Source organism: Salminus brasiliensis, chromosome 23 (assembly GCF_030463535.1).
Source record: "Salminus brasiliensis chromosome 23, fSalBra1.hap2, whole genome shotgun sequence".
NCBI lineage: Eukaryota > Metazoa > Chordata > Actinopteri > Characiformes > Bryconidae > Salminus > Salminus brasiliensis.
Window position 1 is genome coordinate 8,785,013 of NC_132900.1, and position 72,089 is coordinate 8,857,101.

Here is a 72,089-nt window from a genome sequence, read left to right on the forward strand (position 1 = left end):
AGGCAAGATGAGCCAGCCAGAGGAAAACCAAACAATATATATGAGCTAGCAGTAAAAGAAGATGAAGAAAGTCGTAAGTGCAAACAAAAGAACATAAGAAGAACCGGAAACAAGGGTAGTGGTACAATCAGACTTCCCCGTCTGCTTGTGAAGTCAGACAATTGTCACATAATCTAATAATAACTGCCACACTACAAATCGTGGCAAATAAAATCGGCTTATTCTTAGTTGATACAAAAGTATTGGGACACCTGCTCATTCATTGTTTCTTCCCAAATCAAGGGTATTAACCCCATACACCCTAGGCGTTACTAAGTTATTAATCCTAATTGTAATCGCAGGAACTAGTGTGAGTTATTTGGTTTAGTCAATAGTCAGTTTAGTTTTCCATATCTTGTGGAGTGCCACAGGGTTCTAATTTAGGGCCTATGAAACCGCCATTGATTGCATTCAGTGACAAGAGGTCAGAATGTTGGATGATCACCAGCCCACCTCATCCCCAACTCCCCAACTCTTTCCAGAAGTATTGGATATAGCAATAACCATCCATCATTCCAGAGAACACAGTTCCACTGCTCCACAGCTCACTGCTGGGGGCCTTTATACCCCTCTAGCCCACACCTGGCATTAGGTGTGGTGCCATGGGTTCATGTTTATAAGCTCCAGAGAGTCCTATTCTGTTGGCCTATTCTGTTCCTTCTTCAGCAATGAGTCTAATCCAAAGTAGCTGAACGCATTCATTAGAAGTGTGATTATTTACTGTATTTTCATCATTTTTGATAACCATAGATTGTGCCGTAGAAGGTCTGTATTGTATCCTATGAGGTAGAAATTGGGCTAAAATACTCAGATACAGTCAAGCATATTTAAACCCAGTTACTTGTTCTTTAATGGAGGGCTTGTGAAAATAAAACAAGCATAAATAAAAAAAAAAAAAAGCTCTGCATTTATTGGCTAGTTAACATCACCCCAATGGTTCACCGTAGCAAAGAATAGGCTAACATAGCTTTGTTTGTTTCTAACGCTGTAGTAAGAGTGTTGTAAGTAATAAGTGTCATTATTTCAGAGTCTTACCAGATAGTGTTGCTGTCCTCTCACTGTGTCCTCTCAGCGCGATGTACTGCTTTCTTGTGCAGTGTTTTTCCTTCTGATGTGTGTTTAGCCAAAGTTTGCTAGTCAGCTGAGGTAATCCATGTTGTTTTTGAGGAAGTGGGTGTTGGAGGGCAGGGCCTGGTTAGCATCACAACCTGTTTTCCAATAACTAACAGTGTCTGGAGGTGATGAGCTGCTCTCCAGTGTTGAAGTCTCAACAACAGCTTGAGACGTTGAACAACTTTTGCAAGACAAGCAACAGCACAACTCAGCATTTGTGTTGGTCACAGATGGAATCTGGCCTCTGCCTTTAACCCCCCCCCCCCCCCCCATGCAATGAACACACACACACAGTGACAGTGAGCACACATCAATCACACAGTGTTTGAGGCCCAGCGCTGCTCCCGGAGCAGGAAGTGTAACCTTGCTCAAGGGCTCAACAGTGGCAGCTTGACCCTTAACCCATAACCCTGTCATCAATAGACCAGTGCTGCCCAGTCTGTCAAATCTATAGCATATCACGCACCACAGACAGGGTGTGTTGTCCCAGTACCCAAAAATACGGCTCAAAACACACTTCTAATAGAAGCAGGTTTTCAGCAGGTTTACTGGGTAGAGGCAATGTGTCCAGATTTGGATCCGGGTGGTGAAGCAGACTAAAGCGTTGCCACCGTGACTCAAGGAGCATTGGTTTAAATCTCAGGTCATGCTGCTGGCTCTCTCTACCCACATCACAGCATCTGCTAGCCAATGCTTCAGAGCCAAGCCAATCGGCTTCCTGGTCACATTGCATTGGTGGCAGTTCAAAAAGAGGCGATTGCTGGTTGTGTTGGATGTATGACATGGGATAGGGGGCGAGTACTGATAAAAACTGGGGTGGATAAATAAGTAAAAATCACTGCCTTAAGCATTGCAGGTTTTTTTATTTGGCAGATTTCAAGGCCCCAGGTAGTCCAGTGGGCTAAGGCGCTGTCACTGTGATCAGAGGATTGCTGGTTCATATCCCGATCATGCTGCTAGCCATCGGCTAGAGAGAATGCAATTGGCCTTGCACTCTCTAGGGTGTGTAGATGGCGCTCTCCCCCACATCACTCTAGTGCAGCTCTGGCCGGATATACGGTGCTTTCCTCCAGGCGCGTTGCTTGCCTGGTGATGTTGCATCCGCACCTCGATGAAGAGGTGTGGCTGGCTGCGCACGTGTCGGAGGGGGCCGGAGTTGGTCTCGCCCTCACTAGTGTCGGGGGTGTTGGCGCTGAAGTTTTTGGGGGTGTTTGAGATAGAGTGTGTAGTTCTTTGTGCTGAGAGTATGGTTAAGGAGTTAAGAGTTAAGGCAATGTACTGTTGTACTGAGCTATTTCACTCCTCTGCAACTCGATGACCCGGCATTTTTTGCAACCTTTGCATTTTCAAAGTTGCCCCAGCACAGGCCAATTACACTATGATTAGTTTTCATCCTCGACTTCTTCTTCTTCTTCATCTGCCGCTGCTGCTCACTTTTCAAGCATTATTAAAGTGTCATTAATTTTACACCTTGATCTTGTTATAGAGCTTTCCTCAAAGTGCCTTCATGCTAGAAGCACCAAAGTTTGTGTAAAAGTTTCAACCAGTTCCTGCTTGTGTTGCGTCACCCACTCCAAAGCCCTGTTTCCTTCTCTCTTCTTCATCGTTGCTCTTGCCACTTATTTCACGCTGTTCTGAAGTCTTATGTTCGCAAAGCCAGAACCGCCATACTGGCTACAAAGCTCCAGGCAGGTCTTCAGTCGACTCCTGTTACTACCGAAACTATTAATCTATGCCTTTCTCTTTCTCGTTTCAAATTCAATGTACTTTCTACTTTTTCTGCTCTTATTTGAAAAGGTTCAGATCTGCTGAGAGTGGGAAATTTGATTCTTAAAGTTTCCACCAATTGTTAAAAATTAAGTGGTTTGATGTGAAATGGCTGGTTGTAGAGAACCTTACTAACTCTGATGTCTTTACTGTGGGGGGGGGGAGGAAGGCCATAGAGTTTGGAACTACCAGTGAACCAGGACAAGTCCTCCGAGTGGTCATATGCAATGCTGCTGATGGTAAATTTGAGAAATTAATTAAAAAATCTATAAAAAAAAAAACTAACTGAAAACTAACACATACTGAAAGAGAAAAGTATAGCTTTAACACACACACACACACACACACACACACACACACACACACAGCTTCTCTTTGTTGCTTAAATGTTGTTTTCTTAGAGAAACAGCTCGGAATCAAGACCCTTAAAGTGGCATAAGTCAGGTGATTGAATGTACAATTGCGGCCATGCAAAGTACTTCACCTGCAGGCCTCGCGTCTGTGCTTATTTCCCCTTTCTACACGACGCGTGCCTCATTAGCATACCACCAGAGAAGAGACGAGTGTTTGAGAATACTCGGCTGCATTGCTCTGCGTGAATTGTACATACTGCTGCATATTCAAAAGGGCTTTTCCGCCACTCAAACACCAAATGTAGAACAGTATCTAAAAATGCAGGAAAATCACAATGAGCCACGGAGACCCTGATGACCTCATGAGTCTAATTTGAATTCAGCTTCTGTGTTTCCTCGAGACGTTCCTCTGTTCGGGCTGGGAGAAGTCACTGGATGCAGATCCCACTCTCGTTACTGCTAAAGTATTGTTAACATAAGATACAAAGCCTCATTGTTATTCGCAGAATGTCAGCGAAGCATCTGGGGGCATGACTGCAGATTTCAAAACTGGCCTTCTTTTCATGTACAAATAACGTCCCCTCGGAATATGTGCTGAGGAACAGAATCTAAATTGAAGGGAAGTGAACTGGAGTGAATATACGGTCTGAATTAAATTTTTTTGCAAAATGACAAAATAGTAATAATAAGTATTACAAATTCATTTACGATGGAAATACGTTGGAAAGCATAGGACAATATGAATTTACTCTGAATGTGTATTAAGAGTTATATACAGTCATTTTAAGCCGTGTCATTTCTGAACGGCATGTGGCGCGACCCTCAGGAGAAGGGGTGTGGAACCTTTATATTTAAGAGTGTACAGTAGTGACCTAAATCTAGAACCTTTACCTTTTGTCCAGTACTGAAGCAAAACTCTGTCTGAAAGGGGTGGGGCCACTGCGACCCCATAGTCAAATGAAACTTAAACAAAGATAATTATAAGGCCCATTATAAGAAGCTCTACTGGGGAACGGGTTAACTCTGCCCTGGCTTTTGTCTTTGTCGTACCAGTCTCATGCTTAGAGTCTGTGCTCCCATGCGTTCTTTTCCACCTGCTAAAGCCGATTCTCAGTCTGGGTTCTTGTCTGTACTTGTGTTCTTGTCAGCTCAAGTACTGCTCCATTCAAAAGTTTATGTCTGAAAGCTTGTCTTGTTCCGCCCGTGTTCTTGAGGATGCCTCCACAAGCAACTTGTGTAGACTCGGCACAGCCACATATCTCAGAACCCATTACGCATCACACTGCTGTTGCTATTGCAAAAACATTGTACAGGGTCCTGTTGCAAGTCAAACTTGCCAAGTCAGTACCACCAAGTACACCAGCCCCCCCTTGCCGTACTTTGTATTGAGAAACCCCCCCTTAAACTAACCCTTATGATCTACCTGGGGCTCGTGGTCCTGATTGGCCCCAGGTGCACAGCATTAGGGCGGTGACTTTCCAGAAGACTAGAGGCTATTACTGCAGGAAAGCGGGACAAAACGGAGTATGAATACCTTCCCAATTTCAGCAGGAACATTGGATAAGCAGGTATTGACAAACATTTGGATGTACACCATATGGACAAAAAGTATTGGGACACCTGCTTAGTCATTATTTCTTTTCAAATCAAGGGTATTAAAAAAAAAAGTGTGCATCCCGCTTTGGTTGGAGCAACTATCTCTACTGTCCAGGCAAGATGGCTTTCTACTTTCTACTACCCAAACTCCTCCCCAACACCCCAACTCATCCCAAAAGTATTAGATGGAGCACATAGTTCCCCTGCTCTACAGCTCAATGCTGGGTAGCTTAATACCCCTCTAGCCAATGCCAGGCATTAGACATGGTGCCAATAGATTAATGTTCACCTGCTTCAGAGAGTCCTATTCTATTGGCAATACTTCTCTACAAGCTGTGGATGCATTTGCATATCTGTGTCAGTGATGGGCACAACCTGCCGAAGCTGAATGCAGTCATTAGACGGGGTGTCCACAAACATTTGGACATATAGAGTCCCCATGCACGTCTCTAATTACTACGAACCCGTCCTTCTTATCTGCCGAGCGTCTGATAATGAGGATTCCAAAGCGCTTCAGAAATGAAATCAGATACGCTGCCCTAGAAACAATGCCAATCCACAGTTACAGGAGGTCCACTCCAAGCTGGCAAAGAGTCACCCAGGCCCTTTTTCTCTCCGCCCAAGACGGCAGAAGACGCCAGGGGCATGCAGAGTGGAGATGGACAGAGCAGATAGCCACAGAGAGAAGAGAGAGATAAGCCTCAGCATGGCAGTGTCCACTGAAAGAGCAGGATGTGGCCGTGGTCTGGGGAGAAACAAAGGGAGCGAGAGCCATAAGCAGGCTGTGCTGAAGACGGACAGATGAAGGAAATGAGGGAGAGAGAAGGGGGGTGGGGAGAAGAGGGCGCACTGTGGAGGCGCAAGGAGGGAAAAGCTGCCAACAGGGCAGAGAATGAGAACAGAAGAGGCCGAGGGAGACCTGTTGGGTGAGAAAGAGAGAGAAAGAGAGAGAGATAGAGATAGAGGGAGTGTTGGAGGGGAAGATAAACAACAGAAGACAAACAGATGATGATGATGAATAAAATGGCTAGAGAGAGAGAGAGAAAGAAAGAGAGAGAGAGAGAGAGAGAGAGAGAGAGAGAGAGAGAGAGAGAGAGAATGAGTGAGTGACCCTGAGAGACTTGGGGATGAAGACAGAAAGAGAGTGAGAGCTTGAAATAGAGGCTGAGGAAACAGCAATGTGAGGGAGAAATTGAGTGTTTGAGAGGGAGTGTGTGTGAGCGAGAGCGAGAGGAGTAAACAAAAGAAAAAGCAAGCCGGGGCGCGAGAGAGAGCAAGAGAAAGAAATGAATGAGAATGAGACATCAAGAAGAAGGTCTTGAGAAGAAGAAGAAGAAGCAGCAACAGAAGGACTCTCTCTACACTCTAACCAAAAAGGGTTCTTTGACTTGTGACGATAGTGGAACCCTTTCAGAACCCTTTTATTTTTAAAATGTTGAAACACAAAACCATCTACAAAAGAGATTCCACCAATAGTTAGTAAGGCTGTGGCGTATCATTCCGCACCGGTGCGGACCAGCTAGATTGGTTACGGTTTCTTTTTCCATTGGTTTTCTTGCTAAATCAGGACCGAGAAGTGCACAGCGTCTTGTAATAATTATGCACTAATGCTAATAGCGCTATAGCCTGGCATAACAGACGATTTACAGTCCCAAAATCATGAACGTAGCCGTGCCGTGTCGTGCTAACACCGCAGTTGGATGGGCCTGGTAGCCGGGCCGCACTAACAATGTGGTAGCAATGTTGGACGAGGCCCGTTGTAGACTTAAGTATGCTAAAATGTTGCTAGAGTGCACTAAAGTAGTGCACACACTACAGATCCTCACTCTTTCTAACTCTATCTACTTACCTATCAGTTTCTGAGTACTAACCTAATGAGATCTAGTTACTGATAAACCATTCTGAAGATTCATGACTTAATAAAAAGTCTAGGGTTCAAAGAACTAAAGGGATCTAAGCTTAGACTCCATAAAGCTTGTCCAACCTGGCAACTGTGCACAAATATCAACTGAATTAAAGTTGAGAGATGAAAGAGAGAAAGATTAGAAGCAGAAGAAGGGTTTGACAGGAAGGTGGAGGGGGGGAGGGGGGAGCTGGATATATATGACAAATGAAAAGGGGAAAAAAGCTCTTGCTCTTGAAGGAGTACTTTCCACTAAAACATCATCCGGATAGACCAGAAAGCAGAGAAAGTAAGACAAACTGGGGTGTGTTGACAAGGGACATCAGTAAAATGTGGGATAGTGATTATAGACAAGCACTGGGCCATACTTGATGGCAATGGTCAAAAGCCGATCTGCACCAAGAGCCCTTCGAGCTTCAACTAAGGCTCGGCTCGACCAACCATCCCTCAAAATCCACGGAAGACAAGCGTCCAGACTTTTTCTGTCCTGCACCAAAGTGGTGGAACGAGCTTCCCCTGGGTGTCCGAACTGTCGCGGTCTTCAAACGCAGACTGAAGACCCACCTCTTCCGAGAGTACTTGGTCACCTTATGGTCTCCTTATTGACTGTTTAGTAGTGTCTAAGCTTAGAGGTATCTTTAGTAATTTGTAGTCTATTCAAACTAGCTGAGGTTTTTCTTGGGTAAATAGCAAAGCACTTTTGTAAGTCGCTCTGGATAAGAGCATCTGCTAAATGCCTTAAATGTAAATGTAAATGTAAATGCACTAAGAACAGACTGGAACAGACGTCCCCTGGGTGTCTTGTTTGAAGTCGCTCACTGTCTTCAAACAAGACCTGCCTTATTCAAGAGGACCTCATTCAGCACTAATCTAGCACTTGTGATTGCAACTAAAGGTGTCCTAGAATGGAAAACTGAAAATATTCTGGATAAGAGTAAACATGCACTGCGAAATACAATCGATTACTGAGCAGAAATCCTGCTCTCTTTATCAGATATTATATATATATTATATATACATACATATACACATACATTATACACACATACATATATGTGTGTGTGTGTATATATATATATATATATATATATATATATATATATATATATATATACACACACACACACACACATACACTTGCATACATACATACATACATATAAATAGACACATAGTAAAGCACTGTGCATACAGCTACACAGCATATACTATATAGCTATATAGTCATACCATACCATGTAGCTATAAATGCTTTTAATAAATTCTTTGACACCTACTTTGATTTCTTTGCCGTTCTGGTTGAATGTAGTGCATGAAGCTGTTGGGTGTTCTGCATCTTTTGTATTTAGGTATCCATTCTAACTTTTGTGATTGGCAGTATCTAGGCTTAGAGGGATCTTTGGACTCCAAGGTCTACTCACGCTAGCCGGGGATATGGGACAGCAAAGCACTTCTGTAAGTCGCCCTGAATAAGAGCGTCTGCTGAACGCTGTTAATGTAAATGTGCAAAGCAGAAGAGTTTAGCAGAGTGGAGGGAAAGGAGAACACAGTAATTGCATCTGAATTCTGAAGCTGTGCTGATGCAGCCAGAGCAGCGAACAAAAAAAATCACAGCCTTGGGCGGATAATTGCTGTTATTTACACAACTGTGTGTACGGCACAGCACAGTGTGTGTGCGTGTGAGAGAGAGAGAGAAAAGAAAGAGAGATTGAGGGGGAAAAAACAAAACTGTAGGAGCACAAAAGAATCAAAGCAGAAGCAAAAATGGGGAAAGACAAAAACAAGAATGTGAACAAGAAAGGGAAAATGATGCCATGGGAAAAAAGTTAGTCAGAGAGAGAAACTTCTCTACCTTCTCTAGTGAAACGGGTATTATTAGGAATTTGATCATTTTTTACAGCTCTATGGGCCAGTTTCCAGATCCAGAGTAGACTAAGCCTAGACTAAGCCTATGCTAATAACCCTTCTCCAGCGCATCATCAGGACAGCAGAGAGGATCATTGGATGTAACCTGCCATCACTTCAGCAGATCTACACCAGCAGGGTGAGGAAGCGGGCAGGCAAGATTACATCTGACCCCTCACATCCTGGACACCACCTCTTCCAGACACTCCCCTCTGGTAGAAGACTACGGTCCATCAAAACCAGCACAACACGCCATGCTAACAGCTTCTTCCCCAGAGCTGTAGCGCTCCTCAACCACAGTTGACATCTCCCACTGTAAACCTCAAAACATACAACTGAACTGTACCAAACCGGACTGAACAGCTATTTTGCACTCTGCCTATTTGCACACTGTACAGATGTTCTCTTCTGTAAATATCAGCTCTTTATTACCTTTAGTACTTTTTACTTTTACTACCCTATTTATTGTTTAATGTCATTTTCCTTTAGTTTAAGACTGTGTTCTGTGTTTTTTGTTACTTGTCATACGTGTTGCTCTCACCAAGACAAATTCCTTGTATGTGTAACATACTTGGTGAAATAAAGAGATTCTGATTCTGATTCTGCTAAAACCCCTCCAGCTTTACACCAGCTTTTACTGGTAGCTGTTTTTTTAGATGGTATAGGCTGGTCCTTGATGGTCAAGGAGGTTGAAAAGCTGGTCATCCAGGCAAAAACATACCCTGTACTGGTAGTTTACCAGTTAACCCTGGTTATTTCTGGACCAGTGTGTGTTTGCATTTGAGTTCGATGGACTAGTTGGTCTCGTTGGTCATACTGGTGGACCAGTGTGGTCATGCTGGTCAGCAAGCTGGTTGATTTGCTTGATAGACCAACTAAACCATTTGAAATGTAAACGATTCTGGGGTGGATAGCACGTTAGGCTACAGTTAGCATCTTATTTAATTAAACTCTTCCTGAGTTGACTTAAAAGGAGAGGACTTATTCTATTCATTCTATTAATGCTTTCCAGGCTGTTAGTGTTGGTTGAGCAGTTCAGGTAGTTGGTTGAGTTGGACTTTCTGGACCTGGATTTGCCACTTATGGTTAACACAGAGCTAACGGGCTAACACAAGGCAACAGGGCTAACATGGTAATAGCTAATGGCTAACAGGTGTAACTCAGGCTAACACAGACCAATCTTAGATCATAGGTTAATAGTGCAGCGGAGTACATGACAACAACCCAAGGCTATTCGGGAAGCGAAATCAGGACACTGGAAGTATTGCAAAAGGCGAGCATTCCTCCACGGATGACCTGCAGGCTAGCGTCCAGCTCTGACTTTACGGTTGTTTGGATACTTGCTTATCCAAACCTAATGGATGCAATGATGTCCTACACACATTGACCTCCTGTCCACGTGTCCTTTTCCTTTTACTTGGAAATGAATGTTTTCCTCTGAATACTGGATGGGACAAGCGAATGTCAATGATCTTCTAATATTAGAGTATATTAGAGTTGACAAAATATTTGCCCTGGGCTAATTTGGTAAAAACAAATTTTTACCTCCTCCTTATGCTGGACAGTCACCGAAGGTTTTCTGGTGACTCCGGAATGTGATGGTGAAGCCGAGAGACAAATGAGTTGAGGTTGGAGGTGGATTTGAAATGAAGATGCCTGTGTGAGATGGCGCGAGTTGATCTTATGGAAACTTATGCAGGCACTTTAGAAAACAGCAAATTTAGCATATGTAATTTTCACATGCATAAGCAATGGCTTTTCCTTGTTGTGAACAAAATGAGTAGTAGCATCTGGACCCTTTAAGCCAGGACAACTGTGCAACAAGTCCTCAAACCCACGTCTTGAGTATGGCTGCATCAATCAGAATGAAAAGAAATGACGTCGCTTCATCTTCTCACCCTCTCAGAGGCAGGAGTTGAGAAAAAGGGGATGCAGGGCAAGCAAATGAGGACAGTGAATCAGGGAGGCATTGAGACAGAGTGAGACAGATCAGCAGCTTTAACAGAATAACCTTCTCATTAGTGCTCTAATGGAAGAGATGCTGAATCTGTCTCTTTTCTGCCACCATTTGTCTCCTGTAGCGCAACACCAGCGCGATTAGGCAGCAGCTCCTCCAGTGTAGGCAGGTTCTTCTGTGACCGGGCAAATTTCATGCTCAGGATCAAAGTGACTCTCCTGCACCCGAAATACAAGATGAGTCTCTCTCTCGCTCTCTCTCTCTCTCTCACACACACACGCACACACACACAGCTTAAAATACCCACGCATACACACACATGGCCCCAACTGGCTATATGTCTGCACAGATAAAGCCGAGAACAATGCAGGAAATGAGGGCATATTTTTGTCAAGATTTTTTGGTGCAAGCTGGTGGTTCCAACTTGGCAAATTGGGAAATTTTTCCCAACAATCCCAAACCAGCACTACAGGACCTGCAGGTAGCATTTGATGTAGCTCTTGATTGATCAACACAATTTATTTTTTAATGGGAGGAGAAAACCCTTGCTGTCGATAGCCTACATTACACCCTCTTCACTGGGCTAAACAGCTTTCATGAGTGCTTTGCTGGGTTAAGACCACCACCACCACCAACAAATACTTTACACTGAGTGTTGGTAAAGTCCTCGCGTCTTACTGTACAGGCACTAGAGTAACCGCATTGGTCACGGAAATGTGAGCGAACAAAGGTAGAGGTAGGCCTACATAGAAGATTGCAGCCACTTGTAAAACTCCATACATGTTGGAGCCTTGAGGTGACTCTCAAGCTAGAGAGGGTTTGAAGGGACTCACTCCTGATGAAACGTTCCAAAGAATGGCTCAGAACGGCCTTGTCCTGCCAAGCCGGGAAACAGTAATCGCATCACCCGGCCTGGCAGCCAGCAATCATGTTCTCCAAAGAGCAATCACTGCATCAGGCCGACACCAGACAGGTTGTGGCCATAATCCCCAACATGCTGGCCAGACAGAAGTAGCAAGCCTTTTCCTTCGGTCAATCGGCCTTTTTATTGACCGCTCCTGCTTACAGACCGCTTCAGAACCGGTGCGGCCACCCATGGGGCACATGCTGGAAATCTCCATTCAGCCTATTCAGCCATGGGGGACAAATCTACAGCTATGTTGCTGCTGATAAGGCAGTGTTGCCTTACCTGAGCTCGAATAAATTGTAGTTGTTTCATTCCAGTGTGATTCAGCCCATGTTTTTTTTTTTTTTTTCTTTGCGTATAGACCCCCTCCTCGCCCCTACACAAACAGAGAGATAAAGGAATACACACACACATACACTGCCACCCCGTCTGAAGTTGGTGTTTATTTACAAACTCAGGCTGGATATAAAAAAAAAAGGTTATAAAATAAAGCAACACCATCTTATAATTTAAAAATACACAAATAGAAGGAAATACAGGCCGTCTGGTTGAATGCTTTGATTCAGTCATGGTGTCGTCCGCCGTATCTGTAAAGCCAATGCTGTTTACCACTTCACTGCACTGTGGAAGATTACAAGCCACAAAACCCATCAGTCGCACCAAGCATGCTGACTCTATAGCATTCCAACGGTTCTTATCATAAATAGTTTTTCTTCAACTTGGACATTTCAGTTAGATTACTTTCAGCACAAAGTCCAGAAGGTTCTTCGTACTGACATGACGAAACCTCACTCTTGATATCATAGAGCTGCACACCATAACTGACAAGCTACTAAACTGAAAAATGCAATGAATGTATTGAATTTTAAATTATAGGGTAGAGCAGGGCAAAATCTAACCTGGAGCAAAACTGACATTTTCTATTGCTAATCAGTTTCATGTTTTTGTATTTCCAAAATTTGTGTTCTGCAAAATTTCATCTAAAGAAGATGGACCCAGAAGAGCATAAACGTGGCTTTTTTTATTGTAAAAGCTGATTACTGACCTGTGTGCGTAAGTCACAGAATATACTTCTATATTATTTTTGTCACGTTCTTGGTGGCTGTAATGTAGCACCATTTTGACGCACAGTAAGTAACTAGCCAGGCTAAAGCACAGCCTCCACACAGTGGGGTTAGCTGTCAAAGTAAACATGAAAATTGTTTTTGAGCTTTTTAGCTGAAAATTGTAGTGCACTCTGGTAAACTCTGGGTTTACCTGTTCAAAAAGTATCCTATTATAGTATTTTGACTTGTTTGCTAAAATATGTGGCTAAATATAATAGTCAAAAGGCCCATGGGTACAAAATTTGCCTAAAAACGATTCCAATCATTTTTGTTCAACTAAAAATGTAATAATAAAATAATTTATTCAGTGGTCTAAATGCACTGCCACTATGGCCTGAGGGTCGCTAGTTTGAATCCTGGCTGGTGTGGTGGAGCCGGGGACCTGGTGCATAAAAGAGGGGGTAGCTGGCTTCACATGTCTCAGAGCGATATGTTCGGTCCTTAGCATTCTAGTGTCAGGAGCATTGCTAGTGCTAGGGCTAGCCACGAACAGGTGGGTTAACTGGCAGTAACAGAATTGGGGGAAAAGGACAATTCAGCATGCTGTACATTGATTCTGACACTTATTGTTTTGGTGCAGACAATAATAATTTAGACATATTAACTTTTTTGCACACTGATGTTCTGTTCAGGTCTTCAAAGTTCAAGCCTACACAGTTCACTTCACTGTTCAAAACAGCAACTTGCCCTGCTGTCCCCTACATCATTTCCAACATGAATAAAATATTACAACACAATTATTGCCAAAAATAAGTCACTGTGTTGATTTAATAGATTTTATTCATATGGAAACGTTGAACACATTTGAATCAAGTCAACTCAATGGATCATTACCAGTGGCTTTAGGGTCTTTCTACTTTCTACAAGCAAAGTGACATTTCACTACACACAATATGACCGTTATGTTTTGTTGCTCTGATTAGGTACACTATGACACACTTTTCTGAGCATTATGAGTGTATTATGGGTCTCATCATTGATTTCTGGGACACCCCAATCTTTTTTTTCACTAGCAATGGCCCAAACACTAGGAGGGTGAAGACGAGCACGTCTCTTCTCTGTGACTCATCATGACGCCAGCCACTGCCTCTTTTCTAACGACTGCTGATGCAGCATCGTTAGACAGCCAACGTGCTCAGAGGAAATCACTGGATCACCAGGTCCAATACAAAAGCAATTGGAGGCCTGTGCTGACCAACATCACACTAAGAGTGACGTGGGGAGGAAGTGCCATTAACCCCATTTTTCGGACTCCGGCTGTTGATGGCAAGCAAACTCGGAATTCAAACCAGTGGTCCTCTTATCATGTGTGGCAAGCAAGATTTAGACCTATTATAAAGAAGAACCATAGTAAGAACCAGCTGACTGAATGTGAACCTATAATGCTAGTCTATTATTTCTTTTCACCATTTTTTTAATTTATTTTCCTGTCCCTTCCTCACTTAACACAGAATTTAAAACCTCAATCTACCCAATAATTGTTCACAGCCATTTAAAAATGTGTGTCCTTGATTTTGCTGTCTGTTCTAACTTGTTCGCAAACCTCAGAGAAGCTTGCGTACACATATACACATCACAAAACACCTTCATATACCATGATGTTATATTCTTTCGCCATATCGCTCACCCTGAACACACACAGCCCCAACAAGACTCCAGTCTTCTGCAAGAAAACAGACATAGACGGCCACTGCCTGCAGAGAAGTACAGTACAACTGAATCTTAGCTGCGTTAAGCAGTCTGCCTGAGATTGCTGTATTGCTGGTAGTTCTCCAAGATTCAGACATCCTTTACCCAGGAGCTCTACGAAGAAAGAGGGTCAGTCCGTGGCTTTTTAGCTTCACGCGGCTTCTCTGTGTCCGTATCGTCCAGTGGAGAGGAGGAGAGAGTGTTCTGGGACAAGCCATTGACATTGTGTGTTGAGGCTGGCTCAGACCTACCGTCGCTCACGATCTCCTGCTCACATGACTTTGTTGTGTCCTCTTCCTCCTCTTTTTTGACTCCTACCTTCTCATCTACCTCTCCATCTTTGCCCTGGGTGCGCCTTTTCTTCCTCAGCCCGAGATCCCTCTTCTCCTCTATCTTCAGCTCTATCTTCACCTCCTTCTTCCAAGCACCGAACGGTAGAATGTCTGCGTCCCCACCTGAGCTTTCGCACAGCGTTGGCCCCGCCCACTCTGGAATCTCCAGTCCGAGCAGTTTCATCAGCTGACCCATGACCTCATCCACATAACCATGGATACCCAGGTGTGCGTGCTTGTCCTGCAATGAGGCGAAGGCATTGGTAACTAAACAAGGTCTAGTCTCAGACACAATGTAGGCCTAAATGGTATGGCAAAGACAAACAGTAGAACAGCGGAAGAGTGGAACAGGTTTCACACCCTGCTGGGAACTTACTTTCCTTGCATATGCTGTTATTATATTTGTATATACCAACTGGAACAACCTACCTAGGCCACACATGGATGTCAGATCAATGCGACATGTGCATTAAAAAAGCCATGTGTGTGGTTTATCATCATTTCCAAATGCTGTTTTTGGGTTTTTTTTACAAGTTGCTAAATTGTATTAAGCAACATCCATAAACACATGACGTGGCACGTCCTGGAGTTTTTTTTTCATATCTGCATTTGGAAAGAGATTAGCCACAAATAAATCCAATTTGAGCACTTAGCTGCAGGACCAACAGCGAGAATGACGCAAGGAAGTAAAAAAATATCTAACCCAAAGTGCGAGAAGACGCCAGTCAAACAGCGACAGGTGCCGCGGCCAACATAACCGTAACAGGATTAAGTGTTGAGTATTGTGGGGCGAAACGTGAGGAGCTCAGAGGGAAAAAATGATATAAGGCATTAAGAAAATGTGGGGGGACACGGCCACCAACTCATTCAGACACACAGCTTTAGAGCTTCTTAATCGGTTTCAGGTTTTCATCAGCGTAAAAGCGCCTGACTGGAGAGAACTTCTGTGTGGATTCTGTGAGGCTGACCTGCCGAGACTAGAATAATTCTGGTGCCTGCTGACATCACATGGATGGTGTGCAGATGTCTCTCAATATAGCAGCGGGATTAGGATTTGTATGCGTGTGGAGGTAGGTGGGAAGGTGGAGAGAGACTCTGACTGAGAGGCTATTCACTCTTCGTGTGTGTGTGTGTGTGTGTGTGTTCAAAAACTCACATGCTTAGTTGGCTGTAAATTGACTATCACCACCTTGCCTCCGGTCCGTTTGGTCAGAAGAGGCAGATCGCCGCTGGGTTTAATTTGTAGAGATGTACCCAACGTAAGGGCCAGGTCAGCTCTCCTACACACACACAGAGACACACACAGAGACACACACAGACACACACAGACACACACAGACACACACAGCATGAAAGAAATGACTTGCACTACAGTGTGGTGACTCAACGTGTTGGCTGGTCATGTAAGGCGACACAATATATTGTTAGTAAGGCTCATTCAAATATTTAATCAGGATTATTTTAGGTAATTAATTAACAAATTAGTTTTATTTACTTATTTAAAGATAAAGATGTTCTCCTCTCAACACAAGCCTTAAATTTGTTTTCATATATATACCTACTAATTATCCAGCACCTAACCAGTACCTAGTGATTATAAGTTTATTATATTATTATTAATTATAATCTATTCATTTAGCACCGGACAATTATTCAAGACCTACAAATTAGTCAATGGGTACCAATAAAATTTGCAGCCATTGAAGCTACTAATTGAATTGGTACCTGTTCACTAATGAATGGGTCCTGAATAATTACCAGGTGCTAAATAAATAGGTACTAAATAAATACAACTTAGAATTGCATGGGTCCGTCACAGCGAGTCTGAGGGATGTGAAAAATTGAAATTATGTGATGTGAAAAGTTGTTGAATTAAGTCACAGCAATGCATCTGTCCAATCAGAAGATGAAACTCTAAATTCAAGTGGCAAAAATGTTAATCCCCTTTGCTTCATCACCCCTGAAAACAAATGTAATGTTAATGTTTTTATTAAAACATTATATATATATATAAATATATATATAATGTATATAAATGGGATTAAAAATGGACATTGTAAGGTGTGGGTTCCTATGGATAATGCAAAGAACACCTTTTTAACACGCACATGTGGTTAATTTGGTACTGCCATTTAACTAGAAGGGTAAGTTCTTAACACGTCTCCTCTGACACATACAAAGTCAGCCACCACCTCTTTTCACCCTTCCGCTTATGCGGCATCACCAGGCAGCGACATGCTCGAAGGGAAGTGCCTGGTCCCCAACTAGGCCACTGCAGCTAAAAAGACGCCTGTGCCAGCCACCATTGCTTTAGGAATGGCGAGTTTGCTTTAGAATGCTTTAGAATCTACTCGAATCTCAAATACCTATTTCACACAGCTCAGGGATTCTTGTTACAGTGGCAGCTCACGATGGGAACTGGAGCTCTGCTGCGCTGCAGCTTTTGATAGTTTTGCTTCTGCTGCTCGTAGATTTAACTATAGGTTTCCTGTGAGCATTGCAGGATTCACAGCATGGTATCAGCCTGAATTAACAGTGGTTTTATCTAGTGACGCTTTAAGTCATTTAAAAGCTGTGTTTGAACAATGACAGTTTTAGTCATGGCCTCTTTTAAAACGTGTTAACAGTGTTAAAAATAGTGGGGTTAATAATTTATAACATCACCACATTAAATTCATTAACTCCAACACCACTACTTGTTAATCGCTCCCACAAATTGGGCAAAACTGCAGAAGGCTGCTGTAGGAAAAAAAAAAAAAAAAGAGCCTTAAATGAGATGAAAACTGTAAAACATCTGCCTCTTCAGGGATACCATTAAAATGTCCTCTCAGGTCGTCACCACCGCTGCAGTACCATTTACTTCACCAAGTGCCAGGGACCCTCCACTATGCCCCTAGTCTTTTTGTGACTATCTTCCTTTACTATCACACTGAAGGTTGCTTCACAGTGCCTTCTAATCAATTTGGGGCTACATGACTGATCAGTGATCTCCATGCTAATTAGCAAGTGAGGGCGGTCATTTCCGCTGCCACAGCGACAGCAGAGCTCTGTTATTTCAGAGAGTAATCTTCTCAAACAAACAATCTCTCCATAGTGTCCTGAGGAGAGATTATACAAAAAAAAAAAAAAAAAGCACAGTCGGGCGCTTCTCAAGGACAGCAACCTATTTCGTCGCATGAATAGCGAGACCCAACGTGCTCATCCAAGTGACAGGACACTCGCAGAGCTCCTGAAATAGAGGTCAGAAGCTACGCGCTGGACTTTGTGGTCTCTTCACTCTGTCACTGGGCGTCTTTGCTGCGGGCGCCTTGAGACGACTCGCCCCAAATTCAGAAAGCGTGACCGGGCTGACTGCAGAAGGCTGTGGTATGCACACGAGCGCTGAAAGGATTGTGCACTGGCTTTTTCCATCTATGTGCAAATGCGCCTATACTGTAAGATTTTTACTGCCTCGGTCCTAAAGTGGCCACCTCTGCCGAGATCCACATGCATGTTACTGTATAACTACATGAAACCTTCAGATGCCCATATCTACCTCCACATGATTTGAAATTTTGAAGGAGGCGTTTATACAGTGATCTCCTTACCCTCAGCTTACCTAACTAAAGCCATTCATCCAACACATGCTTAATGTCAAGACAAGGTTTGCCATCTTGTTTTGCCCACTTTTTAAAGTCTGTTTCTTCTGCTTTTGTGTGAAATGTCTGGTCATTACGTACCAAATGGTCTGTGCCTGTATTGTACTGTATTTAATTGTATTTAAAGTGAAGGCAGTCTGAAGTACGCTACCGCTGTGGACACTGATCATAAAGTAGCTAGCTCTAGTATCCCAATATTCCAATAAGCTATTTAATGCTATTTAGAGCAGAGCTAGCTACAAAAAACTCCAAAATATCCAAATAAAAAGAGGACCTGCATCTGTGGTTGAACGTGCTAAATTGAAAACATCCACCAAACCTACATACATCTGCTCTAAACATTTTGTGGAGGGGAAAGCAACACTACAACATCCTTGCCCAGAGAAATGGCTTGTGTATGAACCTCCGGTAAAGCGGACATGTCGGGTGCTTGCGAGGCTATCAGGTAAGGCGCTAGCCTGAGCGCTAACCTATTTAGGAGTAACACAAGCACCCGACACATCTACTTCACCGGAGCCTCATAAATTACTTATTTCTCTGGGTAAGGATGGTTGTGGTGTTTGTTTCCTCTTTTGGTTTCCGGTGGAAGGAGCTGACTGTATTAAAACATATCGCTGCAGACCATGAAAACCATTTATCTCCATTTTTTAAGGCCGTTTCTGCATGCTCTTGTAAAGTCATCTTTTTTTCCTCTCTCCTTTTTTTTTTTTTTTTTTTTTTTTTTTTTTTTTTAAGACCGTGACAATATTCAGTATAACATTCATGGCTGCATGAATTTATTTAGTTTCTTCATTTTGTAAAAACTGTTGTATAAAAGCAACAGGTCACATGTAACCACGAATAACATCAACATGCAATCAAACCCCAGCCTTGATGATATTCGCAATACCACACTCCATCTCGTTTTATATTGCTTAAACGCTTAATTCACATTTGAGAACATCAAGGTATCAGTACTGGACATTCAGAATGATCCTCAGCCCAAATCATACTGGCATAAACATTACATATATACACAATAATACACAGACCACGGTCTCCCCTGAACAGTCCTAAACACATTGGATATATGTTACTGTGTAGTTATTTATATTCACTCATTTCCTCATCACTGCTATGTTGTCCCACCGCTGAAGAACAGATTCCCCCTCAGAGGAACATGATCTTTCTGCTCTTAAAGGAGTTATCACTTCCTAATCAAGGCTTCATGGTTGCTGTACAGCATGTATTACGGCATATTATGAATTTATCGGTCTGTGTGTGTGGGTCCATGAGAGACAGAGCTGTGTGTGGGTTCAGTGTAACATGATTAAACCATGAAAGCAAAGCTCTGTGACCACAGGTAGCCTATTGCCGGAACACACACCGATAAGCATAACAGCCCTGTCTCTCTCCACCTGACAGCTGCTCTAACATTCCGGCCTTGTCTGGCCTGTCTCTTCTTCCATTTCCCTCTCTCTCACCCAACACACACCTGCTCGCTTCGTCAGCTCTGTTCAGATCCCTGTCAGGCAGCGAGTCCTCCCAATCCAGGATTGTGCTGATCAGCTTCCCTCTGCGGAAGAGCAAATTCACCAGTCAGATGTGCTCCATTTTACACAAAATTAATAATGTTAGGTCTGTTTTGGGCACATATATTCCTGGATATACTCATGTGAAAAAAATGTGGACACCCCATTAAACATTTAGTTTTTTATTAAGAAATGTGGACATATCAATAATTCACCTTCTTCCAACAATATCTATAGACAAAGGTGATGTAATTGCATCAGCTTTGCAAACCAAAGAAAATGAAAAAGATGCCAAGTCCTACTCAGGGAGAAGTCAGTACACCCTATACGTCCTAATAGCTAGCATGCCCCCCTTCGGATGAAATAACCTCAATTAGACGTTTTCCATCATTGTCTTCTCAACTGGGAGAACATTTTTCCGCCTCCCCCATGAAGAATTCTTTCAGCTGTTGCTTCAGAGGCTTCTTGCATGCTCAGCTTTTTTTCAAACCACCCCACAGCATCTTAATAGGACAAAGATCCTGGCTGTGACTTTCCAGAATTTATTTATTTTATTTTTAAGCCATGGCTGGGTGGATTGACTGGATTGTTTTGGGTCATTGTCATGTTGCATGGTCCACCTACGATTCAGTTTTAGTACAGATGGACTCATTTTCCTCACGCCACCTCCGACAGGCTCCTCCCAAATTCTTGCTAGCGTTCTATAAAATCGCAATGTTCTATTCAATTCAATTAAAAATGTAATAAAAAAAAAAGCACCCTTCACAACAAATGTCACAAAACTCTTTACAGAGATCCAGGTCCACACCTCTTATGAGCAAGCACCACAATGGAGGTGGTAGCGACAGTGGCAAGAAAAAACTCCCTCATACTAAAAGGAAGAAACCTTGGGAGAAACCAAGACTCTAAGCATCTGCATCTGATGTGGTGGACCTGATTCTAATTCTTTTATGTGGGGGGTGTTCTAACCTTTTCCAAATCTCTTTTACAAACATGGTTCTATATGGAACCAAAAGTGGTTCTTCTAAGGCATCACTTAAAGAACCCTTTGTAGCACCTTAGTTTTAAGACTGTATTAGTGCTATGTATTTGTGCATTCAGTACATTGTTTTAAAAAATCATCCTGAATCAGGATAATAATTTTCCAGAGGGTTAGTGATTTATACCCCGATCATGCACACTTTGTTAAAAATCTACAGACACATACAGACGCACACACACAGACGCACACAGAGACACACACCTGCAGGCTCTGAGTCCCCTGGAACGAGTAACTTCACAGTAGCGGCCAGTTGGCTTCAAACCCATCACCCCAATTACTGTGTCACGCACGTACTGCCTGTAAAAAAACAAAAAACAAAAATGCAAATCTCACAACAACCATCACTAGGCTTTATGTGCATTTCCAAAAAGGCTGCTATACAATTACACGGTCAGCCCTCAGGCAATTTAACACCTAGCACTTCTAAGAACCACAGACTGACCCTTTTCCTGTACCCCACTTTAACACAAAAGTATAAACCAAGGGTTAAATGTCGCAATTATCCGAGCTGTACAACCCCAAGGGGAAGTGTGATGGCGGTGGAAGCTAACAGCTAAGGGCTTCGGTTAACACCTCACAGTGTTGCCGGCAGGCAAGCGTCCATCCCTCCTGGCCGGGACAGGACCCAGCACTGGCCACCAATGGCAAGGAGGTTGTAAACAAGGCAGGACACATCATTTCGCTTTAGCTTCGGTCACTGCGCCCTGAGCAGGGCTCTTGAAGCCTCGCGAGCGCTCCAGGGGGACCATTGCTCAGACCGCACCTTCTGTTTGAGCCGTGATATGACTGCTTGCACACGCATTAGAGGCAGGGAGATTAAATGAGCCAGAGTGACATAAACGTCAAAAGTTTTCTAAAGGTTCAGAGTGTAATTCTCAGGAAATTAACCTCCTGGATTTTGTGGGTAACTGAATGATTGCAGTCTGGATTTAGCTTCGGTTATATGAACTTGCAAGATATTTGGAACAGCTGGCCAGTTTCAAGGTCATTGCTTATTTTTTTATGTTATTATACAAATAATACAAACAAGGATAAATGCAAATAAACGAACAGTAGCCAGTAGTCAAAAGGTGTTGCTACAACAACAGGTTGAAAGATTGAGTACGCTCATAACGGTGCACAGGGCAGCAACAAACAATGACTTTGATAGTTGAATTACAATTCTAATTGAGTAGCCATCAGCTTTTAAATTTATCTTGAGGATGTTTTATGCATTTCCTAACTAAAAATGAAAACAAAGAAAAAAATTACTTTCCTGCTAATAAAAGCAATAAAAGTCTAATGTTTTTCTGTCAGAATTTAAAACCAAAGATGTGTAAATTAGCAGAGATAAAATAACAAAACTAAATACATTTCCCTATGTAATTTTAGCCTTCAGTTTGAAAGTATATTTGTCAGTGCCACATTTGTATTAGTAACTTATTTTTATTCTGTTTATATTCAGGACTTTTATTTTTCCACTGTCTTCAGGACTGTTTATATTAGTCATGTTTATTTAGACTTTTATTTTACTTTGTCCATTTGTGATGTAGCGAAAGAGTGGAGCTACTGCCTCTCTCTCGTACCGGTTTTATCCACACTCTCCGTTGCTGGGATGGGCGGCTGCTCAGTCTGTATGTGTTCATTGCAGCTCTGCGTCCAGATTGAGGGAATTATTACTGTATAAAGAAACAGCAGCAGTAAAACCTCACTGTTGTGGTTCAAGTTTGGTGATTAATCCGTGGTTCACGTGCATCCTGAATCGTTCCTAATTGGAGTGAGAAACACATGATAATGTCACCAACTAATCAACTATGACTTAGTCAATTAATTTAAATGTCATTGCACCCCAGTAACTGAACTACAAATGTTTGCTCAGATTTACACAGACTCCAACCAAGCTGAAACCAGGTTTGCTGGTATAACGGTGGAGTCGGAACGTATTTGGCTCTCTAGCTGTTCTCCTGCTTTTGTTCTGTATGTTCTGCGACATGCCAAGAAGGATGCTGCCAATATCAAGGTTTTTTTTGTTTGTTTTAGCTGAACTGGCTGGCAGCACTTGTCTCCAGATGCCACTGCCAAACTCAGACACCAACTGAAGCCATTTCCAGGAAATGGTAGAAGAGGGTGAAGACGGCCATGTGGGAGAAGAAGAGAGATGGCACAGAGACAGAGACACACACTCAGAAACAAACAGCAGGAGACACACATACACGGGAGAGCAGACATGGCAGAAGACACAAACACACACTCACCTGGAGTAAAAACACACACAGAAACGGACAGATCAGGAGAAAAGGTCACAGCAGGCAATAGACCAATAGAGACATAGAGAGAGATACAGGGAGAGAGCAAAAGGGAGAGAAAGGGCAACACAGAGAGACCGAAGGAAAAAGACAGAGAGAAAGAGAGTTAGACAAAAGAAGACAGAGTGAGCAAGCCAGAGACTGAGACAGAGAGACAGCATGAAGTAGACAACCCAAGACTGAGACAGCCAGAGACAGAGAGACAGTGTGAAACAGACAGCCAGAGACAGAGAGACAGCGTGAAACAGACAGCCAGAGACAGAACAGACAGACAGGGAAAGATACACACACACACACACACACACACACACACACACACACACACACATATGAGAGAGAGAGAGAGAGAGAGAGAGAGAGAGAGAGAGAGAAGAGTAGCAGGGAGGATGAGTTAAAACACAGCAACGGAAGGTGAAAAATAATGATGGTGGAAACACGCACTTGCCACATTTCTCGCATTCCTCAACAAACATGTTTCCATGAAGCTCTGACAATCGATCCCTGAAAAGAAAGAGAGAATTAATGACCAATAGAGAAAGAAAGACACACACAGAGAGAGAGAGAGAGAGAGAGAGAGAGAGAGAGAACACAAAAAGGTTTAATAGATTAAAAAAAGCTTTTAAAAACAAGCAGTTGGTGGAAGGGGACCTGCTCTCATCACCAGCACATTTCAGCACATTAACGTGTTCAATTAGACAGCAAGGCTCCTTTCATTCAGGCTGTGTCTGCTCATTAACAGCACAATTACAACTCCCTCCTTTCCATCAGACAGCTGCTCACTTCCACTAACAACAAGCTTCAGGAGAACAAAGCAGCACAGAACGCTAACTCCACTTTGCGTAGTGAAGCTGTAGTGATTGTTCTAAACTACCAGACATACTTGTGTAAAATCCTCCTTTTCAGTGACTGTTCTGTATCTCTCAGCACAAATGGTGCTTTCAAACTGTTGGGGGAGCCCAGGAGCACAAAATACCTATTGTCACATAGTGCTGCTTTAAGTTTAAGCCGGGCTTTATTAGGAAAAAAATCTTTTTCTATTTTTTAAAAGAGGACAGCTGCCTAAACACAGCTCACAGATAGCATTTTCACCACCAGTCACACACACTGAAGTGGTTCTGCAGGTGGTACACTGTGTATAAGCATGGGTTTGACAGAAATGCATATGTAACAGTCCTAATTGTAGTGGGAGCCCAGGAGCACAAAATACTCATTCTCGCATTATGCTGCTTTAAGTTTAAGCCACGTTTTATTAAATGTGTTTAAACAATCCAAAAATCTGAGAAAGTGCTGCCTAAACACATCTTGCAGGCAGCGGTTACCACAGTGAAGTGATTGTGCATGTGGTAAACTGTGTATAAGCTTGGGTTTTACAGCTGATACTGACTGTGCATTCCACAAGTTAAAATGTACCGACTCTACAAAGCAGGCCAAAACTGTCATTAGAGCCATAAAAAAAAATATTGGGCGTTAATGTGCGTCTGTTTACCTGGGGAAGCCGGAGCGCAGGTGCAGGCCATCTACGTTCTGGCTGATGAGGTATTTGAGGTAGCCAGCTCTCTGCAGCTGCAGTAGGGCCATGTGAGTCAGACTGGGCTTAGCGTCCTCAAAGGTGGTGTCAAAATGAGGCGACTCCCCTTTCTCCTCCATGGTCCACACGCCTTTAGGGCCTCTGGAGAAGAACACAGACATATACACAGACAGATCTCGTTACAGTAGGGATTACAAGGAGCAACTAAGGAAATCAATTGATGTTCTGGAGCAGCAGCACATGTGTCTAGGCTCACCACATCCAATGCCAGGCTTGGGCGAGTGGGGCATATAGTGCCCCAGGATTGGGCTTTAGAGAAGTGGAAGTGAAGGAGCTCCATATAATCAATACCTTAGTGTTTGTGATCCAGAACTAATCATCTAACATCAATATCCAAGCATGGCTTGATTTCAGGAGAAACACTGGGTGAGCAACAACAGGCAAAAAAACAACAAAAAACAACACACTTTATTTATTTACTCTGTTTTAGCTCATGTCTAGAGATAGATCTGTGTTGATGGGTATAGGTATCGTTAGGTAGCAGCAGAAAGTGTGGAGTCGGACACTGGAGGGTAAAAGAAGCAAGCGAAATTCATTTATTCCAGCAGACTTCCAAAACGAATACATTAAATGCGTGAAACCTAGCGGTAAGTTCAACTATGAACTTAATACACCAGACACATAAATTCACATCGCTATCATTTTACATTTTACGGAATTCAGGCTTCACTGATGCCTAAAGGAGCGGATCCAATTCTCTGGAGACCACGAAAAATGAAACTTGAGAAGGTGTTGTCTAAGCGTCAAGCCAAATTCTACATTTCTTGCTAAAAGAATAAACTAAAAGAGCCTACTCCATTTATAGGGAGGCTCTTATCATCTTAATGTCCATGTTTTTACTGAGGAGGTATTGGAGGGATCCTGCAATAGGGCCTCTGCCGCTGCGATACGGCCATGGGAGTCACACTGGGCTTATCATCCTCAAACGTGGAGTCAAAACTGAGCTTACTTTCTTGATCTGCACATAAATGTCCCTCCACTGATTCAAGTCACATCACATGGCTACTCTTTACAACTCTGGCGTATGGCATTGTGCTCTGAAACTATCTGGAACATCTGCGTTCACTCTGTGTGTTTTCACGGTTTGTGGTTGATATGTTAGCTGGTTTGTTAACTGCAATAAAAGTGGAACACTTGTTCGTCAGCAATCTTCCAGTTCAGCCTTGTAACCGTTTCTGTATCCAGGATCAAATGGCAACTGGAAAGTTTCCAGACCTCCAAGTAGGAAAAGTACAAAATCTGAACGTCCAGCCTACTCAATATGGGTGCAGGTGCTGCCTAAAGGTTTGAGAAGTGGGCTTCCAAGGCTGGCATCCATGTCTTGAGTGCCCTTGAACAGGTGTTTGATGCCACAGATAGTCCTCCTAACCTCTCTTTTATAAGGTTTGAGTCAAACCTAGACATGTGAAGCCTTAAGATAAACTAAAGGCCTATTCCCATATTAGGTATTAGCTTTACATGGTGAGATGGTGGGGTTCTGTAAGTTTACCACAGAACGTCTGTAATGTTAGACAGATTTCCAAAGGATTGGAAATTCTGGTATAAGTGACAGAGCTGAAAAGGCTCCTCATCTTATCTGCTTCTTCCTGGTTTCGAGGTCCACCCAGAATCTTTGGGCTCAAGGCCGGAGTACCCCCGGCACAGGGCAGATAATTACTGCTAAGCTTTGAAATGTTTTCTCTGTTTTGAATTGAATCTCTTCTCATAACCTGAGCTTCAAAAAGTAGGTTATCATCGTCAAACTACCCAAACACTCTCCTTCTCCACTGGACCAAAGGCACGGCTAACATCACATCCCACAGTGCGAGAGTGCCATTTCAAATCACATGCTGTGTTCAAGACAACTGGGAGCTGGAAGCTTCGCACTTTCCACCAAATTGTTCACGCAGCTCCAGCTGTGTGTGTGGTCAGGGGGTAAAAACTGGACCCTCAATAATCGAGCTTTTGTTTGACTGTTGAAGGCTCTTGGAAAGCTCTTAAGAGGTTTTACATTAGCGTTAAGAGTTAGGTTCATTTATTTAGTTAAATGATAGATGGGTTCTATGCGAGCCAGTGGCTTTCACTTGCACAGAATAACTTAACCATGTAATTATCCAAGTGCCCCCAGCCAAGTGTATCCTATCTTCAAACAGCTTTATCATACACAAAAACAATGTTAAGCCCCATTTGAATGAGATGAGATGAGATTTGGAATAATGTAATTAATAACAGGGTATCATTTAAATGAAATCAAATTTGTTGTCACAAAGCAGCTTTACACAATCAGTAATTAGTAGAAACACCAGAAATCAACAATCTAAGAAGACATGAAAACAAAAAGACCCCCAGTAAGCAAGCCAAAGGCACAGTGGCAAGGAAAAACTCCCTCCGAGCTGGAGGAAGAAACCACACTCACAAGGGGAACCCATCCTCCTCTTGTCGGAACAATCAATAAATTATTGATAATATTCACCAAATCACCAAGACTGTTTTACTGCTCAGATGTGCTTATATCCGTTTAGAGTTCATTTAGATTTTAACAGGGTCAAATCTTAGCAGTTTTAGGATCTTTACAGGACGATCCTCAAGATCTCTTCACAATCAGCATCACTCTTCAGCCCTGCCCAGGGGGGGTATTCCTGCCAAGTCTCTAGGCAGACCCAGACCCAATGTGGCTCTGACCATGAAGGATAAGAAGGTAAGAAGGATGGATGATATAAATCATATGGACTCCCATCACATCATTGCCAACAGGCAACAGTATGTAAATGACTCATTTCTCCAATCAAAGTTCTCCACTCCTGATCCTCAAGCCACACCACAGAATTGCACTGTTGCTGCACTGGGGAATAACTGGACTAGGTCAGACGCTTTGTGGGAATGGAAATGCATGGGCGAGACCTGCTTCTTAAATATTTGGCAGTGAGAACTGAGGCAAATCTTTGCTGATGAGCTTCTTTGAATTCTTCCCTTCTGACATCTCTCTCTCTCTGCCTCCCTGTCGCCACAGAAATGGCATGACAACAGACTGGCTTTGTGATCTGAGCTCCTGAGGGTAACCGGAGACGAGAGAATAAAAGCATTTTTTGGCCCCGATGACTAGAGGAAGGAGAGAGAGAGAGAGAAATGAAAAAAGAAGGAAATAAGGAAGGTAGCAAAAGGTAGGAAGGGGGAATGGAAGGTAGGAACACACAGGGAGAGGTTGTAGCCAACTGTTTTGGATTTGATTAGAGTGTAGAGGGTTATCAGCAGTCGTTACAGGAGCCTTTAACTAGCCAATTGATTCCAGATGGAGGTCCTCAGTGTGAGCAGTGAGGAAGATTGATCCATTTACATAAAGATGGAGAGGCCTACGCGGGGGGACAGCATCCAATTCAGAGCAGACATGAGGGTGTCTTCATTACATATTCTCTTTCTGTGTTTCACAGCTAACAAACACACACACAGATACTTCCTTCACCCAACATAACTCAACAAAGCTCCTTCACAGTAAACATATACGATCAAGGGTTGATATCTATTAATCCTGTAAATGCATGTAAATAACTAAATAATATATACTACTACATATTAACATATCATTTTAAAAAATTTAAACGGTCATCTAGTAAAGTTACTAAGGACGTTCAGATCAAGTTATTTTGCCCGCTGCTCATCTCTTGATGCTGGGTGTCATCCTTACGCTTACTTTATTTTTAGGAGCAGATTCTATAATGAGACAGTCTGGACTGATGTATTTAGATTAGATGAACTTTTCATGTGCCACTGTAAAAAAGCTCCATACTGCAGACTCTATACTCTTTTACTTACCTTCTGAGAAGGTCCGCACTGCTGGCTGTCGGCTGGGCATAATGTCTGTTAATGAAGCCTTGCGCTGAACACTACGGTTAAAGTAAAGACTCAAAACTGGATTGGGATTAAAATAGACCATAACCGATCTACTAAAACAAGCCTGGATCAGCTCCAGTCCTGAACCACTGGATTGGATCAACATTCTTAAAAATAACATGACCGTACCTTCAAATTTGTGCATATTTTGTCCTTCACAGAGCTACAAGTACACAATCACACCGAAGCTGTTTGGTTACACACACACACACACACACACACACACACACACATATATATATATATATATATATATATATATATATATATATAGATATACTGACAGTCATTTTTGAAAAGACAAAAATGCACCTGGCATTTTTTATATGATTAACGTCAGCTTTGTTGACACATCATTGCAGTCTTAGAATAAACAAATCTAGGACTTGGATTACGATTGGATCACTCAACCTTCATTCGTAGATGGTCAGAGACGGATCGTGACCTCAACTAAGCCTTAGTCTCCTGGACCACTTGGAGGCCCTAGCTCTTCAGCTCAGACAAAAGCAAGTTCCAACAACAATCTGCAATTTGGAAAGCTCCACAATTTGGAAAAAGATTGAGACTACAACCTTTTTTCCCACCCAAATCGTGTGGTGATATTGGCCTTAGAAGCAACCAAACAACAAATATATATCCAAACTGGACTAAAATAATCAAAGCACCTCAGAGTTCTGTGAAAAACAGTAGGTAATTCTACCTGGAATTTTCTAAGAGAACAATCAAGAAAGCAACACAGACAGGATTGATCTAGACAGCAATCGATCTAAGAATCCTTGCCAATCAAACCCCGTCCAAACAGCGCCTACCGTGATGTTTAAACAGCAGGTGAAAGTGTTCCAAATCTGATTTACTGTACAAATCAGATTTGCTTGGATGAACACTCAAAAGGTTCATCCAGAGAAGGGTCAACGAGATCTCATACGTGATCCTTGTTTGAGTACCCAAATGTTTGCCTCCTGTTAGTCACATAAATACATTCACAACAGTTACTCCAGTGCACACTTTAACACCCAAAGCTGTCCTCCATCTTTCATTACGATTAAAAAAACCTCCAACTGCTAACGTTCCTTTAATACTTATCGGAGGACTTTGTTCATACAGCTTCCAGGCCCTAAATTACTTTCTTATACCTGCTGTGAAGGAAACAGCTAGCACACAAACTCGGAGATAACAGAGACACATACTGGATAAAGAGGCTCGATCGGCATGAAGAAGCTCCTTTGACTCCTGCCCTTCTCTCTTTTCCCCCACCTCAACATCCTTGATGTACCCTGATTTTGAAGAGCTGTTAGATTTTTCCTGTTGGAGGTCATCATGCTTGTTTGTTTACATCATCTTTGCGATCTCGCTTGTGCAGCTAAACCAAAAACGCAGTGTAACCATAGTAACGGACGAGTCGCCGTCAAGGGTTTACTCCCACTCGTGCAAAGTTATGAAGATTAAGACGGATTTGCATAAATGACGCATTAATGCCGATCTGGCAGTTGCCATTGCCGGGTATCGGATTTCCTATGATTTGTCGGTTCACACTGTGGACCTGCACCTCTTTAAAATGAAGCTGTGTTCACATAGCAGGTAATGGCTATGATGTGTACACAAAAGAATGGTATTCCAATATAGTGAAAGCAGGCCCAATTCCCCACCAGCTTCACTGGTAAAGGAAAACTGCTTGCTGTTCACTCCATGTTCTCAACAGATTCTGCTGAAAATGATACACTGATCATAACAGGTGAGAAACCATGTTTACAGCAGGTTAGCAGTAAAATGGAACCGATATATGCAAATGTGCATTTATACAGGAAAAGCATCATCAGATCTTGTCTGGCCACACTGGGGAAAAGCATAAATGGGATCCAGGAAAATGGTAAAAATGTAAACGGATAGAAGGCTATATCTAGAAACGATCAGGGTGCGAAACGCATGCTAACGTCAGTTGGAAACTAACTTACAGAGTCAAATCAGTCCTGCACTGATCTTGCTAAAATAGACCATCAGCAGCTAGAACCGTGATCCATTACACATGGAGAAAAAATGGCTAAATTTAGTCTGGTACGCAGTTAATAATAAATGTAGGGAATGTGCGGGTTCTACTTTCACTGTGCTTCCAGCTAAACTACAGTTTCTCATATTCAGCAATGTCACGTTCATTAATACTTCCTCCAAAAGAAGTTCTGAATGTGTGCTGTTGGAGCATGTGTGTTTGCCTAGCATTTGCCTTACAGCCATTTGGAGGAGAGTGTTTGTTTGCAAGTGTGCACTCCCTGGGGCTGTGTTCCAATTACCAATACGGCGATATATTGTGATATCATGAATGTTTTTGGCAATCTCTGAATTACCATGTTCATGGTTTAAGGTTTAAATATTTGACATCTGCAATTACGTCACCTTTACTCATCATATTTACCTATTCAATTCTTAATATTTGCATATTTTTAAATTAAAGAACTAAACATTAAATAGTGTCCTATGTTTTTCACATGACTTTTTATTTACATATACAGTCACATATTACTATATATTAAATAAATAAACATGTATTTATAATTGCATGGCAAACCTACTACTCAAATGGAAAATACACACTGCAGCAAGTACCTTCAAAACCTGGCAAAAATCACATTTTCTAATAAATTCTCCCTTTTTTTTATAATTTATATTTGACAGCTGTGCGGCAACCCCAACTTCAGGGTTTACGTCTATGATTGCTTGACTACCAAGGGCAAGTAAAAGTATGCTGAGAAAGCAGCTTAGAAAATTACAGTTTGTACTGTTTTGGGGACAATTCAGACATTCACTTCAGGGGGTGGTGCACTACCTGCGTATTCTGTATGATCGTAAAAGTCACTAGTGGGCGGTACCAAATTTGCAGAGCTGCAGTCATAGCGGGCAAAGAGCCATCAGGTTAGAGCGAGCGGGCGGGTACTGTCGCTTGCTGGGAGCTGAAAGAGGCAGGCTTGTGCCATGAAGCAATATAACCTACACTAGAAATGAAATAATGCACAGATATAGTCATAAAAAAAGAAGACATGGCAGGTAGGCGATGACCAAAGGGAAATGTGGGTAGGTCTGCACAAAGGACTACCCTGTGTCAAAATGGGGAGTTCCAGTGTGTGATGTGGATGGAGTGGGCGGGCAGGAGCGGGCAGGTGTGACAGCAAGGTCCTTTCCCCCTCCCCTTATCTTAGTAGTTTCACCCACTCAATTTTGTAAAGGCAGAGTTTCAAAAGCCGCAGGTCGATGCACTAACTACATTGTGAGTGAATATCAACCCTGATTTGAGTAGCTGGAAACCTAAGGACAGAAAGGCAGGTACATAAGACCACAGGTGGGGGAGATAAAGCCAGTGGGCGAGAGAGAGAGATATCAAAATTTGGCCTACTAATAACACTGTGTGAGATTCCAGCAGCCCCAACTAAAACTGCCTTGGTCTACTGTTTACATTATAGCATATAAGCCTGCTGTATTGTGACCTGTATATCACTGCCAGTACCATCTTGTCCTAGAATAGTCTATATTTAGGCTGGGGGGGTTGGGGGGGAGGGTTGCTCTGTCTGAGGTTGCTCTAACTCCATTCTGTCTGTGTGAATCTGTGTGAATTTGTGTCTGCCTCCACACCTTCAGATCTGTATGTGCACTTGGAATAATTGTGTGCGTGTATACACACATGTCAGATGTGCACCCTGCCTGGCTGCTCCTTCACACCTCTATTTGACAGTTGTTGCTCCTATGAAACATTAATGGGAGGAACACTGCAGGCAAAACGAGCAGCTTCTTTCCCCATCACTCTGTCTAATGACTCATACCCTTCTGTCACCAAGCCTGCTGTACACACACAGACAGTGAAGCCTGTAAGAAGGCAGAGTTCACCCCTATGACAGTGGAGATCTCTTCTTGAATAGAAATGCAGACCTACGGTGCATTGTTGTTTCTCGGGCTTTGATGGTGAACCACGTGGGGCGTACTTCCTGACTGACATGACAATTCTGCTATGGCGTGGAAAATTGGATATGGCAGGGCATTAGGTAGGTTCCCTGTATCAAACTGACGTCCATATCAACGCCAGGATCCAGGGTTTCCCAGGAGAACACCTTGCTCAGAGCATCCCACTCCCTCCACTGGCTTCTCTTTTTCACACAGTGCATTCTAGTGCACCATTACTTCCCCTGGTAAGTGGTGCACATCTACCCAGTCAGCCATGGGATGTTAAAGTAAAAAGGGACTCGTGGGACCTGGCAACCTTCTACTGCTCCGCGGTCCAATTCTGATGCTCACACGCCCCATATAGATGTTTTCAACAGGGGCTAGCATGGGCACTCTGACAGGTCTATGGTTGCATAAACCCCATATGCAGCAGTGTGAAACCATCTAATGAATTTCAAAAGGTGGCACAAGTGTCCAAGTGTCATCCTAAACATCCTAAACCGTGGCAAAGGAGATGAGTGCACAAGGGGCTTCACTTTCTTTGGGAGGGTACGACCGAATTACGAGTTTAAATGCCTCAATAGTTTTACTGACGGACGTTTACTGTCCAGCTTTCACGGCTGTAAAGAACCTTCTACATCTTCACAATCCTAAAGTTAGTGGTTTTTACTGCCATCATATCATTCTCTGTAACTGAACTACATTCTGCCTTCAGTAAGGAGGATAAACAGGTCAAGGAATAGCTAAAGACAGCCTGCACAAGTGGCCTACACTGTTCGCTCTGCAATTACACTGCCAAAACACTAGTTATATAGCGATAGGGTGTCTATGCTACTGTAGCAGCTGTAACTATGCAGATTAGTTGGACCTAATAGCCATCAAACAACAGTTACTTTTACTAACATTTCGGCAATTCTGCATTAAGTAGAGAAGACGCTGGAGGAGACGTGGTACGTACCGCCACTGAACCGATTCAATTTGACCAAGTGATATTAAAAATGGTGGCAAACTATGGCCTGGGCCGAAGTCTAAGAGTCCAAGAGAGCAAAATAAATGCGGAGGTGGAAATACGATACTACCAAGCAGGCCAATTGGACCAGCTGTTGCGGTCTATGTTGCTGCAACGTGTAGTTACATTTCTTGGGAGGTGCGCATCAGGCTACGATGTAGAGTACACCATAGATTCGACAAAGAAGCATAAACTGACCTGAAGGCCCCCTCCACACGTAGCCGGATATTTAAAAAAAAAAAAAATCCCTCCCTCCCTATTTCCCGCTCTGTTTGGGGAGCAGAACCTCAGAAAGAGAGAGATATTAAAGCACCACAAAGAAAGAAAAGGTTTAATCCTAAATGACACACTACTCCCTATGCAGTGTACTACAAAAGTCACAAAATTACAGACTCTAAATAGAGCATTATAGATTTGTAATCAAACAGTATTTACATCTATTCATATGTCGAAATCTGAACTCTATAGCAATCGGCATGTAGAAGTAGTTTGATGATTTCTGTAGTTCACTATATAGGGAGTAAGAAGCTATTTGAGATTAAGCCAACAACATGCATGCACGCCTTGTAACGTCAGTGTTTTAAAAAATGTCCAGCTTGTAAATCGTTTTTTAAAAAAGCTCAGTCTTCATGTGGACAGTAGGCCAAGAGGCCGACAAACAACACTGCACACTGTCCAGGTGCCACGCTAGCTCTGGAATCAGATAACTACCAAACTACCAAAATTACATTGCTATGTAATGATTACTGTCAGATCTTTATCATTTTATGGGAGTAGCTGTTAAATAAGAGTGTACAAAAGGTTAAAATGTTCACTACTAAACCTGAATGTGTAATGACGCACCAGAGAGGTGCGCTGAAAGTTTATTAGTATATGAATGGTAAATGTGACAGCTGCTGTCAGGATCTAATTGGAACAGTCTAATAAAATACATAGCTAAGTGTTTCCTGTGTGTGCCGCTGCATAAGGAAGGCAGAATGTTGCAGGTTGAGTGCATAATGAAACAGCAGTAAGTACCTAAAGGCCTAGAACATGAATCACAAACAGACATTAACCGCACAAAGCGTGACGCCAAAAAACAAAACACTGCAAAAACAAAAATACCTGCCCTACAAAACATGCACTCAAATCATCACACGGGTCACGATGTGCTGAACCACCTCATAGCTGAAGCAAATAATGCGAGTGGGTTTAGTGATGTTAGTTACTGAGATTAGCTTAATTATTTTTGTTCCGCAAAATCAGCGACGCCTTCTTTGTCTTAAATAATTGATAGACATTTTGCTTTATATATAAATATAATTTTTTTTTTACAGAAAAATAAAATCTAGATTACAGGTTCTCAACACTTCTAGTATCAGCAGAAATAGGGATGAACAATATTAAATAAAAAATAAAAACTGACATTGCAAAATATATTTTGCCATTTAAATTGTGATATTAAAAAAAATATATATATATATAATAACACTATTGGACAGATATCACCTGCCTCTGTTACATATATACAGAAAAAGAGAACAGTTCTTTTGTATCAAACAGCATAAAGAATATATAGCAGGACGTTTCTGATATAATTTTACATGTGCACCAGACACTGCACGTGCTGCGATTTGATTGCTGCACATGCACACATTGCGATGCCAATACTGAAACGATATATTGTGCAGCCCTATCAACAAACCAAACTTTTTTAAAAATGAATGAAATTCACAGATCATCTCTGTTTCCATAGCCTACATCAACAAACTTTATGAAGCGGTCAATCCCCCAAGGGTGGGGTTATATAATTAATGCATTAATACACTCTAAGGGTGGGAAACTGAGAGCTGAGAGCCAGACTCCAGCAAAATTGGCTGATTTTCCTTCTCTACCACAGCTACCAATCCCAGCACATCCACAGTTAAATTGTAATGGGCCCTCAAGGCATTAAATACTTATCGTAAAAAATATATGATTAATAAACAAACAAACAAACAAACAAATAAATAAATAAATAAATAAACATACTGTAAGCTGTTTTATACCCATTCAACACTTTCATGGGGAAACTACAGCAGAGTCACGGTATAACACAGTTTCCACTACTACACTATTGTGCCAGTATGGGTCATAATAGTTAAACAAAATGACCAAAAAGAAAAGTAACACACACACACACACACACACACACACACACACACACACACACACAAAGTTCCAATCCATTCAATCTATCCTCACAGTGTGACACAGTGAGACACAGTGAACTCTTGCACTTCTTATTGCAGAAATACACAACGACTGTGCAGCTTAAGTGGTTCCCACTTGCAGGCAGTTTCTAGCCTCTTGCAATGTGGTTACTAGGGTGAAACTGTTTTTGCTAGATGGTTGCTATGGTACACCAGGTGCTTGGTGGGTAGTTTCTATGTAGTTATGTGGTTGCTATGGCATTGCTAAGTGGTTACTGATTACTGTGGTAATCCATGTGGTTGGCTGTGAGAAACTGTACGTTAGAACAAAAAGCTGTTGACAAGCCCACAATCACACCAGACACTCTGGATTTGGAATAGTGTTGATATCACAAACCGTGAGACGAGTTAGCTAGCAATATCTGACAAAATCAGAACAAGAGTTTTAAGTTAAATTTCCTACTAATTTAGGATCTAATTTGGGCTCTTTGCCAATGTTCTGTAATGCTTGTCAACCTGCTGCTACAAAAGAACACAAGAGTGGGTGGAACAATCATAGGTGATTCCTTAACTACACTTGATTGCTCATCTTCCAAGCAATTCTTGAATAAACTGCTTGGTTCAACGCTTCTTATAGCCTTCATTTATTTCAGTCATTTCGTTGCATCTCAACCTACCTTAGTTTACCAGTTAAGCACTACGTAAAAAGGTATTATAAAGAGAGTATACAAACAACAGCGTCAATATGTGCCATTTACTTGTAGGAGGAAGTGTGTCAGAATCACCAATGTATAGTTCAAATCAAACACAGCTACTCAAAATTATAAAAATATAGTTTATTCATATCATTTACCCTCACTGCAATAACTTCAGATGGCCAATGCAACTCCTACAAATGAGATCTCTGAGCTATAAACAGCTTGTTCAAGTGATGCCCACACAAAGCTCTCTATCTCCATCTAGCGAATACTCCCAGTGTGTGCAGCAGAGCTTTGATTGTTTGCAGAGCACCCACTGAACCCTCTGCTAAAGCAAAATGACGAACTGGTATAATTGTGGATGAATTAAAGAGATATTTGACCCGTTTCTTGAATTGTGGTATTTATTTCACCTGAATTTCTCCATCGTTTTCTATTCATTATTGAAAACACTGTAGTTACTCCCCAGACCTGGCAATTGCATCACTGTTTCAGGATTTGGAATTGAGGCTATATTGCATTAAAAATGTATTCATGCTTCAGTCTCCCCTCAAATAATACAATTCTGGTAAGTTTTGATCTGTCACAGTTAAATCAATGTCAATCGTAACACCAGACTCAAATATATTTCATAGAGAAAAACAAGGCAGAGTCTCAAAGAATAACAACTAACAACAAGAAAGGCGAAGAAGTGACACAAACATTCGTGTCAAACATTCGGCATCAAGAGATCAATGACATGGTTTCTTACCGTGTATTCTTATGCATATCTTGGTGTACCAAATATAGGACAAGATGTTGGTGGAAAGTGGTGGATACTAGAACTGGGCGGTATTATTTTTTATGGGCAGTGGGGGCTCAGAGGTTCTGCTCCCCGGGAGCTGTAGTTGGCTGCCCATTGCTCTGCTCTGGGTGTGTGTGCACTCACTACCACAGATGGGTAAAACACGGAGGAACACATTTCGCTGTACATTGTACAGTGACAAATACGTGCACCTTTACTTTAATATACAGTGTTAGGTTAAACATTTGTAATGGTCAATCTCTTTAGCTTGCTACAGCTCAATCGAGTATCAGACAGCCCAGTGCAGCTGCTGTTGACTATCTGCTGAGCTACTGACATAAGCAACTGGTGATGGAAGGGGACCAAAAGAGCATGTTTTGAGGGGTGCTGCATATATGGTTGATCATCTAAAAGGTTCAGTCATCTCCACAAGGATACACTGAAGCGTACAGCTTAAAACGCCAACAAACAAGCAGATTTGAAAAAATATCTCAGAAAAGTTTTTAATTCGCATCATGTGACATCAGCGCAGACAGGGGCCCGGCATTAAAACACTGCACCCACTCTCAATGTGCTCTGTACGAATTACATTTTCGTATTTACTTCTCTGCACATTACAGTGTTTCCCCTGCTTCCAACACAGCTGGTTGAACAAAGGCATATCATCTCCAGACTTTCTCATAAAGCCCTACGTTCAGTCGGACTGCGAGAAGAGCTGCACACTAGGCTTACTGAAAAGGGGACAACGAAAACAGAGCGAGAGCAGGGGGTGGAAGCTCGGCAAGTGAGCCGGTGTATGTGCTTAGACTAATTGCTAACTCCATTGGTTACTGTGGTCATTAACAATCCCTTACTAAGTTGATCTGAGTGTTTTAAAGTATGTAGCGCACTGAATTGTCAGCCTTATTTACATACATGGAAACTGGCTTCTGTCTACCTAATTAATTGATAAAGACGCTCAGACCCTTCTTCTCTGACACCCATCTTATCCCAAGGAAAGTGATCTGGCTGTTACCTGAAGTCGGGAATGCCTGCAGAAGTGCTGATCCCCGCTCCGGAGTGCACCACCATGTACTGTGAATCTCTGATCAGCTGTGCCAGCATCTCCACTTTAGCTTTAAATTCCTCAGCGCCATCAAACACCTGCAAAACACAGGGGTTATTAAAAGTAGCAAAATACAAGTATTTTGAATCATCAGCAGATACCGTAGGATTGTGGTGTTCTGTTCATTTTTGCTGTTGGTCTTTTCTACAGCAAGTGATCAACATGAGCAATAGCGTGGCGTTTTAACTGGTGGAAAAAATGCTGCTAGGGTGTAGATTCACAGAGCCCTTCATTATTATGTTTATGTTGCCACATAAATTAGCTTAGATGCCAACAGGTAGTCATCATCAGAATAACCATCATCATACATTTCCACAGGGTCCAGGGGTAATTCTCTTTCCCAGGAACTCTCAAGCTCCTGAACATTGTCAGATAACGTTGTCACACCTTTCTTAGCAATCGCAAACATTATGCTAACGTTATGACAACGTAGAGAGAGCACCAAGCAGACAACTTTGTGGGCACCAATACAAGGCTCAGGGAGTTTGGCCTGCCTCTTGACATCCTCACCAACTTCTACAGATGCACCATAGAGAGCATCCTCACGGCCTGCATCACTGTCTGGTACGGCAGCTGTACTGCCCACGGCCGCAAGGCCCTGAAGAGAGTGGCGAGGACAGCGGAGTCCATCATAGGCAGCAAACTTCCAGACCTGCAGGACATCTACCGGTCCCGCTGCCTGAGAAAAATCCAGAAGATCCGGCTGGACTGTAGCCACCCAGCACACGGCCTGTTCACCTTACTGCCATCGGGCAGGAGGCACCGCAGCATCCAGGCCAGAACTAACTGGCTAATGAACAGTTTCTACCCACAAGCCATCAGGTTCCTGAACAGGCTGTGAACCTTTCACCAACACCACTGCACACTGCTATGGACAACATCACTAAGTCACTTTATACAACAGGAATAGACAATACATATAAGAGAATTTCTACAGATCCCTCCTGTCCTTGTATATTCTGTATTTTGTATTTATTTAATATCATTTTCATATAACTTTAATTTAATATGTTTAGTATGTATATCGTTTTGTCCTCCTGTAGAGCATCAACCTGAGCCTCACCACAAGCATTGCAATGCAGAAATGTCCTGACCTGTTGTGCAAATGACAAATAAACCTGAAACTTGATCTTGTACAATGCATCCGTGTTTGCGGACATGTCACAAAAAGATGGACTGGACTGGACAGTGAACAGTAACAATGATCTGTGTTTGGTGGTTGTGGTTGTGGTTGGTGTGGCGCAACAGATAACACCACCACCTGCCATTGCGTTACAACAACAGCATGTGGGAGACCAGGGTTCGATTCCCGGTCTGGGTGACTATGCTGCGCTACACCAATAAGAGTCCCTGGGCAAGACTCCTAACACTGCATTGGCCCACCTCTGTAATACGAGTAACCTTGTAAGTCGCTCTGGATAAGAGCGTCAGCTAAATGCCGTAAATGTAAATCTGTGACACTTATTCAGGTGTTTTTCTGTTGCATGGTCCCTGTTGTTGTTGCTTTTTTTTGTTTTTTTGCAAAACACACAATTATTAGATGAATAAAATAGACCATCTAGCTAGCTGGGTTCACAAATGCTAAGCCCACTTATGCCAAGTCTACTAATAACTAATGCAGGCCTTTGCAACACGAGGAACCCAGGTGAAGTTAGCTAGTAGCACTGCCTGGCTGGCTCTTCCCCAACCCACCCATCCACTCACTCACCCACTCACTCAGCGTTAGTTACTGTGTAGGTCAAGCTAGCCACCATTAAAGCAACATTCCCTTAACCCCAGCTAGTGAGTTAGCTAGCTAGCTGAATAGCTAGTTAGATAGCACTACAAGAGCTGAAATCGATGCAGTATTATGTTGTAACGTCGGTAATGTTACGCGTACGTTAGCAAGCTAGCTAGCTACGTTAGTAACGCACCGTTTATTCACCGTTACATCAAAGGCAAGCTAACGTAGGGTAACCAGCGCTGGCTAGTGCTAGCTAGCTAACCAGTAAACAAGGCTAGCAGCTTTACCTCAGGAAGCCCGCAAATGCCTTTATCCGCGTACGGAGATAACCCAGCGGCGTAGTTGACAGACATGGTGAATGCTCTGTGTGTTGGGGTGGCTAAAATGTGGATGAATCACAGGATAATCGCCCTTAGTTTTGAAATTCCGCGGACTTTTCCGTGCACCAGCTCTAGCCGTTTGGTTCTCCGCGCTACGTCACACAAAACTTGCGTACTAGAGTGCACGAGAGTGTGTAGAACGTCACCACGTCGGCGACGCCGTCTCCATGCAACAAACTCGCCGCTTGTTTTCACTGTAAAAACATACGAATATGATTACATTTTATTTAGAGATATAAATGTATTTATTAATGAAAAATAGGTCTAAGAGGCAGAATATAATATAAAAATCATAGAGGCAGATGATTTAGAAGTAACGGAAATGGCGTTATCCTACAGGCACCAGGCGTCAATTTGACGTCAGGAAGACGTTGGACACTAACGTTGGACAGACGTAGATTTTTAGTTGAAAATAAAAATTGAGCTCAAAAGCCAACACTGACTTTGGATTTTGGTTGGAAATCAAAGTGACATATCCATCAAACGCCATCACTGGGTTGACAACAACCTTCAACGTTAGATAGACGTTAAATGTTGGGTACTTGACTTTGTGACTTAAAACGAACAACAGATTAACGCCAATGGATGTTATGAATGAAATTTTTGTTGTGTGGACATTAATGTTATGAAGTCTAGCAGATGCTGGGTTTTGGTCACCATACCTCAGAAATCAATGTATATTTAACGTCAATATGACGTTGGCAAGCAACGTTAAAATTTCCAAGACTTTGGATTGTGGTAATTTAACATTGCAACTTAAATCCACCAAAATATCAAGATCTGCAGTTATTACTATTCTACATCAAACTGACGTTGGCAACTGACGTTTTTCCTGATGTTAAATTTTGGTCACTGAATGTCTCAACCTACTTTCAACCAGGTAGCAACGTCTACTGATGCTGGTGGCCGGCTGGGTAGTGTCGCCCTCAGCCCAAGCCCCTGGGAAAAGGCAACTTTTTTGTAAAATTGCAGCTATAAGGGTTTTTATCATTGTTTTTAAATATATATGATGTCAATTAGTTATTAGTTATTATAGTTATTAGGCTAGTTCGACTTTTACTGTTTACCAGACAACTCTCCACTGACTAACTAAACTATTAGAAATGTCTTTAATAATCAATAAATTGTAAATCAAATGTTTCACAAATGTTTATTGTTATTGTGCTAAAATAACGGAAATTACATTGCTGTCTTCCTAAGTTGGTGCCTGTCTACTACTAAAACTAGGCCTCAAGGAAGCCCTTAGCAAAAAGCGACACTGTGTCCACTCACTGTCCACTCTGTTAAACACTCCTACCTAGTTGGTTTATCTTGTGGATGTAATGTCAGAGACAGACGCTCATCTGTTGCTCCACAGTTTGTGTTTGTTACCCTTTTGTCATTCATCCATGGTCCATGGTCATAGGTCACGTTGTCCACGGGACCCTGCTGGCTGGATATTTCTGGTAGGTGGACTATGATCAGTCCAGCGGCACTGCTGTGTCTGTTCCACTCTCACTTGTACTAGCGCAACACATACAGTCAGTGTCGCGACAGTGCTGAGAATGACCCACCACTCAAATACTACCAGCTCTGTGGTGGTCCTGTGGGGTACTGGGGCTAATACACATAATCATTATTACACATATACGCTATATCAGCTCCACTTACCATATAGTGTAAATACCATCAGTGATGAAGGAGGATGACCAACACAAACTGTGCAGCAAAGATGAGCTTCTGTCTCTGACTTTACATCTACAAGGTGGACCAGCTAGGTAGGAGTGTCTAATAGAGTGGACAGTGAGTGGACACAGTGTTTAAACACTCAGGAGCAGGACATTTCTATACAGCACAGCATACTTAACCAATAAATCTGATTCTCATTCTGACTCTGATTCTGATCCACTCTCTCTTGTACCAGCACATCACACACATACTAACACACCACCATCATGTCAGTGTGACTGCGGTGCTGGGTCTTAAAGACATTATAATATTATTATTAAATATAATTTATGAGACAGCACAGTAGAGCAGCATGTAGTGTGTGTGTGTGTGTGTGTGTGTGTGTATGTGTGTGTATGCCGTGCAGCTCCAGGGCCCTGAGGTTGTGGGTTTTTCAAACCTCTGAATTTGCCGTGTTCTCCCTGTTTCCTCTGGGTACTCAGATTTCCTCCCACCTCCTTAAAACACATGGTAGGTGAATTGGCTATACTAAATTGCCCTTGGGTGTAAGTAAATGTGTGTGTGTGTGTGTGTGTTTGTGTGTGTGCCCTGTATTTCAAACTGCAGTGGCAGGCAAAAGTTTGGGTCAAAATTTCTGTCACTTTCTGTCACCCTCATTTTGTGTGTAGACACTGTATGCAGTGCATGCTATGCATATATACATACACTAGACGGACAAAAGTATTGGGACACCTTCTGAAATCAAGGGTTTTAAAAAACAATGAACTGTCTCAACTGTCTAGGAAAGAACGCTTTCTACTAGATGTTTTTGGAGCATTGCTGTGAGGATTTGATTGCATTCTGCACAGCAATAGCATTAGTGAGGTCATGGCGTTGGATGATCACCACCCCACCTAACACCCAACTACTCAACTCATCCCAAAAAAGTATTGAATGGAGCACCATCCATCATTCCAGATACCACAGTTCCACTGCCCCACAGCTCCATGCTGGGGGTGGCTCTTTTGTACCCCTCTAGCCCACGTCTGGCATTAGGCATGGTTCAATAGGTTCATGCTCATCTGCTCCAGAGAGTCATAATCTATTGGAAGTACTTCTCTACAGGGACTGGACAAGCTGTGGGTGTGCATTTGCACATCTGTGTCAGCAATGGGTGCGATTTAAAGTATCTGAATGCATTCTTTAGAAGGGGTGTCCACAAACATTTGGCCATATGGTCTGTATCTCTTTTACAAACATGGTTCTTTATGGAACCAGCAATGGGTTCTTCTATGGCATCACGCAAAGAACCCTTTGTAGCAGCACCCTTATTTTGAGCAAGTGGGCACTGTATACTGTACAGGTATATATGCATATATGGCACCGCTTGTGTACACACGTTGGCATGCAGGCGGCGCAAGAGAGCTACGCTTGAGCCTCCTGACTGAATTTCTCCCACACACATTACTACACCCAGTCTCCCCACCACCGTCCCTTCCCTTCCCATCAGGTAGGGGCTGCTGCTGCGAGCGTGACATGTGTCGAATAGAAAGTGAGCCCCCCACGTTTCCAGCTGAGCGCTTTGCCCCCCCACCCCTTACTCTCCCCGCTTTGCGCGCGTGCGTTTGCGCCTGCGTAGAAGTGTGTGTGTGTGTGTGTGTGTGTGTGTGTGTGCGTGCGCCCTCGCGCGCGCCCGCGTGTATGTGTGTATGTGTGCGCGCGCGCGCGTGTGTATGTTGTTATTATTATCCCGCCTGCCTGCTCTCCGCGCCGCTCCGCTCAGAATGGCCAGATTCACCCAGACTGAAGCGAGAAGGCAGCAGCAGCAGCAGCTTCAGCACCACCACCACCACCACCACCAGCCTCCTCCGCCGCCTCCTCCGCCTCATCATCAGCCCCAGACCCAGCCTCAGCCTGCCCACGCCAACGCGCTCCTCAGCGGACCGGGGGCAGCACCGAGCCAGCCGCCAGCGCTCGTCGTCGCGCAGCAGCCCCAGTACGCCCAGATCACGTTCGCCAAACCCATGAGCGGCTCCGAGGCCGTGTCCATACACGCGGACGGCGGCACCATGAAAGACCAGGACGCCATAAAGCTCTTCATAGGACAGATCCCGCGCAACCTCGAGGAGAAGGACCTCAAGCCCCTGTTCGAGCAGTTTGGCAAAATCCACGAGCTCACCGTCCTGAAGGACCGCTACACCGGCATGCACAAAGGTATGGGGGGGGGTGTACATCTGTGTGTTGGGTTTTTTTAAAGGGGGGGGGGGGTTATTATGTATTTTAACAATGCATATGCTCGTGCGTAACCGATTATCCAAACGGACTGTTGCTCTCTCTCTGTTGATCGATTCCTCCTCGCTCGTGCACACTTATTAATAAGTGACTTATTACACTTCTCAGGCTCGCGATCTTTTTGTGCATTACGGTTTAAAAGATGATTCGTGTCAAATAACGAACCTTGACGCGCTGTTTTCTGTCGTTGCTTTTTCTTTTTTTTTTTTAATGAAAGCAGCCCGTGCACGAGTCACGAGCTTACTAACGCACCAACAGTGGCTCTCATGCACGCTCGTGGTCACTCCCACTCGCACATTTTGCACGGTGTGCGCGCGTGTATATGTGTGTGCGTTTGCGCTCGCGGAAGTAGGGCAGCCCCGCGCGCACATAATGCATATGATTTAGGAGCCCCCCCACCATCCACAACCAAATAACCCCCCCCCACACACACACACACACACAATCCCACATCCACCGCCCCCCCCCTCCTTGTTTCTACTCGCCATCCTTCTTCATCCATCTATAGGATGGAAGACTTTGTTTCATAGGAGAGCGTGACGCTGTTGCATCGCGCGCGCGAGACACGGGCGCTCGAGCAATGTTTTTTTCTTCTTTATTATTTTTTATTATAATTCTTTATTATTTTATTTTTTAACGACGTACAGGAAGGACGTGTTGATTCTCTTGAAACGTATAAAAACGTAAAAGCTTAAAAAAACGGAGCACGAGCGCCTTTTTTGGCTTATAGTACAAACAAACAGGGTTGTAACAGCATGACTGTGTGATATAAGATTTGTGTGTGTGTGTGTGTGTGTGTTGGTGGTGGTGGTGGTGGTGGTGGGGGGGCATGAACAATACATCAGGCCATACCACACTCTTATTACTATCTATGCATTGTTAGCTACAGGGTCTTCATGGGGAACAGCACAGCTACTCCACTTGTATGCTCAGAAGGCACATGCCTGTTACATAATCACTCGTTTTAGAGGAGTGTTTTTCAGCCTAACCTCTGTCTGCTGCCTCTCTAGCATACGGTCAGTTACCATGGACAACAATTTCAGCATTTTCCCTGAGCTTAGAAAAGGGCAGAAACCCCACTGGTTTAAAACACACTCATAAAAGAAGTCAGTAGGCAGCTGAAGCTTCAGCATCTGCCCAGTGGCCATTGTTATAAAGACCCCTTTCCCAGAAAAGCTTGGTCGCTGCATGTCCGCCACTGAATCTACAGTTTATGACCACTGAAAATGAGCGTGGAAAAGACATCCAGCAGAGTCACAGTAAAAATAAAAGTGTATTACCCTGCCTTATGCCTAATGATTCTGGGTAGGCTCAGAATCCACTGCAACCCTGATCAGGAAGAATTGTATAAGAAGATGGATAGAGGACATTAATGGGCAATGAACACAGCATTGAAATGGGTGGTGCAGCTGTCTAAGTGCTGGCCCTGTCATCAGAAGATCACAGGTGATTTGATTCCTGGCAATCCACAGCCATCTGTGGCCTGATGCACGCTGCTAGCCATCACTAGACACACATGCTGGCCTTCACTTTCTCAGCACTGGTGGGAGTTGTGTTTAATAAAGGGGGCCTAGCGGTTGCACACCTTAGCTGTTCCAAACCTGGCTGGTGCGCCCTCTAGAGGTTGAAAAATTTTCTTCCGCTGCACCTAAAGCTCCGCCTCAATTGATGCAGATGTGAAGCAGAAACACCTCTGATTGGCTATTCAAGCTCCACCTCGGGAGGCTAAAAATCTCTCCAACTGTCGACTTCAACTGATGAAAGAATCTACAGACTCGAGACAGCCAGCACAGACTGACAGTCAGGGCTAGTGGAACCCCGGCTTTACTCCCCGGCTTAGCATATCGTGTATCACAATTGCCTAGCCCTACATGTACCAACACACACACACACACACACACACACACACACACACACACACGTATCGTGTGTGTATAGGATTAGATAGACAAATGAAGAAATGCAGGATGTCTGATTCAGTCTCCCCCTCTCTCTCTCTCTCTCTCTCTCTCTCTCTCTCTGTGTCTCCATCCCTCACACACACCGCTGCTCCATGTTGTCTACCTGTTTAATTGTTACACTATTGCTGCGTTAGTGTTGAAATCATATTGATTTGCAATTCAGGACAGCATGTTACAGTACATTAAATAATACAAAATCAATGCAGTAATAGTGAGAGCAGCTTAGTTACAGAGACACTCTGTGTTTGGGGCTTTATACCCCTCTAGCCCACGTCTGGTTTTAGACAAGGTGTCAATAGGTTCACTTACATCTGCACCAGGGAGTCTGATTCTATTGCCATTCTATTCTTTGGGGACTAGATAAGCTGTGTGTGTGCACTTGCACATTTGTGTCAGCAGTGGGTGCAACTTAAAGTAGTTGAAGACATTGATTAGAAGGGCTGTCCACAAATATTTGGACATAGTTTATAGTCACTGTCACACATAAAAATATCTCTATTTTTCACTTTTTGAAATTCTACCAAAATGAATGAACAAACACTCCTCAGACTTACATTTATATACATTTAAAATGTATATAATACATACATCTTTTTATATTGACTTCCACTGAAAGGTAAGAATCAGACGTCTCTTTCATCAAACACTTCTAAACTAGGCAAAAACGGACAATAATAAACTAATACATGAGGTGGGGTAGAGTAAGCGGTATGACCCTTCCTCAGTGATTAAATGCAGCAGTGCTCGCTTATAGGTCATTTTGTCTTTGTGAATATAATAGAGATGGGCCAATCAGTGTTTTTGAGACCACAGTCTTTCAGCTTCATTGGTTGTTCGCCAATACCGATCAAGGGGTGTGGCTTTTCAGGCAAACTTGGTAATGCAGTATCGTTCTGGGTTTCTGTGTCCAGTGTTTCATGCGCTGTTTCTCCAGATGAGATGTACTTTACTTTTTGGAATCGTCCACATTTAAAACACTGTCGAACTCTGTTGAAGTCTGTGAATTTTCATGCATTTTCTGTGGAACTCAGATATTAGGTAGTCAGATATTATAAACAAAAAAAGGATGATTCTGGCAACATTCTGTGATCACTTGGAGTGGATGGATTTCAACACTGGCTTTAAAGGGTCTCTGCAGGTGTGAGCGAGGTTCGCTTTGGCATCTGGTGGTTGAACAAGGAACCACAGATCCTGTGACCTCGTGCAACGCTGCAGCAACTGGGTCAAATGATATGACCAGTTCTTGTAATTGGCAAAATTATCTGCTGATCTGCAAATTCAGCATATTTCATCTGATATTTTGAGCTGATCCACCTTTCAATCTCTAGAATATTACGATATAGAACGATGCTCACATGAAAAACAACTTGCAAATGGCTTTAAAGATGATTTTTACAGAAAGGAAAGCAAAGACCAAATTAAATCTCCCTGTTCTGCTTGTTTGTTTTGATGCTGCTCCTAATCATGGTGGCCTACATCACCTAAATTTCCTTTGTTAAACAATAGTGGATAGAAACTCGACTTATTTTACATTTTTCGGGGGAAATTTCATAATTGCGAAATAATATTTGCGAAATTCTGGCTACTGTCTCGTTTTTCTTTATCTCTCTCTCTCTCTCTCTCTCTCTCTCTCTCTCTCTCTCTCTCTCTCTCTCTCATCCCTTCACTTATCTCTGGTTATTACTTTCTTATTGTTAGTCTCACTTTTTTGCTTCAGCTTTTTCTCTTTCGCTCTCTCTCCCGCTCTTACAGTCTTTGTATTTTTTATTTGTCTTGTTCTCTCTCTCGTGCTCATTCTCTCATCTCTTACTTCCTCATTCTTTCTTCCTACCTCACACTCACACTGTCTCTCTCTGTCTCTCTCTTTTATTCCTACTCTCACATTTCCTCCCCCCCTCCATTTATGAGTGTTTGGCTTGGACGGAGCTCGTTTTTAACACCTCGTCCTCGTATCCAGCAGTGTGTATCATTAATTTATCAGGTAATCTGGCATTAGCAGAGCGTTCAGCGCAGAGGCGCCGGCCGCTGGAGTGGAGAGCCGGCGTGTGTCCATCATGCAGAAGTAATGACGCGCTCAGGCCTTCACACAGCCGCTGGTAAATATTGTAATAAGCAATTACCTTTTAACCCTCCCAGCTCCCCCTGTGGCGTCTACCTGCTAGCTGCACTGCCTCCAGACTCAGGCTTTTAATGATCTACATACTCACGCCTAGATCAACCCGAACTTCTTTTACTGTTCTAATCCTACTGATGATAAAATAGCTGCTGCATTTTAATGGTCAGCGGGAGCCAGTGAGTGCACACACACACACACAACACATACACACACAAAGCCCTCCACAGCAAGTAAGGCGTCTTTAATAAAACACCCTCTTCTTATAGACACACAAATCAAGATTGCTGTTTGGAAAAATTTGAGATGTTTGTTTCCATTTTATTCCGTTTTGATTTCAATTTTATTTAATCAGTTTTTATTTTATTTCATTTATTTATTATCAGTTATTTTGTATTATTATTTATATATCATTTGATTTCATTTTGGTATTTTATACAATATATTATTATTTTTATGTTTTTTATACATTTTAATCAAATTTATGTATCCTAAATATCCTACATTATTTATAGGATACATTTTATTTTATTTAAAGGTTTATTATGTAATTAAAGCAACATTATGTAGCATTTTTATCTTTATAGAACAGCTTCAGAATCATTGTGCTTCTCCACTGACCTGTAATAGAGAATGGCCTTGCTGTTGTTGCTATTCCAGGTTTCTATGTAACAAAGCGGGAAGGGTAACACTGACTCTAGAATCTGACTCATATTAGTGTATTTACTGTAATACTGTAATTACTGTAATATTACTCTACCACTTCTTTTTATTACTCAGTAATAATCTGTATCCGTATTATTTCAAATCCCTCAGCTTGTCCAGAAAAACTAGTACTTCAATGGTGGCTTGAGGTGCAAATTACACTTCTTGTGACTGTAGGGGGAAGCCCTGTAGCAAGAAATGCCAGTTTTCCATAGTGTTGCTTTAATACACTTTAAAATGAATACATTTAAGTAGAATTCATTACTTAAGTACTTACATATGTAATTACCCACTGAATTATAGGGCTGCATTTATGTGTAGTCTATCAATGAAGCTAAAGTTGGCAAACATTGGTATTCAAACACTGTAACTGCATGAATTATGATAAGTAATTGAACAACATGGCGATATCACCATGTCTCCATGCATTATTACAACCCTACTGAGTTACACAGTTAATGACACTCACAGATGCATGTTTTCTCACTTTTTGTTAAATGAAAGAGTGTGATGATTTAGATGTCAACATTGCTTGCAGTGCTGTTTACACCACCATTCCCTACAGTCCATTTGGGAAAACTAAGCAGCCCATTTTGAGTTCACTGTTTTTGTGTTGACACTGAAACTGAAAACACATCCATATACCCACCTATTCAGACTGCAGCTGTTTAGCCCCGCCCCCTAACGCAGATGTTTAATGAGAGTTTTGGCTCAGACTGTGGTGCTTCACAGCTAGCGTTAGCTTTAAGCCTTTTTTAGTCTTGATTCCATTCTTTTGAAGTAGCCGTTGTGCTCAGCCTTGAATGGCCTTCTCAAGCAGGGGTGGCACGATACCACTTTTTCATGTCTGATACTGATACCAATACCACAACCTTGAGCATCAGCTGATACCGATCCAGCAATCCAACACTTTTTTCCTTCTCTTAACCCAGTTTGGAAGACCTATTACCCAATCCCAGATCATATGAACTGCCCCTATTACTAACAATGCCCCTAACACCTCTGACACATGTAAAGCCAGCCACTGCCTCTTTTTGAACTGCTGCTGATGCGGAGGAAAGCGCTCAGAGGAAAGCACGGCTTCCCAGCTCTGATTCAACAGCTATTAGAAGCCTGTGCACATCACTAGGAGTGATGTGGGGAGGAAGTGCCATCAAACCACCTGAGAGAGCAAGGCCAATTGTGCTCTCCCAGACTCTGGCTGCTGATGGCAAGCAGCATAGATTTGAACCAGGAAGATACCTGCTTTTATTGCTCTGTTTTACTTTTGTTATCACCAACTTTTTTTTTTTTGCTAATGGAAGCATTTACGCTAATAATAGCTGTCCCAGTGGATATACTGTAGTTTGGGGGGCGTTCATAATTCTAATACAGTTCTTACAGTGAGAATATTTTAGGGTATTTGTGTAGATCCCTCTGTTTTGGTGCCTTTTGTGGGAGGAAAAGTAATAAAGAAGCTTTTATAGACTTTCAACCCCCACACCACAAAAACCTTCATTTCACTTTCATTTTATACCCCCTTCTGTCTGTTCCCCCAACACTCTCCTCTCCTTGCCAAATCCAGGCCGGTTGGAGGCGTTATCAAAAGGGGGGTTGTGGATTTTAATTGAAGTTGATAAGGACAGAAGATACCTATTACCTCTGTCCCCATAGTGCAGTATTGATTTGCGTTTGATACAGGCCAGATACCGGCGTGACGAAGAACAGCTGAAGGTTTCACTCAGAACACCTAACTCAGAGTCCCTATGGAAATCCCTCCTCCGCCCAAGAAAACAGTGCTGTAGCCACTCCAGGATTGGTGCTGAGTTTGCTAATTGAACGCATGCCGACAGAACATACTGTCCATATGGTGTCCATGTCCATTAAACATGACCGAGCTTTTCATAAGCCCAAATTTGATATGGTTCTTGTATTTTTTACTCTAAAAGATTCCGTAGATATTTTTACTTACACTATATAGGCCAGAAAATATGGGCTTATAAACAAAAATCACAGAAGCTGGGAGCTAAAAGACTTTAAATTTCTGTATTCAGAGTCTCTCCTCACACTGCGTTAAAGAAGACCTATATTGCTGAGGTGCTCCTGGGCTGTCTTACATGTACAGCCTGTTTAAGGCCTCTCTACCAATGTTCTATGATGTTAAGGTCAGGGCACTGTGAGGGCCTTTCAAAACCTTCAGTTTGTGTCTCTTCAGATGTTCTATGGCCATTTAACAGATGTATCCATGATTTCTTGGTATTTTGTGGAATCCATTTTCTGCTCTCCACCTATGCAATATTGGCCACTGTCAGCAACACAACCCCAAAACATGATAGATCCACCCCCATGCTTCACAGTTGGCAAGGTGTTCTTTTCATGAAATGCAATTGTTTCCTCATTATGGCCAAAGACTTCTATTTTGACTTACCACACTTCTCTAGATGTTCTGTTGGGTTTCTGCGAGTTTTGACAGCTGCAGTTCCCCTGAACAGCCTTTTCAAAATGACAGTCCGCATGGTAAAAACCATAAGCTACAAACACTTGACTACCTGCCTTGTGGGCATGAATTACGCTGATGCTGAAAATGCGCTGACATCAAAATTGTATTTTTTCATATTTTCGTGACTTTATTTTTTTAGCTTTAAAACACTTCAGTTAAAGTAGCAAATGCTCCCCCTTTCCTTTCTGTTTACCTTTTTAGAGGCAAGTGAATCATTTAGATTAACTGGCTGCACAGCAAAAAAATCGATAGATTAATCGATAGAAAAAGAGTCATTAGTGGCAGCCCTAATCAATTACATTCATTTTCAGATCTTTAGACAGTTGCTCATGTTTGACTAACCTTTTTAGTACAAGATTTGAAGAGTATAGGAAATCTGATACAGCGGACAGCTCCTAATTACTGTGGGTGAGATGTGTTTGTAACAAAAAATAAATAAATAAAATAATAATAAAAAAACTTCGCAACATTTAGGGTTTCCAAACCTTTTGCACAGCCCATAAAAAATATACTTTATTGATATTTAAAGAATTTAACATGTATTATATATATATATAAAGATTTTTTATATATAAATTATTATATATATATTTAAAGATTTGGCATAACCTTTGAATAAGATGTAAAAAAAATAATGACATAAAAACCTGGACTGGGCCTAATCCCCCCTTTACCATATACATAACTAGCCCCTTCATTGTTTTATTTGAGAAAAGTGATTAATTGTAATAATTGATGAGCTTAGGAACAACAGAAACACTTATTTAAGACGGATTAACAGCAAACATGTAAACTGGGAACAATTCTTAATAAAAATGTGCAACATGTTATGCATTTAAGCTCGGGCTATTCCCCCTAAATCCACCAGCTGACTAATTACAGCGTCACTCTGTCAGTTTACTAATCACATTTATTTTGTTATTAATGTGTTCACTTATTTGTTTATTTTACTAAGATCTATGCATTTCTGTAAATGGGAGTTTAGACTAGGCTCATGGTTAATCGTCGTTCTGCTGGATTGAACGTGTTGTTCAGTTGAGCTCAAGGGCCTGTAGAGAAAACCAGATGCAGCATGGAAAAAAATGCTGTAAATATATCCTCTGTGTGGGTGTGCTTGATTCTAAGAAGGTGGAATATAACCTCTGCACACAGTGTTTTACTCACAGCACAGCTTTAAATAGGACGTTCGCCTACCAAACTCTCTTAAAACAATAAAGTAACTGGATTACAGAATGTTTTTGGAGGTAGCTGAGTTGATTTTCGTCAAAAGTTCTTCTATATCTCCCTTTGGCCAACAGTACATATTGAATCCAGCCTCAGAAACATTAGTAAATGAGCTGCAGCTGGAATTTCTGAAATATTGTATTAAGAATTTAAGTCTTTGGCTTCTCCCCCTCAGTTTGTATACTGTTTATTCCCATCTGTAGGTTAGAATTCCCCCCAAAAAGCTGGCTTTTGACATTTGTGCTCTGAGCCCTTGCTGGGATTTGAACCTATGGTCTCCTCACACTTGATGAGCAGCAATTAGACTGTAGGGCCACCCTAGAGCTGCGAAATTACACTACAGAGTAAAACGGTTCAGAGTAAATCTACCCTGTGTAAATGTAGAGTGGCCCAGCTGCCAAACTGCCTGCCTGTCAAGAGACTGGAGATCATATGTTTGAATCCCATCAGCTCCACAGGCCTCCATGGTCAGAAAGCTTGAGCATGGGAAGGCCTCCTCCCATCTGATAGGGGGAGTTTTAACCCACACTTGGGAATAAACAGTAAACTAACCGACACTAAACATCTTAAAATACTATTGAAGCAATTTCAGCTGACACTCATTTTTAATGTTTTAGAGGCTCAACTCAATGTGTATTGTTGACCAAACTAAGACACAGGAGTAAAAGAATGTGAGTGTGACTTAACTAAGTTACTAAGTATCTGAAGTTCACTTCAAAAATGGTCCGTTTTTTCAGTTACCTTATCATTTTCAGTTGGCCTGACTTTTTCCAGCAGACACCCTTCCATTCATCTTTCTGTGAAGGAACAATATAGATGGCTGCTGTCACGGTGTGCTTACCTCTCTACCTGTAGTTTCCCCCCAGCACTTCCCCCAGTGGCCACATCTATAGTCTGCTATAGAAACAGAAAGAGGGCCCAGGTGTGCCCTTTGAATGCATAAGCATGGTAACCCCTTGTGCTTTCTCTAAATGGCATTCACAGTGTGTACGGGGGTTTGAGGATGTGTGTAAGCGAGAGAAAGGAAGAGAGAGAGAGAGAGAGAGAGAGAGAGAGAGGGAGTGATTAGTTCTACATGAGGTGGTCTGTGCACTCTTGACACACAGCTTTGCTTGGAGGGCCAAGGTTGGGCAGATTTGAATGTGACTGACTTAATTAAGGTTTACAGGTTCCGCTAGACTACTGCATATATAATGCCACTCATTACAAGGCAATTATACAGGAGCCGGGCGAGTATTGTTGTTGGAACAATGAGTGAGAAGGAGAGGAAGCTTTTTGAAAAGAAGCCTCTCTCCGGGGCTGGCGTGATTCGCCCCAAACTTTGCTTAATGAATCTCTGTGGCAGTGGTTTGATCTCCTAGGATTGTCACTCATGGGGAACGCTGCTTATTTCAGTGTGAAATATGATACACTCGTGTCTGATTCAGTAATGAATGACAAAATACAAAAGAAGTCCAGTGAGTCGGTGAGAAGGTTTCCAAATTTTTGAGGTGACATGATTTTTATTCATACGGCAGTTTCTTTTGATATTACTGCTTACTATTCAGTCTCTTCAGCACACACTTTAAAAAAGGGTTTTTTTTAGTTAAAAAAAACAGTGTTTCTACACTGTATGTCCAAATGTTTGTGGACACCCCTACTGATGAAGGCCTTCAGCTACTTTAAGTTACGTACCCATTGCTGACACTGATGTGCAGATGACACACATACAGCTTGCCCAATCCCTGTATTGAAGTATTGGCAGTTAATAGCAGATAGACATTGACGGCATTGAGCTGTGGAGCTTCTAGAACAGTGTTCTCTGGTATGCATCCTGACCTCACTAATGCTCTTGTCGCTGGTTGCAATCAAATCCTCACAGCAATGCTCCAAAAAAAAGCAGAAAGCTTTCTTCCCTGGACAGTAGAGACAATTACTCTAAAAGGGGGATATGCTTTGATTAAATGTGCTTGATTTTTGTAGAAAAAGCAATGAATGAGCAGGTGTCCCAATACCTTTGTCCATAGAGGCTGTATAGAACCATGACAGCAGATTTGGATGCTTAAATGCTTCCCTGCCTGGTTGATGAGTTCTAAATTCTCAATTCTTTTGTCAAAAATAAAAATGTAACAAAACTTCATGAACAGTTTGAAGCGTTCGGCTCAATAATGCACAAAAATATATTTTTTGGCTTGTTCTGGCTACTATGCTTGCTAATGTAGCAATCAATTGCCAATGGATTATCAGCCATTTATACAAACTGCATGCATAAGTCATGTTACTGACATTAAATGGCATACATGACATCCATGATAATGGTCAAAAATACAGACAAAATTCAGGCTGGTTTGCTATTTGCGGCACTTCTCTACATTTTTATAGATAGCAGGACCTCATACAGTGTCAGGAACCACACCAGCACCTCTATTTAAATCTATTTGCAAGATTATTTAATAGATCCACACAGTTTGAGGCCAGTGCTTGATGATTTAGGCCTGCGGTTTGCAGGGCGCTTCTACTACTAATCAGAAAGGATGAGGCCAGCTACTGGGCACAGAAAGAGAGCGAGAGGGAAAGAGAGACAGAGATGGAGGCATTAGTGCTGAGCCGTGGAGAAGAAGGGACACTGTCTGACTAGGTCGAGGGCACAGGGTGATGCTCAGCAAGAATTACCCTCACACACAGACACACACACATACCACGGATTTGCTCCAAACTGCTGAGACACGTAGCCCTTTACTGTGCGACTGTGTAGTAGCCATGGAAAATTCTCTGGACGTAGTTGATAGGGGCGGTGGGGGGAGAAGGATGTGTGCAAGGGTGTGTGTTTTCTGGCCAGTGTTAGCAATGTCTGTGCCAATTTGCCTTTGATCCCTGACTGACACACTGCTATAGACCACTGCTGCCCCACTGTTCAAGCTCAAGGCCTTGCAGTCATTAGCTTGGTTGCTAAACCTCGCTTGCTCGCCAGGACCACTGCCCTCAGCCTCACTCAGCTTACAGCTCTCCACAGCCTGCTGCACATACATACAGATCACGACTTTAAAAGTCTGACTCATCCTCTGGAAGTTAGACTTCTCGTGTTCTAGATTTCAAACTTGGAAAGAGATGGAAATGGTACAGAACAGCGGTGCAGAACACCTGCAGCGTGACTAGTGTTGTTCGTACACAGTAAAATCAGTGGTGATTTAGTCTAGACTGTCAAAAGCTACCTTTCTCTTGTAGCAAAAGCTATCTTTCTCTTTGTTTTCCCAAAAAATCTCACTTATGGTGTTTGTATGGGCTTACGTACCAGAAATAGCCATTTTAATTAATGTAGCCAATGGAAATGAATTCTGACATAACAATTTTCCAACCTCTCTTCATCTCTTAGAGTTGAACAGGCTGGTTTTGTTACTCTGGCCTTATACACCAGCCACTTCATTAAAACCACCTCTACACTTATATATATCTTGTTTCTACACTTATTGTCCATTAAATCAGCTCCGCTTACCATATAGGAGCATTTTGTAGTTCTATAATTACAGACTGTGGTCCATCTGTTTCTCTGCGTACTTGCACACTGTTAGCCTCCTTTTACCCTGTTCTTCAGTGCTCAGGACCACACAGGACCACTCCAGAGCAGGTAGGTATTATTCAGGTAGTGGGTCATTCTCAGCACTGCAGTGACACTGACATGGTGGTGGTGTGTTAGTAGTGTATGAGTGGATCAGATACGGCAGTGCTGCTGGAGTTTTTAAACAGCTCAGTGTCACTGGTGGACTGAGAGTAGTCCACCAACCAGAATGTCTACAAGGTAGGCCAACTAAGTAGGAGTGTTTAATAGAGTAGTGTAGACAGTGAGTGGTGACAGGGTTTAAAAACTCCAGTAGCACTGCTGTGTCTGATTGACTTTTACTCGTACCAGTGCAGCACACACCATCAGACACACCATCAAAATACTGCTTGCTCTGTGGCTGTCTTTTGGGGTCTTTTGAGGATGAAAGGAGGTTAACAAAGTATACAGGAAAACAGAACTATGTACTATGTGAGGTGGAGCTGGATATAATGGTGTATACAGTGAGTGTAGAAACAAGGAGGTGGTTTTAATGAAATGGCTGGTTTCTGTATGTAAATGATTGAAACTACTTGAGAAGATCCAGTGTCATTTAGGAGAAGAGTAGACTGGATTTTCCTGGAAGTTTGATCTGTATACCATCTCTTTTCTAATGATATTTGGTTATTATGCCCTTCTTGAGTTGAAGTGGATGTGTTACTGCAGGAAACACACTAAAACGTGTAGGACAGGCGTATGCGAGGACGAGTGGTTTGGAACCACTGACCTTGCCCAATTTTACAGCTCCACAGTGACAGAGTTACTGTAACACTGATCACTCAACCAGCCACTTTCACACACTCCCCCAAGACAAGGCAATAAAAACATCAGGCTTGATGAATGTGTGCCATGGCCATTGGAAATCATTGACAGTGTGCCCGTGGTGGGAGCAGAGGCTTTGAATAGAGGTCATTGAAGTCTTGACCCCTCCTCCACAGTTCAGGGCCCCTTTCCTGGGCTTTGACCCAGCCACGAGTTGTCCTCTCAGGCTGATGAGCGAGCGGTCACCATCCACCTTCCACCTTTCTAGGACATCCAGTCCCCACCTTCCACGTATGGATCAAACTTCTAGCAGAACCAGCATGGAACCAGAAGATCCAGGCCTGATTGACAGCTCAGATCAATGCAGCTATCTACCCTGGGGGGCTTTTTTCATGCTCTGTCCCACGCCCCATGTCCCCCCTGAGGTTGGTGTGACCTCGCCAGGACGGTGACATGGGATCAAAGGGGCACTGGCGCTGCCCGAGGGAATTGGGTAAGCTCTTTAAAGGACTGATCTATCAGCTCAAGCCTGCGGGACCCAACAGAGCTCCGACTGGCTGCTGCTGAAGGACACAGAGAATGGGAATAAAGGAGTGGGACTGTTTTAGTGTCCCATATAGGGGATAGCAGAGAGGCATACATTGCTGTTGAGATGTTTGGGAGGACCTAGCTAATGTAGCAATAGTAGCCACCAATTTAGCCTTTCTTTGTACACTGATCAGCCATAACACTAAAACCACCCATGCGCATCATTGGGCCTTGGGTGCCCTTGAGCCTGTATCTGGGTCAGCGGTTATCCGGAGGTGTTGAGCACTTTTGGTAGCTACTGACCACTGCATCCCGGGGCACCTCACAGGACCTGCCTCTCTTTTTGGAGATGTTCTGACCCAGTCTGAACATCTAGTAATCACAGTTCCCAGCGGGCACCGGATGTCAATCTGATGTCAGAAAGACGTTGTACAGACAGAATTTTTAGTTCGAAAATTAAAATTGTGTTCATGGAAAAACCCAGCATTGGCTTGAAATCCAACTCCAACATTAGATAGATGTTGAATTTTGGTTGTGAATTTAAGGTCACCCAACAAAATTGGGTTGACAATAAGCTCCAACATTAGATTGCCGTTGAATTTTGTTTTTTTTTAACATCATAAAAACAAATCATCTAGTAGACGTTGGTATTTTACGTCAATATAACGTTGGCATGTGACGTTTAGCAGGGTTTTACATACTTAACAACATGACAGCTGTCGTCAGTATTCTGCAGCAAATTGACAGCAGCATTAGACGTTGTCCTGACTGAACTGACTGTTCAGTTGCTGCTTAATATGTAGACCCCACCTCTTGCTGGTTTCCATTGTAACTGTCATGGCGGGTTAGGCCAGACACAGAGCGATGAACACTCGCAGAGATGGACTCGAATGCAAGTAATATATTAAACAAAACAAGACAAACAAAAGGGGGCAAGTGAAGCAAAAAACGCAGCAGCTAAAGGGCACAAACGTGGATACAGTGATCAACATAACCAGAACATGGCATACAAGAAGGCAAAAACAAACAGACCTGAGACCGGGGGTTTACTGGGGTCCACTGTTGAGCCCTTCTCTGCTCCCGGGGCGCTGGGGTTGGTTGCCCATCACTTTGGGTGTGTGTGTACTCACTGCCCCTAGTTCACTAGTGTTTGTGTGTGTGTATGTTCACTACCACAGATGGGTTAAATGTGGAGGACACATTTCGCTGTACATTGTACAGTGACAAATATGTGCACCTTTTTTTACATCAGTGGTTTTAATATTATGACTGATCGCTGTACCTCTTAGTGGGGCTGTGTAAATAAAAAAACGTCCAATATTCTGTAATTCAGTGAACAAATTCACATTTGAATGTTGAATGTAAAAGTGCAGAGTGTTTTAAGCTACAGTAACTCCGCAGCTGCTCCTATCATGATTCAGTGGTGTTCATCACGCACAATGGCTAACAAACACACGGAAAAGTCTGTCACTGCCAGCTATAAATAAAAGAAAGCAATCCATTTCACCTTTAATTAGGTATCTAAATGTAAAGGGATATTTTCCAACATCAGACGGAGCAGAGCAGCTCTTTAGCGGCTCAGCCACTCTGAACAAAGCCATATGTTTACTTTTAATGCTTACAGACAGGAATAGCCTTCGTTCTTCTGCTGCTCTCGCCGCTCTGCTTCAGATGGGAGACTTTTAACCACAAGCCAGTTCTCTAAGTGGAAGCTAATACGCATGTCATGTTCATTTACGGACAAGCTACTAGTTTAGATGGTTTATAGAAGCATGTTCTATTTTGCTAGTTTGGCTAAGCAGCTGAACACACCGTAGACACTCACGCTATAGACTTTCCACTGCTCGCCATTTTGCTGGCCTGGCACACGAAATCACTAGTTTTTTAGGCGTGAGGGTTTTTTTCCGACACCTCACAACAAGTTTAAATACTGTTCACTGCTGAGGATGCTTGATATTTGTTGACCCATGCACATTAAACTGTTTAGACATTAAGATTAGGCCAGAACGCAGCCTAGCCCTGCTGAAAAATCCAGCAAGATCAAGACCCACTGCGTAAACTAGCTGGTTAAGCAGCTCCTGACCAGCCTATTGTATGTTTCCTATGCACGTACAACTATGTAGTATAGATAGTAAAGCTCAAACAGTGGACACTACTTTCCCACGACGCAATGCAAAACAGAAGAGAGAAGCTTCTCTGGAAAAATGAGCAAACAATGGTGGATAACGGTGATGGTTGCTGGAGAACTTGCGGTGACATATGTTGGCATAGCAACACTTTATCACTACCTGTTAGCATAAAAGGGGTTAGCACGTCAATAATTTGTGAAGTACGCAATTGAGGCACAGCCATAGTTGGGTTTCCTCTCGACTGATGAAGCAAGTGGTGTAGATCACCACGGTAAGATCCAAAGAGCTCTCTGAGGCCTTCAGAAAGATGGTTGTAGATGCAGATGAGTCTGGGAAGGGGTTTAGGAAGATCTCAGAACAGTTCAAATCAGCTGTTCCACTGTCCACTAAATCATTTAGAAGCAAAATGAGCCCCAACATGGCCAGGTCAGGTCATCCGAGCAGGGTCAGCCCAAGAACAGACCACAAGATCAGAACAGACCAAGCTTGTTTGGTCTCTTTCTGGCGGTAGAGGCTGTACTTTAGCATCACCTGTGGCATGAGCCGTTAGCAAATAACTGGTTTATGCTACCAAAGCCTTGGCTGATGTCTTTTTCTGACTCAATAGAAAAGTAATGGTGAGAAACCTTGGACAGGCATGGACACACTCCAGAACAAAATGAGCACATGGAGGTTGTTTGACTAAGCTGAACTTATTTAGACATTCATCGCAGTTGCGTTTTCTTTTTTTATGTTGAGCTAACAAAGTCCACACATGCTGACTCTACTCTCTTTGATTGAATGGGAATGTGTGGCTTAATTAAATTTTCATACAGCGGCCTATTTTTTGAGTGAAGGGGGTGTTATTTTGCGTCACGACATACTCACACACCACCTACACAAATTTCTCCCATTTTCTCTCCTTCTTTAAATATGTGTGTGTTGTGTGTGTGGAGTTACTGGGTTTTTCTCGCCGGCTCTGTGCCGTCGTGGAACACTTTGATCTGAGCTGGTGACATTAAAGTCAAACATCAAAGCTGCTTCCCTGCTATTACACTACGCCTCAGTCACTGCACAGCTCCACTCTCTCACTCTCTCTCTCTGATTCTCTCTCTCTCTCTCGCAAGCGCACGCTCACTCGCTCGCTCACTCGCTCTTCCTCTTGCTAAGACAGTCTCTTCAACATGGCTTCGCTTCAGGCTAATTAAGATGGAACAGGAAGAGAAGACGTCGTGTCTTCTTTGTTGTGGTTTGTCCATTCATGTCTTAATAAATAAATAGTGTGAGAGCTGCACATGCACATGTCTTTATTGTTGCTGATGTATGTGTGTATATACAGCACCCTCCATTATGTATGAGACAAAGGCAAGATTAAGGCACCCCGTTCAATCTCTTTGTCCTTTGTTTCTGTCTGGTAATTGTGCAATAAAGTGTGCAGAAGTGTTCTCTGTAGATCACTGGGGATATCTGGGGATAGGGACAGGGCAGCAAGACTAGCAAATTGCAGCTACAGATAGCGTGCAAGTGTTTGGGCACCCCTGATCGGACTGTGTGTTCTCTGGTCCCAGCTCCCAGGCTCTTAGAGCAAGTTCCTGGGTCTGGAACGCTAGTGTGAAAGTGCCCTAAGACATGAGAGTTAGAAACTTTCCAAGATAAATGCTTGTAGGATTTCTGTAAGGACATTCATAACCCCTGTTTAAACTACATAAGACTGATTCAATTCAAATTTCCAATCCAAATAAATGTATATATAATGAATGTCGTCACAAAGCAGCTTTAGAGAGATCCAGATCTGAGCTTTTTGTAGCAAGGGAATCGGCTCGAGAGGAAGATACCTTAAGAGGAACCAAGACTCAAAAGGCGAACCCATCCTCCTCTGGTCAATAATAATAATAAGCAAAACAGAAATGAAATCAACAATAAAACAACAACAGATGAATGAGCATAAGGATGAATCAATGCAAGGCCCCAGAGCAGGCCAGCGGGCAGCAGGGTATTGGAAAGCCAGGTCTGGCGGTACCAGGATGAAACATTTGGAACTGGGCATCTCAGTACATGAGAATGAGACAGAAAGAAAACTTTAGACTTTAGAGTGGTGGTGCACTGTTCTACTGTGCAGCGACACCTGCACAAATACAACGAAAGGACTTTTCTGCATCTTCACCACAAAATTCAGCCTCAAATGAACGTCTAGACAAGTTAAATGCATTTTGAAAACGAATCATGTGGGCTGCTAAAGTTAAAAAATGTACCGGGTTGGCACCAGTGAGCAAATGTACGTCTGGAAACAAAGGTGCAGAATTTCCTGAATAGAACACCTCTTCAACTTTTAAGCACAGGGCCAGTGATTCACCCCTGTGTTGCAGCCAGTGGCTAAGGGAACATTTTTTTGGTAGAGGCACGAATGGATTGAGTCAAATATCAGCAGGTACTGGAAGCAAACATCACACCATCTGTAAAATCCCAAAAAACTCCAGATAAAAAAGGGGTGGCTTCCGCAGCAGGATAGTGATCCTGTTTACACCTCAAAATCCACAGTGGACTAACTCAGGAGGTGCAAGCTGAAGGTTTTGCCATGACTCTCACAATCCCCAACTTTAACATGAACAGAATTCTGTGCATAAACCTCAAAGGAGCAGTCAATGCAAGGCGGCCTAAACATCTCACTGAACCAGAAGCCTTTTGCAAGGAAGAGTGGGTAGTGGCTGAAAATCCCCCAAACAAGAACTGAAAGACTCTTAGCTGCTATAAGAACCATTTACAAACTGCAATACTTGCCAAAAGGGGCTGTTGCTGTTGGATGGTGCTCCATCCGGTACTTTTGTGATGAGGTGGGGAGTTGAAATGAGGCGGGTGGTGATCATCCAATGTCCTGACCTTACTAATGCTCTTGTCTTCTTCCCTGGACATCAGCAGTAGAGACAGTGGCTCCAACACAAGCAGGATAAAACTCTTTTTTATTGCACTTGATTTCAGAGCAGGTGTCCCAATACTTTTGTCCATATCGTGTATTCTATTCGGGGATGCCCAGACGTCTGCATGTCACTGAATATTGCTACATACTGTGATTGTTATACTGCTTATAATGCATTCGGATCCACTGGTGAATCAGTGTGGTGCTATTATTAAAGATCCGCCTGGCCCTGATTCATCAAAACACTCACTGAAACACCTGGAACATCTGAGATTGCACAAGATGCTCAGAGCACAATTAAAAACATTTGTGACTGGTTATAATATATCATATATAATATACATATTTCACAGCATGTTGTAAATGCTAGCGTTGTGATTAGCACTGCAACAGCACTGCAGTGGCACTTCCTAAACAGCCCTCGATAAGAAATGTGTGTTAGCGAGGAAGTGAACTGTGTGAGAGAGCGAGACCATGTGTGCAGATTTGTTTGTATGTATGAGTGACAGAGCCTGTGTGTGTGTGTGTGTGTGTGTGTGTGTATGAGCGCGTGGGCAGCAGTGTGTGGGCGTATGCAGTGATGCTTTAATCCTCTCTCTGTTCTCCAGGCTGTGCGTTCCTCACCTACTGCGCCCGTGAGTCAGCCATCAAAGCCCAGAATGCACTACACGAACAGAAAACTCTGCCAGGGGTACGTATTCTCTCTCTCTCTTTCTCTCTCTCTCTCGGTCTCTCGCTCACTTACTCTCTCGCTCTTTCTGGTGACTCACACAGACGTGCAGTCAGGGAATAAGAACCACTCCCACTTAGGCCTCTTTCTATCACACACACACACACACACACACATAAACACACACATATACGCACTCACACACAAAATCCTGATTATTTAAAGCTGCTCATTGCTAAACATCTCCACTTAGGAAGCATACACACACACAAACACACACACACACACACAGTAAGTACACATCCAGTTTTGAGGTCGGTGTGCTTAAATGATTTAGTACAGCGAGTGTAAGTCAAACACTCGTCCCCGAACTCAAAAAAGTGCAGTCTGCATGATACATTATATGTCCAAATGTTTGTGGACACCCCTTCTAATGAATGCACTCAGCTACTGTAAGTTGCACCCATTGCTGACACAGATGTGCAAATGCACACACCCACACATAGCTTGTCTAAGCCCTGTGGTGAAGTACTGAGTACTTGAGGGGTATAAAGCCTTCCAGTGTTGAGCTGTGGAGCAGTGGAAGAACTGTGTTCTCTAGAATAATGGCTGGTGCTCCATACAATACATTTGGCATGAGGTGAGGAATTGGGGATGAGGTGAAGGGGGATCATCCAACATCCTGACCTCACTAACGCTCTTGTCCCTGGATGCAATGCTCCTCCAAAATCCAGTAGAAAGCTTTCTTCCCTGGACAGTTACTTTTTTTAACAGCAGTGGCAGCTTTGCGACCCTGGGTATTAAACCCTGCCATCAATAACCCAGTGCTCTAACCACTGCCCCACCATTGCCTACATGTATAAGGGGAGCACTGTGTGATGGGGGAGTCCTAGCTAGTGGGTGGGATTAGCAATGACTAGCTTTCACCCTTACAGCACTGTTAGCATCTTGTGAAGGGGGAAGTCTTAGATAGTGGGCGGGATTAGCCATGGCTAGCCTTCACCCTCTCAGCACTATTAGCATCCTATACACCATTAACATCACTGTTAGGATTATGAGCTTATACACCATTAGCATCCCTGTCAGATTATGAGCCTATACATTGCTAGCATGACTGTTACCATTATGTGACCATACATTGTTATTATGCTTGTTAGCATCATGAGCCCATATATTGTTAGCATCACTGTTGGAATTATGAGATTATATATTGTTAGCATCACGTTTAGCAGTAGGGGCCTATACACTGTTAGTATCACTGTTAGGATAAGGATATTTAATAAAGTTAAATAAATAAATTTTTGACAAGATTGCATTCATCACAAGCAAATTGTGTGTGCCCCAAAAAGCCTGCGTTTGATTACTTGTGCTCCATTGCTTTAGGTGAATGTCATTGCAAAGCCTGTCACTGTGTATTGTCCTCAGTGAAAATTCTGAATTGCTCCCCGGCTCCGAACCACTCTGTGTCCTGGGACGCCCTCGTTCCTCCATTAAGGCTCTGGCCTGTGCCTGAGAGTGAGGAGGACTCAGAGAAATGATGGCCCAATCGAATCAGCCTCCTCTGAGCATCCCCCTAATGACCGGAGCCATCACAGACGACATCCAACACATTAGTCACTTATTTGTTTGCGTGTTTGTTTTCCGTTTCTTTAAAGTAATGGCTGGCACGCCGTCCGCCAGGGGGGAAGCTGTGATAGATATCGCCTCGTCTTCCCCGCTAATGGAGTTATGATGCGTCCCTGCCCTTTGCTTTTGGCTTGGAGGGGGCTGGCGATCAGTGCCAGGCTGATGTGGAGAAGTTTGATATGGTCTTGTAGACAGATAGAACCTTTACTGACCCAAATGAAAATTACGATTCCTTGACTGAGTTGGATTACTCGATAAATCGTAGGAGAATGTCTCTTCTTTATGAATTAACAGTGTTAAGTTCACAGTTTACGTGACAGTGATGCAGACTGGTCTCTCTTAAGGCCAGACATGCTTTATTTGTTTATATGAGGGTAGCTTTAGGACGCTAAATGTTGGTGGCATGACAACAACCAAGATGATGGATTTGCTGTTTCAAATGAAAGTAAATGTACCAAAAAGCTTTTTAAGGAAAAGGTATAGACAAGAGAAGGTCAGGTTCTATAACAGGACTAGTTTAGGACTAGTGTGTGAAAATTAAGGCATTAATTAATTGCTACATTGCAAATGAACTTCCATTTGAACTCGGGTGTCAAAAAGTCAAGTAGGAAATTCTAAGAAAACTCTCAAGAAGGAAATTTCAACTGGAACGCTCCCACGAGTCGGATTTCCAACTCGGAAAGTCGGGGGAGCCTCCCTAACCCAGACTTAAAATCCAAGATGGCTGCACTGAACATCATAAAGCATCAATAAAGCAATAGTATTTTACAGTTTATTAGCACCTCTACCTATTTGTGTCTCAGTAACTCAGCCGTACACACAGGACTGTCCAATGTCTCTCTGTGGACGTGTTTCTGTGCTGTTTGGATGTGCAAAATACTGTAAAATGGGCTGTTATCAACTGGTATCACTAACAATGCTAAGCTGGGACTATGCTAACAACATTAACCAGGGGCATTAGAAGGGACATATTTTGGTCAGATTCGCCATAAAACACCAGCAAGGGATTGGTTAACCAGTTGCGGTAATCTCCAAACTCTTTAACTAACTGTTTTTGGGAATGTTTTGAAATAGTGTACAATCATCGGAACGTTAACTCGGGTGTGACTTCATTCCTAGCTCCGACATCCGACATCCGACCAAGGCAAATGGAACGCAGCTGCTGTTAACTTAAAAAGGACTGACACCAGTTATCTGAATACTTGGGTTCTCCTTGTTAGCTTTGTTGGCTTTGTTAGTATTCGTTTCTCTAGTTAGTATTCGATGCTCTAGTTTGTTATGCTTAGCCACTGGTTTAGCCACTGTGGAGCTGAGAGACAGAAACAAACAGTGGTAGCAGGCTAGCTAATTAATTTAACTGAGTCTGATGATATATGAACCACCATAAATCCATACAAATTTAGTATAGAGTCATTGAGTCTTGAGTCATTGATCAGTAACTTGAAGCAAAGTTAGCCATGGCTTTCCATTTAGTGAAACATCTACACTGACTGTGAAGACACACCTGTCTTCTTGTCCGTTTTTAAGGATAAGTATTCGAATACTAGTTCAGAAACATCCACGTATTGAAGTGGGATGGTAAAATGCTATTCCTGTCAGCTCTGCTGAATTGCTAATTAGCGATTTATTACTTTATGCCATTGCAAACCATCTTTATAAATTATTTAACGGTTCAAGCCATATTTGATGGTTTACTGATGGGATATATAAACAATGCTAACTGATGAGGTATAAGCTGTCGTTTGGCTGAACAACATTTCAGGCCAAAATACCCAGCAGATGCTCAATCACTGGTTTAGCCACCATGGAGCTGAGAGACAGAAGCAAGCTAATTGTATTTACAGACTGCCATGATATATGAACCGCCATAAATCTATACAAATTTTATATTCACATAATTTCAGATATTGACTCATTGATCAATAACTCATCAGGTCATTGATACTGAAGGAGATTTATTAGGTATTTCATGATATGGAGTTTGAAGCTCAACTTGCCTTTCAGTAAAACACACCGTCTCACTGTGGGATACATAGAGCTGGGCAATATTTTATCGTATCGTGATACATTTTGTTATCGTGATACACAAAATGCTTTTCTAAGCATATCGAGGATACTGTTAGTACTTAAAAAGCACTGATCAGCTGTAGGTTTCATTACAGACATTGTGATTAGACTGGTGTAATTAGATGAAAATAAATTCTTGGAAGTTGACTAAGAAACTGAATAGTATCTGAATAGTAGTTTTTAAGAATCTGCTACTGATGTATTTAGTCTGTGATTACATGTATCATGATAAATATTGTGTATCTTGAAAAACCTAAATATTGTGATATAGTATTTTTACCATATCGACCAGCCCTAGTGATACATCATCCCAGCACATTTAGAGAAGAAGTATTTAAGGACTTTTAAGTTAGACTGTAAAATACTATTTGTGCTAGCTCTGCAAAATTGCTAGTTAGTAAGCGGCACAGATTTTGGATGACCATTGCTTCATGTCATCACTGTAGCTGTAGCTCCAGTGTCAATCCAAAGAGACAGACTAAGCATATCTAAGCTGATCTACTACATTCTTTACTATTCAAGGCCACATCTTTCCACAATCCTAACTCCTCCTGTATGTGAAAATGATTAAGAGATGTGTGCAAAAATTAGACAGGCTGTATGTTAGGGACTCAGGAGGGGCCACAGCAGGAGTGTTGTGGGGGGCGCTGTGTTGGGCTGCTGTGTGAGGACATGTACACATGGTGTGCTGTCACGAGCAGGCATGAGGGTGTGTGTTCATGCACTCCCGGAGGGTCTATTCTTGCCACCACACCAGCTGCCGCTGAGAGAGAAAGGAAAGAGAGAGTGAGAGATAGAGATGAAAGAGAGAAAGCATGAGCGAGGGGCAAGCGAGCATGAATCGCTCTATAAAGGGACGAGGTAGATTTATGGAAAAGGTTTTGACCATTAATCTTGTGGTCATACGCAAGGGCACACAAAACCCATAGGCATGCAAATGCACTCAGCAGTGCGCGCACATGCGACCTTTTCTGACCTACACGCATGCCCTCGGACCCCGCATAAATGTGGCTTGCGCCGAATTTGCTTTGGGTTTTTCTTTATTAATTAATTAATTTATTTTTACCTCCGGATAGCCTGAGAGGCACTTTATACTTACGGCCTGCTGTGAATTGGCCTGCCCAGGCTCCGCCCACAAATACGTTCTTTCATAGGAGCTGTCATCACAATGAACTCTTTACAGGACGCTAGTAAATATCCCATTCAATCTAATGAGAAATTGTAGCACACACCCACTAGCTAGGACTCACCCTGTCACATGATGCCATCAGCACTGAGAAGATCGTCTTTTCAAGCTGCTGCTAACACACCGTCACTGCACTGCTGAACACGCTCGGAGGAGAAGGCTAACCGCCAATTCTGCTATGTTAGCTAACATATGCTCACGCTGGCTAGCATCTTGCTAAGTGATGGGGGGAGAGGGAGGGCTATCTTACTCAACGTGAGAAAGCAAGGCAAATTTATATATATATTTATTATTATTATTTTTACAATCTGTTTGATTCAGTGCCGGAGCTCCAGCCAACGCTTCTGGTATGAAAGCCATCAGATCCTTACTGCAGTGCTTCACAATGTTGTGTAAGGCCTTTGCAGAAGAGTAGAGATGCTGTTACTACAGCATAATATACTACATATATTACGTATACTACATATATTACTACAAATACTACATTATTACCCTTGATTTCAAAAGCAAGTTTGAAGGAGCAGGTGTCTACAAACTTTTGGACATGTAGTGAATGTAGAAAATTGGCTGGAAGTGGCTTATTGAAGTTTTTACTTCTTTCAAACCAGCAAATCATGTATTTTCAACAGAGATGCCCAACGTCTGGACGCCCCTGTTTATGGCCACTACCTATTGTTGAATTTCCAGTAAAATCCTATTCTACTGAGATAGACTGCTATTGTAGCAACCTTTCCATGGTAACAAAGAAACCATATGCAGTCCATCCCAACACACAAGCAAAAATGGTCACAAATTGAAATGAACAGCGTACTCGTAAGACAAGACCTGACTTCTCATTAGTCTGAATGGGATTTCTTTTTTACCCACATTCTGCAAATCTTGCCTGACCTAGCAATAGTAGCTAGGTTTGTGGGCGGAGCATGGAATGGGTCCACTGTGTGTCCTGTAATAGTGATTTTTGTCGGTTCTTCCAGATGGCAGCGAAAGCCAAAATCTCACCAGTTTCCTTTATGGCTGGTCTGAACGAAGCCCAGTTTTAGAACGGGTCGGTTGTCATTCTGCACCCAAAAAGGATATGTGCTACTTTTTTTTCTGTGCATGTGTGTGTGTATTTGGGGTGGGTCACTCTAAAAAAAGAGCGTAACGGAGGCATATTTTTAGGCTCGTTAGCCTATTTTGGGTGGAGGGCCAGAGGCGTCCTACACCAGCCTGATGTTCTGCTGAAGGGGGAGGCTCAGGCTGGCCTGCTTTGAGTCTATAAAGACAGGATATGGGTTTCAATCATTTGCCAGGCCACTGCCATTGATACAGGTATAACATTGAGGTTGGACGTTTTTATGCTACGATTCAGGCGAGAGTGGCTGGCCTACATGCGTGTAGCACCATCAACTACGTGTGTGTATATATATATATATATATATGAAAAGTATTGCACAATTAATTCCACATTTATTTGAGCAATAGAGAAATAAACATTTTAATTACATTTTTAGTCATATCTAATTCGTCATATCCGACATTCCTACCCAGCTGCTAGGACTTCCTCCAGTGCACATGCAGCCAGCCAACCACATCTTTTTGAACTACCTCTAATGCAACATCATTAGAAAGCTGAACTCACTTGGAGATGAACACTAACTTCCATTAATTTTACATCAGCTAACAGACGACCACACTGATTAGCATTGGCCTGAGTGTTGGGAAGAGGCATGGGCCATCCTTTTCATAGCTATTCTACCCATAGAGACTCCTGGCCATGCAAAAGCTGTGGCACATCCCAATGTTAATGCCAGCACTTAGACAGCAGGGCCACCCAGGTGCCCAACTGTATGATACGTCAGCAGTTCTTAGGCCTCTTTATATCCAATGCTGTTACAAATCAATATACAGCACTTCGGAATTGCCAGTCTTTACATCTATATCTATCTATAGATGACGAGATCTCAAACACATTCAAGTGCTCTAGGCTGCAGGAAACGAGAGAGCTGACACAATTGTCAAATAAATACAGGCTGCATAAATAAAGCAATAAACAGAAAGATTGAGAAAGAAAGGCAGAGAGAGAGAGAGAGTGGGCGAGAGAGGAAGAGTCAAAGTTGGGTCACAGTGGAACGGGGAGAGAGAACAAAAGAGGCTTGGTGAGTGAGCAAGTATAGGGGGTGGAGAGGAGGTGTGAGAGGGAGAGAAAGAGAGAGCGAGAGAGAGAGAGGGAAAGAGATGGAATATGCAAATGCAAACAGCAACGAACAGGGTCATGTTGACAGCTCCAGGCTGTTGTGTGTGTGTGTGTGTATGTGTGTGTGTGAATATATGTGTGTGTGTGTGTGTGTGCCCGCTGAAACCATGCGAGTGCAACATGCCGACATCTCCAAAATACGTCTTTCTTAACTCGGAGGGCCAGAGTAGTGGGGTCAACCAGAAAAACGAGAGCAGAGCAGAGAGTGAGAGAGAGAGAGAGAGAGAGAGAGAGAGAGAGAGAGACAGAGAGAGAGAGAGAGAGAGAGAGAGAGAGAGTCACATAGTCATTCCATATTCATACAAGACATTAACGGACAGTGGGGATGTAAGCTCATTATTTTTTCATCTCAAATGAAAGAGCGGAGAGTAAAAGCAGACAGGGAGGGCGAAGGACAATCCCTAAAGATGAATTTACCACGACAGCACATTTGGTGCCTTCCTTGACCTTTGGCCTTTTGCCCGTGTGTGTGTTTTTTGTCTCTTCCCAGACCAACAAAGAATGCAAGTCTGTTCATATCCCTGCCAGCTAACCCCCAATTTTACAGTTCTTTGTTTATTTTGCGGACCCCCTGGGTGCAGTCACTTGCGTCCTTTTCGTCTCAGTTGCCTAAACCGTCTGAAGGGCTGGGTTTGGGCGAGTGGGAACCGATGGTTATCCTTGAACCGATGGTAGATTTGTAGTTCGTAGATTTGCACAGTTGAGATTATTTGGAGGTGTGTGTTTGTTCATGTGTATCCCTGTGGAAATACACAAGTCAGCCATAACATTAAAACCACACCTCATCCCCAACTCCCCAACTCATCCCAAAAGTATTGGATGGAGCACCAACCATCATTCCACAGAACACAGTTCCACTGCTCCACAGCTCAATGCTGGGGGCTTTATACTCCTCTAGCCCACGCCTGGCATTAGCAGCATGGTGCCAGTAGGTTCATGTTCAACTGTTCTTGCGATGTTTATCTGCTCTAGACAAGCTGTGTGTGTGCATTTGCACATCAGTGTCAGCAATGGGTGCAACTTAAAGTAACTGAATGTTAGAAGTGGTGTCCACAAAACTTTTCTATAAACTAAACCCTTGAAGAACCTTCTGTTCTGGACAGCGGTGGTCTCTAGCTTATTTCAAGTATTCAGCGGGACCACCTTTTACTGATCCTGGCCTCAGACGCTGTACTACCCCACATTTCCCCCCTCAAATATAGGTCAAACATTAACTTATTGAGTGGCGTGTGCTGCTGGAATTTGGATGGAGATGTATGGATCTGGTTAAGCCTCAACGTCTATAAGGGGCTGCAGCTGGTGGGTGACAAGGCAGCGTACGGCCATTGGGCTGCTAGCTGAGATTGGCTGTTGCAGAGTGAAACTCAATAGAGCCCTGCTGTAGATAGTGTAGATCTCTATTCATAGCGCTCTCCCTATGTGTGTGTGTGTGTTTGCGTGTGTGTGTTATCTATCCATTGCTCTGTGTATATGTGTGTCTGTTATCTATCTTTGGCCGTGTGTGTGTGTATGTGTGTGTGTTTGTGTGGTATCTATTCACTACTCTCTCAATCCTTCAGCAAGGCCCTGCCTAAGGGATCTATAGTTGCTATAGTAACAACAGCA

The 72,089-nt window shown here is 42.8% G+C and overlaps 2 protein-coding genes across 4 annotated transcripts in view; one reads left to right on the forward strand and one right to left on the reverse strand.

Annotated features, from left to right (window-relative positions):
- Positions 1 to 11,970: 11,970 nt before the first annotated feature.
- On the reverse strand, positions 11,971 to 40,482 carry sirt6 (sirtuin 6). 3 transcript variants are annotated; one of them, XM_072668657.1, is made up of 8 exons: positions 40,300 to 40,482; positions 38,200 to 38,327; positions 24,630 to 24,812; positions 23,585 to 23,644; positions 21,060 to 21,155; positions 19,780 to 19,860; positions 15,824 to 15,947; positions 11,971 to 14,908 (listed from the first exon to the last, which is right to left on the reverse strand). In XM_072668657.1, the coding sequence occupies exons 1-8, from the start codon at positions 40,363 to 40,365 to the stop codon at positions 14,450 to 14,452; spliced, it is 1,197 nt and encodes a 398-aa protein (XP_072524758.1). In that variant the 5' UTR covers positions 40,366 to 40,482; the 3' UTR covers positions 11,971 to 14,449. The 3 variants fall into 3 exon arrangements, with proteins under 3 accessions (XP_072524758.1, XP_072524760.1, XP_072524759.1); XM_072668659.1 differs by lacking the exons at positions 38,200 to 38,327; positions 40,300 to 40,482 and adding an exon at positions 29,786 to 29,853; XM_072668658.1 differs by lacking the exons at positions 38,200 to 38,327; positions 40,300 to 40,482 and adding an exon at positions 28,521 to 28,561.
- Positions 40,483 to 43,716: 3,234 nt separating this feature from the next.
- The window catches only part of LOC140546158 (CUGBP Elav-like family member 5), a 195,165-nt gene continuing 166,792 nt past the window's right edge, over positions 43,717 to 72,089 (forward strand). Inside the window, exons 1-2 of the mRNA XM_072669342.1 lie at positions 43,717 to 44,253; positions 63,308 to 63,390. Of these exons, the coding sequence (XP_072525443.1) occupies positions 43,749 to 44,253; positions 63,308 to 63,390 (588 nt within the window). The 5' untranslated portion in view covers positions 43,717 to 43,748. The remainder of the gene's footprint in view (positions 44,254 to 63,307; positions 63,391 to 72,089) is intronic.

Bases quoted from the DNA above. Each gene is read 5' to 3' on its own strand.
- sirt6 (XM_072668657.1), bottom strand. From the start codon at position 40,365: ATGTCTGTCAACTACGCCGCTGGGTTATCTCCGTACGCGGATAAAGGC. The intron at 24,813-38,199 runs GTAACAGCCAGA...GTTCTTCTCCAG, and splicing joins GCAGGCATTCCCGACTTCAG to AGGCCCTAAAGGCGTGTGGA. The intron at 23,645-24,629 runs GTAAACAGACGC...CTTTCTTTTCAG, and splicing joins CTGCGCTCCGGCTTCCCCAG to GGATCGATTGTCAGAGCTTC.